Source organism: Cnephaeus nilssonii (assembly GCF_951640355.1).
Source record: "Cnephaeus nilssonii genome assembly, chromosome: 21".
NCBI classification, from domain to species: Eukaryota; Metazoa; Chordata; class Mammalia; order Chiroptera; family Vespertilionidae; genus Cnephaeus; species Cnephaeus nilssonii.
In genome coordinates, this window is record NC_137092.1 from 3041967 (window position 1) to 3112276 (window position 70310).

Sequence of the window (70310 nt, forward strand, 5' to 3'; positions counted from 1 at the left end):
GAAATAGTGACTTTAGCAAGACGATGGGCTCTTTGGGGGAAATCCTATGAAGACTTGACGTTTAAGTAGATCTAAATATTAGCAATCCCATTTCAACGGAGAAGCCAGTGATAATACTCGAGTGACAACATAAAACTGTTCTGACTCTTTGATCTTCTAAAGAGTCACTGGCTCAAAAATTAATCTCTAGCCAGGAACCGTTGTTTACCCACAGCATTTGCAGTAATGAGTTTCTATCATCTCTGTCTAATGTTGAGTTATTCTTTTTTTTAATCTTGTTTGCTCCACACTCAGCTGGAATGATGTTTGCTGAGGACACCTGACTGATTAGCTCAAACTAGATTGATCTCATTTGTCTCCCAACTAATTAGATCACAGTAGATAGGTCTATGTTTTTCTCTAAATAAGTCTTAAACATCTCGAGGCAGGCATCACAAATAACCAAAGAAACCTTTATAGGATGTTTTATTCTTAGCCTGTGGACACCTTAAGATCTCAGTGACGAGAAATCATAATAAATTGCATCATTTCCCCCACCCTATCTTCCTGCCTTTTTGATGTGCGCTTCACATGGGCCAGGCATGGGGACCCAAAATATTCTTCTTCGTCCACCATAGACTTCACTGCCATACTTACTAACTAGACCAAAGGCATCTCGCAGAACACCCAAGCAAGCGATGTCTACTTGAATCGAGAAAAGCCTTTTGATTGTCTAGAACGACAAAGGATTTTTAACCAGTGGCCTGAGGAGCAGCTAGGAGAGAGAGGAAGAATATAACACTGAGCGAGGAGTTTACTTCCGTGTTTTCACAGTCCTTGACCCGAGCCGGGACCAAGAGCAACCTTGGTTCGTGGTGAGACATCTCCCCTAACACATCCTGTGTCTGACTCCCTGTATTTTCTCCTTGGACTCGGACTTCCAAATGGCCCCTGTTTTCCCCATGCTCTCTTCTTCATCCCTTTGAGGACTGAAGGATTAAAAGTCAGATTTAGCTGTGTATAATCAGTTGTGTGGATTGCAGATTGGAGCAGGCGTTGCGACATTTTGTGTATTGTGCCCGCCAATCAGCTTCTGTGCTAATAGTGGATAGACACCTTGCAGTAAGTTCATACTATTCAGCAGTTAAAAATGAACTACTATGGATACTTGGCATCCCTTGCATAAATCTTAAAACCATTAAGTTGGGCAAAAGGAGCCAGCCAGCCACCAAAGAGAACGTAATGAATGGTTCCATTTATGTGAAATTCAAGAACAGTAGAAACTCATCTGTAGAGACAGAAATCCAAAGAGTGTTTGCCTGTGGGAGGAGGGTAAGCTAGAAGGGAACATGAGGGGATTTTCTAGATTGTTAGCAATGTTCTACATCTTTTTTTTTTAAAGGTGTTGTTTACTTGGGTGTATTCATTGGTCTAAACTTATCCAACCATATTCTTAAGACCTGTGAAATTTTTTTAAAAAAATCAATATGGTAGACTTGTCAAACTGGACAACCAATGAGTCCAGGCTGTCCGTCACTACTTGAGCCAATTCAGCAAAGACAGGGTTGAATCGTAGATGAGCGTTTATTCCAAACGCTGGCAAAGTGGGAGAGCAGCAGGTCACTCACACCTGCTCTGCAGCCCCGAGAAGCCGGCTGCTTACATAGGGTCGGCAAGGATTACATGGGGAAGCAGGGTTTACATGGGGAAGCAGGAGGCTGGGGTGGGACTCCATTGGGCAGCAAGGTTGTTAATCTTTCCCTGATAAAATTCAGTTCTTGCTTGAGAATAGACCGCATTCCAAAGTTGATTCCCAGGTCCCGGGGGTGTACAACTCCCCGCCAGGTTAGAATGGCCTTCGTTAACCAGAACAAGGCAATCATGGTTCACGGAGCATAATTAGTATTTCCCATAACCATAGCTAGTCCCCAATATTCTACTTTTGCCCTGAACACTTGCACCTTTGAGCATGCGGGCTACTGGGGACTTTCTCTGAGAGATTGTGGAACAAGGTTCCAAAGAGTTCAGCAGCGCTCCACGGAGGGCGCGAACAGTGGCAAATAACTGCGCCCTCTCTTTGCTTCTGTAGGATGAGAGTTTGGCTTAGTGTTGGTGTTTGTGCCTCTGAAGAATTTCTGTGTCTTGGGAGAGTCTCGGGTTGTCCTGAAACAATACTGAGATTTCAGCCTTAGCGCTCTACGGTGCTTTGTAACCGACGATGAAGAACGGACTTTTACACGCTGACAGGGGTTCCGACACACACTCGCCCTGCTGCATGTGCACTGGAGTGTTCCAGACCTTGTCTTCTCTCCTGGGCAAGTGTATGAAAGGCATTTGATCAGGTGATCACGCCCGTCCCGGGGGCAAGCCCGCCTTGTTAGCGGTAACGGGCAGGGACGCTGAAGAACTGGAAGACAGGCACGCCCTCCAGGGCTTCCCGGGCTTCTGGGGCCTGATGCCTGGCTGCCTGAGCTCAGCCCGTCTGTGGATTCCCTCCTGGGGGCAGCCCTGGCAGTCCCTGTGCAGAGGTGCCTGGTCTGGGGCCGGCCAGAACAGGAGAGAGGGCGGCTGCTGCCAGGCCTGGCTCAGGCGGGACGCAGTCTTATCTGCTTCGCTGGATCCAATCCCGTTTCCGCTGCCTGTTCTGCTTCTTGTTGGTACCAGGACAGAAAGAACAAGCCTTGGGGACGCCCTGGCTGGCTCCTGCTTCCTGCTCCCGCCCTCCTGGGTGCACCCAGCACCCACCCATCCCTGCGACAGGAATGCCGGTCCTGGCGGGGCGCTGTGGATCCCGGGCCAAGGACGGGCAAGGTCCTGTCTGCCCAGACTCAGGATTTATGCATCCCTCCCAGTCAGGGGCTCTTCTCTTTGGGGTCCAGGGAGCCTGATGTTGATGTAAGAACGTCCGAAGCGGGAAATAACTTCAGTAAGAGTTTATCTGAGCCCAAATGGTGACAGTTGCGAGGAAGCAAGATGTCAAGGGCGCCGGGGAATACGTTTTGCAGCTTCTTTTATGCATTTGATGTTAAGGAGGGAAGAGGAAGGACCATTACGGGAGCGGGGAGGAGGCAGGGCGGGGGTTGGATTGCTAGTACCTGCAGGGGTGGGAGCCTTCTTTGTGCCAGGGCCATTGGGTATTTAGAACATCGTTCTCTGGCCGTACAAAACCATCCACTTAAAAATCAGCCTGCTGTATTTGGGCAAACATTTCATTAACTCACCCCTAACTCACCCCTTGGGCCAGATGTTCCCCACCCCTGGATTACAGGACAGTTAACAGTTATGCGCTTCCTTTCAAAGGTGTGTTCATCTAGATGCACATGAACAACGCATAGGGCTTGTTTAAGGCAAAGAGAAACTTTTAGGTAAAAAAATGTCTAGTTCCTACCGACCAGCTGGCTCAGTGGTTGAGCGTCAACCTATGAACCAGGAGATCATGGTTCAATTCCAGGTCAGGGCACAGGCTCGGGTTACAGGCTCAATCCCCAGTGTGGGACATGCAGGTGGCAGCTGATTCATGATTCCATCATTGATGTTTCTCTCTCCCTCTCCCTTCCTCTCTGAAATCAATAAAAATATATATTTTTAAAAACGCATAGTCCTGGGTGTGACTACCCACCATGATCCCCCACTTAGGGATTTATGATCCGATCACCTGCCAGGTCGCTTTCCCTAGAACCCCTTTTGCGCCCTCACTGATATGAAGAAACAAGTTCTTCTCATGAACTTGCCCATTGCCGTACGCATCCTCTAACGTGCGGAGTTCTTAAGCAGCGTGAGCTAATTTCATTGAACAAATGCGATCGGCGCTGGTTGCTTCTCCTCTTGGGCTCTGATAGAACCAATATCTCCAGCTCTAAGGAACACAACGGGAGTTAACGTTGAGATTTGGAGTGGAGGGCAGTCCTGGGTGTCAGTATCAGTATTTGCGTTCAGTTCTTCGGGCTGAATCAAGGCATTTTAGTTTTTGTCTCCCCCCGGCTGTGCTTGGCCTCCTAGAGCCCTGCTGTGAGCTCTGGCCAGGGAGCCACTGGGTTAAAATGGGCGAAGGAAGCCTGCATTTGAATAAGGCTTGGGCGGGGCCGTATTTGACCTGCTGAAAGAGAAGGGAGACAAACGTGCACAGCTCAGGAGGAAAGGTGATGCAAGTCCTTGGTTATCAGGGTCTTTATCAGCAAACTCATCTCAAGGTCAACAATCACCAGCATCTTTATCAGCAAACTCATCTCAAGGTCAACAATCACCAGCATCTTTATCAGCAAACTCATCTCAAGGTCAACAATCAGAAGTATCTGGAAGACCAGAGAGAGGTCTGAATAGGCCTTTTGTATGCTGTACATACACACCAGGGACCTGGGTGGTTGGTACCTGGAGCAGCCCAAGGACTCGGCACCCCAGGCTCGCACCCCGATCCCACGGAGCCCCAGGTGGCCCTCTCACATTGGAGAATGCCAGGAACTCGGATGCCCCCTCACCATGACCTGATCTACCCCCCAAAGGTGTTAAAGAGAGAAACCTGGACCCAAAATGGCGTCCCTTGTGCTAAAAACCCATGGTCCCAAACCTAGATTTAAGACCTAACTCCGTGGTCGGCAAAATGCGGCTCGCGAGCCACATGCGGCTTTTTGGCCCCTTGCGTGTGGCTCTTCCACAAAATACCACGGCCTGGGCGAGTCTATTTTGAAGAAGTGGCGTTAGAAGAAGTTTAAGTTTAAAAAATTTGGCTCTCAAAAGAAATTTCAATCATTGTACTGTTGATATTTGTCTCTGTTGACTAATGAGTTTGCCGACCACTGGCCTAACTCATTGCAGTCTCAGCCTCTCCCACGAGCGGAATGTCCAACCAGTCGGTTTGGAATGTTCAGATCCACCTTCGTGCAGTGATCTGTGTGCGGGGACCCCCTGCCTTCCTCTTCGCCTGAAGTCATCCACTCCAGGTCTCACCCCACCCTGGTTCAGCCTAACCTCTTCCCATGGTGCACAACCCGCGCAGAAATCAGCCTTGCAGTGGCGAGGGGGGGATGCTGCCCGGGTCACGGATCACTTAACGAGGCCGAGGAGGCCCTCCCTTTGCCGGGGGGAATTTTGTGTCCTCACCAAGGTGCACCGGTGTGGGGACCACAGGTTTCGTTCTTTTGTGCAAAGGAGAGTCTATTTCTTTCTTTCACTTGTGCCTGTCTAGACACTTCAGGAAAAAACAAATTTCGGTCACCAGTAGAATTACGTTCTAAAACTGGAGAAGACGTGCGCTAAACTGTTGATAAAGAATTAGCGATCACACGCCTGGAGCCTCTCCCCTCACCACGCTTGTGCGGATATTTCGTGGCCCCAGAAATAGCGGTTCGCCCTCACATGCTGTTCCGCCCGGCGAGCCCTGTGCGGCCACCTGCAGAAGTACTTCTCGGTTTCTCTTCCTCGTCTGCGTGCTGGTCAGGGAAGCATTGAGCAAAACACAGATTTCCTATTCCCCGCTCACGTGTGGGAAGTGAGTTAGGATAGCAGAGAATGACCGAGGCTATTCCAGCTATAAAATCATTGGCCTCAATTTCCTGAATAGTTCACGTCATTATTATGATGCTGGTTTTTATTGATTTTTAGAGAGATAAAAGGAAGAGAAAGAGTGTGGAGGGGGGGGGGGTGAGAGAGAAAGAAACATTGATTTTTTTTGTTTTTCCACTTATTTAGGGATTGATTGGCTGATTCTTATATGTGCCGTGACTGGGGGCGTCAAACCCCACAACCTTGGCGTATCAGGATGATGCTCTAACCACCTGTCCTACCTGGCCAGGATTATTTTCTCAATATTATATGTCCACATTTTTCCCAGCTGAATTATTATTTTTTAATAGTTTATTGGTTTATAGAGAGAGAGGAAGGGAGAGAGAGAGAGAGAGAGAGAGAGAGAGAGAGAGAGAGAGAGAGAAACATTGATCAGCTGCCTCCTGAATGCCCCCTACTGGGGATTGAGCTGCAGCCCGGCATGTGCCCTGACCAGGAATGGAAACGGCGACCTTACGGTGCACAGGACGGCACTCAACCAACTGAGCCACTCCCGCCCCAGAACGTTTTCTTGTTGAAAGCACGTTGACGTCTTCTCTGCTTTTATTAAATCCATCTGAAGGACAGCGAGCAATTTGTATTCCATAAAAAGAAGTCTTAGACAGCAGGGATTACTCCAGTTTTTGTCTTGTCAACGACCACATGCCTTAGACGCCCCACCATGAACTTGTCTGTGATTTGGAGGACATTGTTACATGAACCCCAATTCCAGAGGCTGCACCCCCTGCCTACAGCCGAGAAATGGCCCCTTTCCGAATGCCTTTTTTTGGTGAATTTAAGGAGGGGCACAGACTGAGGCTGCAGCCTCATTGGCACTGGCAGGGACTCCATCCTGGGCCGAAAGCACTTCTCCCAAGCCGGTGGCCGGGGACTAGGGAAGCCGGGCTTGCTTCTCCGTCACAGAGGGCGGCCAGGAAAAGTCCTGGGGACTCCTAATTGCCGACCCGTCCGTCCCAGGGGATCTGAGAGACTAACGCGTCCAGCCGTGGCATTTCAGGAGTATGAGACTTGCTCCGCACCCCTCATCCCTCTTTTCCCGGGTCCTGCTTGGGAATCTGAGTCGGGTTATCAGGAGCAATGACTGACAGACATGGGATATATGTGTGGCCGGTCATATTCCCATTTCTGTGCCTCCAGCTTCATTTCTTTTGAGACCCGGCCAGCTTTGCTTTAGCCCCGAGCTGTTGGCCCTTGCTAATTTTTACAGCAGAGATCCATGCCGTGCGGGCTGGGAAATTACAGGGATTCTGTTTCTGCAGCCTGTGGATGTCTGCTGGGCCGAGGGGAAGCCGCAGATCAAAGCGGAGGGCGGGCCAGATGTGCAGGCAGATGAGGGCGTCCGGGCCGAGGGCTGGGCCCGCACTGTCATTTAGCTCCTCCGCGGAGCCCGTGCGGTGGGTGACGCCACTGGAAACCTGGGGAGGGGCTGCGCCTTTCGGCCTGGTCTGTTGTTTATTGGGATTGCACGGAGCTCGGGAGTCCTTTTGACGTTTAAAAACGCCTGTTTCGGTTCAAGTACCGATGGAGTTGGATTTTCTTTTTTCCTTTCCTTTTTCGGGGGTTGCATTTTGGTTTCCCATGGTGCTCTTTCTTCTCCCCTGCGTTTCCTTTCCATCCAGATAACTGTCCCATTGGCCTCGTAACTTCAATACTGCGACGGCGGCGACAGCGTCACCTTCCCAGCGGCCTCGTGGTGGCTGTGGAGTCGTTTGGCAGGGGGAGTTGGGTTCTGGGAGAGAACCCCAGATCTCTCTTGTAATATAAAATGGGGGAGGGGGGAGGGCTTTGCACAGTGGCAGTATTGTGGCCAATGAGTTTATCCCAGGCACAGTTATTGCTAATTGGAAGAAAAGAATAAAATAAAGAAAAATGGGAGACAGGGATGTCATTGGGATTTCTATGTGGAAGTGTTTCCTTCCGCAGGAGGAAGCCATGGCGAGGTCCCAGTGGCCCCTCTGGCCTGTGTTTGAATGAATGCCTCCCCACCACATACCTCCCAGAAGTGACTCAACCTCCCCGAAGCCAGTCCTTCATCTGCCGAACAGTGTTAACAACACCGACCTCCACGGCTGCTGGGAGAGGGAGGCAGGATCATGTCTGACCTCGTCTGGCACAGGCAGGTCATCGCTCCAAAGCGTTTGTGCGCGCATTCCTGGGACACAGGCTTACGCAGCCCCTCCTACGCCCGGGGCCACGCCGACACAGCAGAGGGCACAGTAGACAACATCCCTGCCCAAGGACAGTTGTCTTTCTTCTCTCTCCCTCCTCAGCCACTTGGTCCTCCCCGAAAGCCAGACCACAGACCATGGATATTCCTGTCTCTCAGCGAACTCGTTCCTTTGGGCGTTCTGCTGGTGAGCAATTGCCTTTTGTGCTCAGGCTGCCTGTCTGCAGGAGACCAAAGGAAGAGCGTGATGGGACTACAAGGTTGGACCCGCATTACAACTTGGATGTGCGGAGAGAGGGAGTTTATTTAGTCTACACTATTGGCTTCCTTCCTGAGCCCTTACCTTCCGGTTGGAGGGAGACATAACGTGAGCTAAACACCTGGCTGGAAATGTTCAATAACCTAACCCAGTTGGATACCCTTCTGCTTCCCCTGGCTGGCAGACAACCCTCTTCCTCCCTCGCTTGTCTGGGGCCCCGGGGAAGGGCCGAGGCCGATGCAACCTCACGGTGCCATGGGTCAGGCTTCCGGACTGCCCAGACGGTTGTGCCTCCCCACTGGTGCTGTGTACTCTCCGTGTTTGCGGGGGACCTGTGGTTGGTGTCACTCTGGCCAAAGTCAAGTCCTAGTGCCCTGCCCTCGTTTCAGTTCCCTGCTGCTGTCCTCTTATCAAGTGAGCACTGATTCCTCACTGTGGTGTCACCCTTGCTCCAGGCTCCTGAGCCCCGCTCCTTGCAGAGATGAGGAAGGCCTGTTATGTTGGCTCTCTCATTTCGTCCTCAGAGTCTCCACTGTAGACAGGAAGAAACTGAGGTTCAGAGAAGTTTAAAAACAAAAACACAAAACACACGTGTGTTTGCCTCACTGGCGTGGCTCAGTGGTTGAGCATTGACCTATGAACCAGGAGGTCATGGTTGGATTCCCAGTCAGGGCACATGCAGGAGGCAGGCGTGCAGGAGGCAGCTGATCAGTGATTCTCATCATTGATATTTCTGTCTCTCTCTGAAATCAATAAAAACGTATTTTAATATATTTCATTGATTTTTTACAGAGAGGAAGAGAGAGGGATAGAGAGTTAGAAACATCGATGAGAGAGATGAGAGAGAAACATCGATCAGCTGCCTTCTGCACACCCCCTACTGGGGATGTGCCCGCAACCAAGGTACATGCCCTTGACTGGAATCGAACCTGGGACCTTTAAGTCCAAAGGCTGACGCTCTATCCACTGAGCCAAACCGGTTTCAGCAAAACGTATTTTAAAAAACAACAAGAAGAACACATGTGTTTGAGGCTACAGAACCAGTCGTCAGACTTGAACCCAGGGCTCATTGGTCCCAAGCCCATTCCACCAAGGCACACTGTTCAGAATAAAAATTTAGACTTTTAGAGCGAGATTTTGTATAAATGGAATCATCCCACCATCACACTGAGGAAAGGAAGTCGAGAATGAGCTTACGATGACTGGTCTAAAAGCCATTGCTTTGAAGGGAAGAATAGGGAACTCCTCCTTTTGAGGGATGATTTAATCTGACGCAGGCCTTTCAGAAGTGCTGACTAAAGGTCTGATGACCGATGTTGCTGTTTTGATCTCGGTGCAAGTCAGGAAGTGGAAAGACACCCAGATTTCGGGCCCTCAGAGTTGCTAACACTGGAGGTCTCCATGTTATTTTGGTTCCAGGGCTAATTTAACCACTTCTTCTTTTGTTCTCCCAGTTTGTTCTTGGATGACAAATCGTTTTCCCCTTTTCTCTCGAGGCTGCTGTTAATTTTTAAAATCCTATTTAATTTCCCGTGTCCTAAAAGCGTCTTTTACCATCCGTCCTTATTTCCTCCCCTATCTTGCTCACATTTCCCCTCTCTCTCTGGCTTTGTTTCCTGCATCCTCGCTCGCCGAGCTCTGCCCCATTAAGTTACTGGAAATAAAATATACTAGAACCCTAGGCTCCAACTAAAATATACTAGAACCCTAGGCTCCAACTAAAATATACTAGAACCCTAGGATCCATTAAGTTACTGGAAATAAAATATACTAGAACCCTAGGCCATCACGAGAGGGCCCTTTGAGGTTGGCTTCCCACCTCGGTTCTCGGACGGCCCACTAGGTCGCCAATCACACGTGTGCCGTTGTAGGGTTTGCAAGGGGAGTTTGCAGCCCTGCCGTTCTGTTTTCCACTCTGTGAGGTTTTGCTAAAAGATAATAGTGACTCAATGGAAAAAATTGATTGAGCATTCACTCTAGGAAAAAAAAAGTGCGTTGTGTGTACGTGTGTGTGTGTGTGTGTGTGTGTGTGTGTGTGTGTGTAACCTTTGATGGTGAGAGAAGGATCAATTCTATGTAACGAGTGGATAGTTATTTGCTACGAGCTAGTTCTCAGCACCCTCTTGAGTCAGGGTGGACTTTAGTACCGAATCAAAAGGATGACTCCATGTGGATCAGTGACTGCCATCTGAAGGATTTGGGAAGAGAGAGGACTAAAAGAAGGAGCGTTTTCAGAAAGACTGAGCCCCAAGTGAGTCTCCTTCCTCATCCACCCGCCTCCATTCCTCCTTTCCCTTCCATTTCCGTGACTGGCATGTCCCTCAGGGAGAATGAGGAAGCTCCGACCCCCTCTCATGTCTCAGAACAAAGACCCCAGTTTCCTGTCACAAGGAAGGGTGCAGAGCCGTCAAGGCCTGGAGGAGTCCAAGGCTAGGTCCTCAGGCCTCTGTCCTCCTGAGAGATGAGACTTTTATTCTCCCCACCCCCAGCTGACCTTTCCGGAAACGTCCCTACCAGTGGTGTCTGTGTCCCTTGGGAGAAATGAAGCCTACTGTAATCCCACAGCGACCGATGGGCATGTGGTGTTAGTGATTCAGTTATGAATCACTGAATTTTAAGAAACGATTTGTGTAAAGAATATCATTGAATCACATAACTTCTGTGTCCATACGTTTGTTTTGTTCATGTCCACGTCACTAAGCTGGTGGGTTCCATGAAGAACAGCATGTCCAGGTGACCCAGGTGACCCCGAGCCTGCAGAGCCGCTGGGTGTCCGTGCCCAGGTGACAGATGGGGGTGCATTTGTCTGGCTGAGGCTGTTTACTCTTAAAAAAATTTTTTTTTAGATTTTTCAATTATATTTGACATACAATATATTATTTTAAGGGGCACAGCATGGTGGTTAGACATTTATAGAACTTACAAAGTGATCCCCTGATAAGTCTAGTACCCACCTGGCCCCATACGTAGTTATTACAAGATTATTGACGATACTCCCTGCGCTACACGTGACATCTCTGTGACTATTTTGTGGCTGCCAATTTGTACTTCTTCATCCCTTCACTTTCTTCACCCAGTCCCCTCAACCCGCACCCCAATTTGGCAACCATCAGTTTGTTCTCTGTGTCTGTGCGTTTGTTTATTTAATTTTTTAGATTCCACATATGAGTGGAATCGTGTGGTATCTGTCTTCCCTGTCTGATTTATTTCACTGAACTAATACCCTCTGGGGCCATCCATGTTGTGGCAGATGGTAAGATTGTCTTCTTTTTTATGGCTGAGTCATATTCCCTTGCATACATGTACCCCTTCTTTCTCCATTTATCTATTGACTAGAGGCCCAGTGCACGAATTCGGCCCCAATCAGGGCGGATCAGGACTGGGCCTGTCGGGAGGAAGAGATGGCAGGAGGTTGGCTGGCCAGCCCACCTGGATCAGGGCCTGATCAAGGCCCGGCTGGCTGGGGGAAGGGGCCACGAGCAATTGGCTAGAGGGCCCTACCCCCTATTGGGGTTGGGGAGCCAATTGGGGGCGGGGCTGGCCATGGGGAGGGGCTATAGACTGTGGGCCAGCTGGCCCCACCCCCGCCCCCAAATGGGGTGGGTGGGGGGTTTCTATTGGGGGCCAGAGGCCTAGGGGAGGGGCCATGGGTGGTTGGCCGGCTGGCCCTGCCCCTGATTGGGGTGGGGGGCCGATCTGGGGTGGGGCCAGGCAGGGGGAGGTGCTGCAGGAGATTGGCTGGCCAGCCCCACCCTTATTGGGGTGGGGGCAATCAGGGGTGCAGCCAGCTGGGGAAGTGGGGGGGGAGGGGCTGCGGTCAGTCAGGATGGTGGGGGCCCATTAGGGGTGTGGCTGGCTGGGGGGAGGGGCTACAGGAGGTTGGCTGGCCAGCCCCGCCCCCTATTGAGGTGGGGTGGTGATCAGGGTGGGGCTGGCCAGGGGGAGGGGCTGTGGGAGGTTGGCTGGCCATCCCCGCCCCCTGTTGGGGTGGGGGGTGTGATCAGGGGGTGTAACTCAGTGGCCGGGGGAGGGGCTTCAGGCCTATCGTGGGAGGGAGAGGGGCAGGCTGATGGGGTGCAGCTGGGGGGAAGGGAGGGGGCATTTGGCCAGCAGGCCTGGCTTTTGATCAGGGGCAGGCTGGCAGGGGGGAGGGGCCGCCAGCCACACCCCCTGATTGGGAGGGGAGGTTCGCTGGCCACAGTGGGTGTCATAGCGACCGGTTGTTAGGTCATTACGGCCATTACGATATTTGCCTTTTTATATATATAGATGGGCACTGAGGTTGCTTCCACATCTTGGCTATTGTAGATCATGCTGCAGTGAACATAGGGGTGCAGGTATATTTTCACATGAGTGTTTTGGATTTCTTCAGATGAATACCCGGAAGTGGGACTGCTGAGTCATATACTAGTGGTTCTATTTTTAATTTTTTGAGGAACCTCCATACTGTGAAAGTAATGCTGATAAGATTCTACCAAGAATTGAGCAGAGAAGTGGGCTGTCATGAAGCATCTGCCTGTGGTACTTCCCCAGGTTGTCCGCTTCTTCACGTTCTTTGCAAGTGATGCCCTGTCACCCTTCAGAGTTGACAGGGGAGCAAGAAAGAGTGGATATGGTGATCTTCGTAAAGAGGATGTCTCCACCCTCCTGGGCGCAGGCAGGCTCTGCGCCTTAGGATCCTTGTTGTGAACAAGGCCTGGCTTTGGCCTTCCCCAGTCCAGCCCTGTCCTTAAGCAGTGGACAAGCACCCGCTGACGGGTAGGGTAAGCGGGTCCGGATGCCTGCAGGAGTGACCTGGGAAGTGAAAGGAAAACAACTGAGCCTCCAAGTGTGCTTGCTTGTAGTTTTATCTTCTTTTTTTTTCCTTTTTAATTCAAATGTGGGTCTTAGTCAAAGGGTCTAAGCAAGGAGGAGTAGCTTCCAAAAGAGAAGTTCACCCCAGCTGGTGTGGCTCAGTGGTTGAGCATTGACCCATGGACCAGGAGGTCACGGTTCGATTCCCAGTCAGGGCACATGCCCGGGTTGTGGGCTCGATCCCCAGTGTGGGGCATGCAGGAGGCAGCTGATCAATGATTCTCTCTCATCATTGATGTTTCTTGTTTGTTTGTTTTTTTTTTTAACATATTTTTATTGATTTCAGAGAGAAAGGGAGAGGGAGAAAGACAGAAACATCAAACATCGCACCTTATACCTGGCACATAATACTTAATAAATGTCAACTATCGCCCTAGCGCCCTAGCCGGTTTGGCTCAGTGGATAGAGTGTCAGCCTGCAGACTGAAGGGTCTCCCTTACTCTCTGAAATAAAAAAATATATATATTTAAAAATAAATAAATAAATGTCAGCTATCCTATATAATAAAAGGTTAATATGCAAATCTACCAAACAGCTGAACGCGGAACGACCGGTGGCTGTGACGCACATTGACCACCAGGGGGCAAACGCTCAATGCAGGAGTTGCCCCCTGGTGGTCAGTGTGCTCCCATAGCGGGGAGGCCGCTCAGCCAGAAGCCGAGCTCGCCAGCGGGCTCACGGCTGGCGAGTGCAGCTGCAGTGGTGGGAGCCTCTCCCGCCTCTGAGGGGACACCCCCCACCCCCCCAGTGCATGAATGTTGTGCCCCAGGCCTCCAGTTAAAAAATAAAAATAAATTTTAAAAATAGATATCTTTCCATACATATCTACCTATTGACCTACATTTTAAAAAGCGGTCTAGATTTATTGATAAACCATATATTAGGGATATATTTTTCATGTCAATAAATATGTTTTGTAGTTTTCTTTATTTTACCACTGATATTATGTGCTTGACAACATAAGAGAGAATGCTGACCATCTCGACTATATATCTGGGCACCAACAGCCCTTACCTCTGTGTGCAGGGAAACCCCTTCTAAGCCTCAGAGAGAAAGAGGAGTGGTCGCGATGGAGTGTGCACACACTTCCACGAGCACACGCAAAGGTGTGGGCTAAAGACAGGAAGATCCGTTCTGGGCCCAGGGAAGAAAGGCGAGCCCCTCCCTTCCTGGCTCCAGGACCCTCCCTCTACTCCCCCGCCCCTCTCCTCCCCCTCCCCCGCACCTCCCCAGATGTGCTCCTGCTGGGAGGAGGTCCCTCCAGGATTTCCTGATTATGATGAGGAAGCACAGCTGAGCGCCAGGGAGTTCTGATAGAGATCTCATCACCTCTGACCTTCAGCCCCACCTCTGTTTACTCGTCTTCGAGCCAGCGGCTCATGTAACTCAGTGGAGAAGAAAGAGGAGGGCAGAGTAGTAGGGCGGCAGGTGCCTGCGGCTGTCAGCTGGGCGAGCCACACCTTGCTCTCTCTTCCTGTGTCACAGGGCAAAGCAGAACCGGGGGCCATGCCAGTTTTGGGTGGGAACAGAGCTGCAATGTACGCGCAGCTATTTACGTGCTATTTCATTGAGAAAATGCAGGGCCGCCGCTGGGGCTGGGGCAGGGGCTGGGCCTGGGGCTGGCGCCGTCTCCCGCCACCAATCCACGCCGCCCACAGCTTTCCCCATCTGTCCTCGTGGGCCTGCTCTGGGCGAAGGCTGTCTTGTCCCCTCCGATTCTGCCCCCGGATTTTGGCCCTTCTCCTTCTTCTCTGAGCCTTTCTTTTCTTTCTTTTTTTAAAAAGCATTTTCTTGTTGTTGTTAATCCTCACCCAAGGATATTTTCCCATAGATTTTTAGAGAGAGTGGAAGAAAGGGAGAGAGACAGAGAGAGAGAGAAAGAAACATCCATGTGAGAGAGATACATGGATTGGTTGCCTCCGTCACGTACCCCAGCCTGGGGCCTGAGTTCAAGATTGCAAAGGAGATACGTGCCCTTGACCGGAATCGAACCTGGGACCCTGCGGTCCTCGGGCTGACGCTCTATCCACTGAGCCCAGTGGGCCAGGGCTCTGAGCCTTTCCTCAGCACCATTCCCTCAGCACAGAAACATGGTCTAGTAGCCATCGAGTTAAAAAGCACGCATATATATATGTTTTTAAGTGAAATCCTCCAGCCACTGGCTCCGCCTACTTCTGTGTTCCTCTGACAGCAAAGCTCAAAGAAGGTTTGTTCCTGTGCTGTGTCCCCTGCCTGAGCTCCAGCTCCTCCATCCACACCCTCCAATCTGGCCTCTGTCTCCACGCGTCGCTGCAATGGCTTTGGTCAGAGTTACCCGTGACGTCCGCGTTGACAAGCCCGCGGGCGCGCTGTTTCTCGCCCTCGCAGCCTCTCAGCACCATTCATTCCCCCCGGAGCGCCGCTCAGCCCTCCTCCCCGATCCCCCTGACGTTTGGCTCCCTGGGTTTCCTTCTTCCAAAGGTACTGCTCCCCCCACCCCAGCGTCTCTGCCCCAGCTCTGCCGCTCTCCCTGGCTTTGAGCAGTGCGACTTAGGGTAGGGTCCTGGGTCCCTTCCTCCTCACCGGGGCCAGGAACCAAAGCAGTGGGTCCCCCGGGGCCCCCAGGCCCACCGGGGGCTCATTTCTCAAGTCCCCAAGTGCACACCTGGATGGACACGCCGGCAGGGAGGGGAGCCTCAGGGAGTGATAGGATGTGGGCGAGAGACAGCAGCGCAAGGCCAGGTGGAAATCTCTGACACCACCCGCCCCCCTCAGTCAGGGTAGAAGACTCGCACCCTGGCGGGGGGGGGGGGGGGAGGCGGAGGGGGACATTCATGCTGCTGTTCTGCCTGAAGGACGCAGGGTGTATCTTCACGTGGCTCATCACACGCCTGCAGTAGGTCCCCGTGTTTCTGGAGAATGTCTGCAAGAACCACAGGCGAAAACAAGCATTTTCGATTGTGGCTACGGCGCTGGATGTGGCTTTTTTGGTAGATCCATGAGATGAAATCAGTTAATAAGGCCTCAGACACCGGGGCCGTGGCCGTGGGTTTGGGACATTCCAGTCAGGAGGCGGATCCGGAGCAGTTCCCGCTCCCGGGACACCAGCAATACTCCGTTGCGGCTTCGACCCAGGATCGTGCGGCTCTCCCCACTTCTCGTGATGGAGTCTGATGGTATCCGGGTCGCCTTGAAACCCCACGGAACATGACACTGGTTCGTCCCAGCAGCCACGTGCTGACTGGACAGTCCTCTGTCTAGAAGGCTCCGGAAGACACACGCGGGACAAACACTATGAAGATTTGGGGACCTGAGCCTTTGGGGACGTTTCCCTGGACGCCGTGGTCAGGAGCGGGCGGGGCTGTCCCCGCCGAGGGAACACGCACGCCCTGCGTCACCTCCAACGGGGAGGAAGCCCAGTGCCTGGCAGGCACCCGGGTTCCGGGCAGCACTCGGTCCACCCGGCCTGCTGCTGGCTCCGCGGGCCGGAGCAGGAGAGAGCTCTGGAGTCCGCGAGGCTGTGGTGCCAGCAACCAATTTACAAAGAAGCCAAAGCGGGAGGGCCCCATGGACCACGAGGTCCCCGGTTCGATTCCCGGTCCGGGCACACGCCTGTGTTGCAGGCCCGATCCCCAGTAGGGGGCGTGCAGGAGGCAGCTGATTGATGTTTCTCTCTCTCTCCCTTCCACTCTCCCTAAAAATTCAATTAAAAAAAAAAAAAAAAGGATATGATTCTAACTCCTTTGATGGCCTGGAAGCACCTTCATGATCAGGCCCTGCCAAACTCTGCAGACGCCCAGCCACGCTGACCGGTCCCCTCTCTGAGAGGCCTGTTCTGGGTCTTGTGGTTCCCCCACCGCTCCCTCCGGTGACCTCCTGGCTGGCTCTGTCACACCCGTCAGACCTCAGGTTCAAGTCCCTTCCTCGAGGGCCCTTCCCTGGCCACCTCTCCAGCAGGTCTCCCCTGTCCTTCTCCCCAGGACACGCCACCCGTCCCCCTTACAGCCCCCGACGCCCCTGTGCCGACTTCCCTGGACGGGGTGCGGACTGTCCGCTTCCTCCGTGCGGTATTCGCTCCATGGGGCAGGACGGTGAGAGTCCCGACCTTCCTGCGGCCCTGCTCGTGGCACGGTGCTGGGTTAACTGTGGGTTCGCCGACGCATTGACCGAACACGTAGGTAAGCGGATGACAGGCAATACCGAAAGGCGAGCCGGACCTGGGCTCTGGAGTCAGACACGGTTTGACCTAATCTCCTGAGCTCGGGAGGCATGTGAGACCCCTGGAAGCACATGTCACATGTGCAGGGAAGATGACAATAGCAGCCGCCTCACAGAGCTGTCATGAGGCTCAGATGAGACGGCCTGTCCCCGGGCACATGGTGCACACCCAGCGTGCCACCCAGCCACTACCTCACCCTCCCTGCCACGGTTCTTGCTGCGTCACGGGGACCCCCAGCCTGTGGGGCGACAGCCCCTGAGTCAGATCCTGGCCCTGCTGCCATCAGCTCAGCTTGGCAGGTGGGGCTGGACGAGGACCTTCGAGCTGGCCCCGGGGGAGGGGGGAGTTGTGTGTCGGGGGGCAGGTGCCCGGTTGTCGTGCCCACGATGGCCCTCCACTCCAGGAACAGTTCCCAGCGACCTTGTTGATCCCCTCCCCGGCTCCTCTCAGCCTTTCTCCAAGCCCCTCCCTGCCTGTGCATTGCTGGCCACACCAGCTGAACTGAGCCAGCCCTCGCCCAGCTCCCGCTCTGCATGGACGCGTGTCCTGGGGGGGGGGGGGGAGGCGTCCTGTCCACGGGGCGTGCTCCATGAACCAGGTATCTGCTGCTTTCAGAGGGGTGACCAGGCTGCAGAGCAGGCTGTGGCCTGCCGTGGCCCAGCACCATCACCTCCTGTTGTCTGTCTTCTGGGCCACAGGAAACTCCACCCTTCCCAGCGTGGTTGGCAGCCAACACTGATGTATTTACAGAGCACAGGTGGGGGTGGGGCAGGTAGGGGTTCAACTCTCTCCACCAGGGGAAAGCGTTGGGACTGGGCAGTAAGACAGGCAGGATAGGAAGCCTGATAGCTTTGTGTTTATTCAGAGCGATGGCTTCTCTTGGGATCGGCCGGAAAAGGCGCGCTGGAAAAGTACCGGATTATCCAGCCCCAGCTCGGGAAGACTTCCTGCCTCCGCCCCGCGCTGGCTGCGCCGCTCGGGGCTCATTGTCTGTCTCGCTGCTGTCCTCTCCCAGGAGTGGCCTCTCCTCTCCCTGCGCCCTTGACAACGCCCAGAGCCCCTGCCCCGTCACTGTCCCCCCACAACCTCGGCACCCGGCCCGGGCCCGACACGCTGGAGGCGTCCGCGTGTTAGCTGGGTGGATGACGGGCATTCGGAAGTGTCTCGGTTCCTAGAGAGAGCGCAGCGGGAAGGAGGTGGATTTGGGTGCATACAAAGCATGTCCTACCGTGGGGCTGAGTCTTGGGAATTGATGATCCCCAAACGTGATGAAGCGAATAAGGGGACATCATATAAGAAGGAAGGCCGGCCACGTCTTGGGGGACAGTTCCTTCCTGAGCAACAGGAGGAGGGGCTGGGGGTGGTGACCGGAGGCCGTGTCCTGGGAGTCCGACAGAGGGTGCGTGAGTGGGGGTGCTGGTCAGCCCTGTCGCTGCCAGCCCAGAGGTCCAGCTCCCTACCTGGGTGGGCTGAGGCGGCTCTGAGGGTGGGGACGGCCCTGGGGGTGGCTTTGGCCCGGGAGGAGCCATATATTGATCCTTTTGATGCTGAGGTTGCTCTGCATGGGCAGAGGGAAAGGGATTCCCCGTGAGCCAGGAGGGCGCTCCCCAAGTCCCTCCCTCTCCTCTTGCTCTGAAGGTCACATGAAGGGCTCTTGCTCTCCTCCTGTGCAGGCCTTAAAGGGGACGCGGTTGTCATCTGCTCCCAGAGGGCCTCAGCGAAGCTGGGCTCGAGCTGAAAGAGCTGTCCCGGCCCGTTCCTGTCTCTTACGACCGTCTGTGTGACCTGGTGCTGGCTTCACGATTTACATGTATGAATATTCATCTGTGCAATCAGCTTTGAGGATGGGGCAGAGGGTGTGTGTCGATAGGCTCAGTAGCCCGTTCACAATCACTTTTGACTTCACATTCTGAAGGGAATCCCAGGCCCCGTTTAATTAATCCCTTTGCTGAGCCGATTACTGCGGGGTGTGTTCCCACCTGGGCGCTAAGACAAGGCACTTGCCTCGCAGCACGGCGTGTCTCCCTGCCCCTCCTCCACGGCCTTCAGGGAAGAGAGGCGCGAGGGGAGGTGCTCTTACTGTTCCCAAGAGGAGGCTGTCTGAGAGCCACACGGCGCAGGGGAGGGAGACAGGCCAGGGCCACCCAGCGAACCAGGGGTCACCCAGCGAACCAGGGGCCACCCAGCGAACCAGGGGTCACCCAGCGAACCAGGGGTCACTCAGGGAACCAGGGGTCACGCAGCGAACCAGGGGCCACGCAGCGAACCCGCATTCACAGGACGAAGCTCCTCAGGACAGGGCCAGGCGCTGGCTGCCAACGCTGCTCAGTCCCCTCGTAGCCATGTGACCCGGGCGACTCCCGTCCCCGTCCGCCCAGCGCGGCCGGTTTAGCTCCGAAGGTCTCAGTGCAGGGCTCGCTGGGGGCCCATCGCCCCGGCTGAGGCCCTTGCACCCATCTGTAAGCCGGGAAATGGATTCCTGTTTGTAGCGTGAGTTTGCTGTGACGGTCGAACAGATGAGGTGTAAGACTTTGTCAGCTGTCATCTAAACGTAAAGCTCTGTCTGTTTGTTTGTTTGTTTGTTTCTAACACGGAGACCTGTGTGAGACACGCCCCACTCAGTGGCTCCCACTGTCTCCAGAGAAAGGTCACACTCCACGTGGGACCCGGCTCCTTGTGACCTGGCACCGGTGCCTCGCCAGCCTCCTCTCTCTCTCTCTCTCCCTCTCTCCCCCCCTTGCTTCCAGGTGCCAGTTTTACTGAATTATAAGTAGTTCCCCAAACAGGCCATGTGCTCACTGCCCAGTTTGCTCCACCTGCCCTGCTATCCCCAGTCCTTAGCACCTGGACACACACACACACACACACACACACACACACACACACACATGCACATGCACATCCTGCCTGGCCAGTCCCTCCCAGAGTTCCAAGGAACTCCCAAGAGGATGTGGGAGTCCGGGCGGGGTTGGGAAGATTTTGTTTCCACTGCAGGATCGGACCGGGTGGAGGGGAGCAGGGAGGCCCACGCCGGAGCGTGCCGGGCGGTTAGGACACACCCCAGAGGCTGGGTGGTAGGACCCGCCAGGACACACACCCAGAGGCGGGTGGATTACCTGAGAGCGCGCAAGGGAACAAGGGAGCGGGATGCGCCTCGGGTTTCCAGCAAATCCGTGCAGGTGCTCGCTGCTCGCTGCCCAAACCTCGCGTAGAGCCACTGTTTCTTGTCAAGAGGTCATGCCCCATGGAGAACAGACAGTGCCTGCAGGGACACTCCCTGGGGGTAGGGGGCGCTGGCAGGGCCACCCTGCCCACTGGGAGGAAGGGCTTCTCCCTTTTGACTGTGGAGAGCTCCTCATTATGCAAGGCTTCAAAGAAGGGCGGCTGGGCCAGCTGGCGGAGGAGGCCATTCAAGTTCCCCTGCCTCCTCCCCCACTGGCCTGGGCAGGCTGTGGGCAGCGAGGGTGGCACAGGCTGAAGAAAACCTTAGCAGGCCGGGGGTGGGGGGGGGGTGAGGGGGGCGGGTAAGAGGGAGGGATTGCTTCTGCTTTTTCCAGGACAGACCAGGCCGACGGGGCACAGACTCTGCTAGGCAAACCCCTCCCCTCCGTGGAAAAGACACCCCTCCTCACTCACGTGTAATAGCGCGCGTGCCCTTCCCCACCCGGGAGGCCGGGCTTATTCGCATCTGCCGATTGCCTCCTTCCAGACGACACTGCTACCGAAGACCTGGCTTCCTGGCGGGTGCTCGGTCTGACACCGGTTCTAGAGACGCGAATGGGGGCTGCCCGTGTGATGTTGTCCGCGTGCTCTGTAAAGTGAGCTCGCTCGTGCCCGGCCGCTGGAGGGCCCTTATCCTTGGCTGCCAGCTGTGAACGGAGACTCGGGGGAGGGGGGAGGGCGGCTAGCCCGAGGCCCCACCGCTTGTGGGGGAGCAGCCGGGCCGGCAGGCAGGCTCCCCTCGGTGGGAGGGGGATGCGTGGGCCCCTGTGGAGGGAGCCGCCAGCCAGAAGGGAGCTACTGGAGCCGGAGCCCGGGCAGCCGGGCAGCCAGGCCGCACGGGTGGGTGGCGCCCGTCGGTGAGAACGTGGAGGAAGTGGGTGGGCTTGCCAGAGTTCCGTGCCGGCCAAGGAATGGGGACGCTCGCGCAGTCTGTATGTCGAAGTGTGGCAATGGTTTGTTAAAAATTTATTTTTATCAATTTCAGAGAGGAAGGGAGAGGAGAGAAATAGAAACATCAATGATGAGAGAGAATCACTGACTGGCTGCCTCCTGCACGCCCCCTAGTGGGGCTCGAGCCTGCCACTCAGGCCTGTGCCCTGACCAGGAATTGAACCGAGACCTCCTCGTTCGCAGGTCGGCGTTCAACCACTGAGCCGTGGCAGCTGGGGAAGCTTCTATTATACCCGATGCAGAAGCAACGTCAGGTTTTGTTCTCCATAGTTTTTGGTTATTGCCCCCCCCCCCCTCCAGTGCACTCAGCTGATTGCCTGTGCGCCGTCCTCTTAGTGCTTCTTGAGTCCCAACGCGAGATCCGCTTCCGCACCTGGCGAGGGCGGGAGGGCTCGCGGGGTCGACTCCACGGTGCGCGGGTGTGGAGTGCAGGGTTCTCCGGGACGTGACCGAGACCGTGCCGGCCCCGCCGTGGCGAGTACCTGCGGCCCCACAACCCGGGCTTCCCAGGGGCGCTGGCCCCGCGCCCTCGGGCTCCCCCAGCCCGGGCCTTACTGTGTGCTTATGAGCAGGCGAGGTGAGAGTGAGGCTGACTACGTGCGCAGGCTGTGCGGTTCCCGACCTTCCTCTCAGTGTCCCATTGCAAACCGCGGAGACACGGGAAGGATAGCTCACGGCCTGGGCTGGAAAACAAGCCGGCCAAGGAGTCTGTGTGCTGGGAGGGGCGGGGAGGGCATGCCCTTCAGCCCGGGGCAATGGCAGGAGGTGACATTTCACCGGAGCCTTCCGGAATGGAAGGAGCTTGCGCGCGCACACATGCACACACGCACACACACACGCACACACACCAGGGCCTGGATGAGAATGCTCCCCCCCCGCCCCCCGCAGGAATGACGTGGGAAAGCCAGATGGAGGTGGGAAAGCCCAAGACAGCTGCGTGGACCTGTTAGATGGCCACTGTGGAGTCCCCGTGTGTTCCAGAAAGACTTTCCAGCAGGGACTCCAATCCCAAAGGCCTCCAGGGGCCGTGCCGACGGTGGACGAGCCCAGAATAAGGCAGTGAAGAGTGGCGGGAGCTCCGGGAATGGGAGAGGGCCTGCTCCACCCAGAGGCAGTTTGGACGGGAACCAAACCACAAAACCGCCGTGTCCTCGCGTCCTCGGCGAGCAGGTGGCTGCGGGCCAGGCTGCCAGGCGCCGCGGGCTCGAGCCGGCTTTCGGACACACTCACGCGTGCTTGGCCGTCGCCGTGGAGGTCGTAGCTCATGGAGGGAGGAAGAGCTCTTGGGAATTTGTAGTAGTGGTTCTCTCTGGCCTCGGGCTGGGTGATGTTCAGTCCTGTTGCTCTTCCTAAGAGCTCTAGGCCCGCTGCGTTATTGTCGCCAGGACGCTGCTGCCACCTAGTGGTCACCTGGCCACACCGGGACACACTGCAGGGTCGCTTTCTGTCTATGGGGCTTCCATCTCCCAGATGTTTGCGCCGTGACTCATGCTGCCAAATGCCCAGTAAGCGCCGTCACCCTGTACATGGTGGGTTGTTAATAGTGTAAAGTTTCGCAGCCGGTGAGGGCTGTTATCACAGGAGCTGAGCTGCGTGTAAGCGCCGCGAGGGTGGGAACCGGGCCTTCCCCGGCAGGGAGCCGGCCGCCTAGCTCTGGGGTGCCAGGGCCTTGCTGGGCAGGGCCGCGATCCTTTCGTACCTGCTCTGTGCGTCTACAGCGTTAGCACCTCACCCCGCGGAGAGGCAGCGGGAGGGGCCGCGAGGACACGTTCCGATGCGGTGCCTTCCCTATGCTCCGTGGCCTGGGAGATTCCACAGGCGGTAGAGACCAGGCTTTGTTTCCCAGCGAGAACAGGTATGACCCCCAGGTGTCAGGGTCATAGAGGAATACGCCCACCCAGTTATGGTTTCTCAGGACCTTCCCCCACACGTATTTCTTCAATGCCCCGTCGGAGGCACTGTCCTGGGCCCTGGGCCTCTCCGAGTGTCTCCGTGAGACCCTCTGTCCCTCTTCCTCCTAGATCCCACATGTCTCCCCCTGAAAATTTTCCTCTTCCTGGTTTCCCCACCCAGTAACCCCCCGCTGAAATGGATCACTGTCCCCCTTCAGCTCTAGCTCTCTCTAATTGCTCCCACCGATGACATCTAACTGGAAGCAGGTGCCCGCATAATTCCTCAGGACTCGGCACTAAGCGCTGGTAAAGCGAGCAGCCACACCGGCCTGCTCTCCGCACCGGCCTGCTCTCCGCACCGGCCTCCTCTCCGCACCGGCCTCCTCTCTGTACCGGCCTCCTCTCCGCACCGGCCTCCTCTCCGCACCGGCCTGCTCTCTGCACCGGCCTCCTCTCCGCACCGGCCTGCTCTCCGCACCGGCCTCCTCTCTGTACCAGCCTCCTCTCCGCACCGGCCTCCTCTCTGTACCGGCCTCCTCTCCGCACCGGCCTCCTCTCCGCACCGGCCTCCTCTCTGTACCGGCCTCCTCTCCGCACCGCCTGGGAGGGAAGAAGCTGGTCACGGGGAGCCGGGGCAGAACACGCCTGCAGAGGCTGTTCAACCTCGCCGCCTGCTGCAGACCCGCCGCGTGTCTGTCCCACAGGGTGCGGCTTCCTTTGGGGCAGGGACAGTCTCACTCGTCTCCGTGTCTGTATTCCCACTGTGCCTGGTACACAACAGGCGCCTAATAATGGCCCCAGTGTGCAACTTGTCACACGTGGAAGGGGTGTCTCAGGCCAGGCCTCCCGCGGGTGAAAGCTGTGGTTGGGAAGTCAGGTTCAGCCCTTTGTAGCCGCTTCCCAAAGAGAAAACATCCCGGATCTCACCGAGGCCCGGGGGCCGATGACGCTCCCCGAGGAAGCGAGGACCGAGCTCAGGAAACGGACGGAGGACGAGATAAACAGCCCGGGGGCCGGATGGGCGGGCCCCCGGCGGAGGCCTCCGGAGGGACACACACGGCTCCTCTGAGGAACATCCTTTTCCTTCTCCGTCTCCATCCACTTCAAGCACGTTTCGCCTCCGTGTCCTGTCTCGCACCACCCCGGGGACCCTGACTGCTTCTCCAGGGACCCACCCCCGGGTCTCCCCAGACTGGCGGGAGCACCCCGGGAAGCGGCAGGAGGGACTCACACTGCTCCGGGTGGCACCCCGGGCTCGGTTCCTACCTGGTCACGCTCTAAAAGGACAGTGATGGCGGTGACGCACAAGCCTGCAACCGGAAGGTACATTCAAGAAGAGAAGTCAATACCGGCCGCGTGGCTCAGTGGTTGAGCGTTGATCTAGGAACCAGGAGGTCAGGGTTCGACTCGCGGTCAGGGCACATGCCCGGGTTGTGGGCTCCATCCCCAGTGGGGGGGTGTGTAGGAGGCAGCCGGTCAGATTCTCTCTCATCATTGATGTTTTTTTCTCTCTCTCTCCCTTCCCTTCTCCCGCTCCCTCTCCCTTCCTCTCTGAAATAAAAATATATTTAAAAAAAGAGAAGCCGAGCCCTTGCACACACCACCCCCCCCCCTCGCAGGGGCGGGATTTGCTCCTGCCCGCAGAGAGCTGCCATTCCTGGTTAGACCGCCGCAAGCGCCCATTCCTGAGCTTTGAGAGAGTGAGAATGTGAGGCAGGGCTCATTGAGAATCATGTCTGGGTGTTTTGGACACAGGTGGAAAAAATGAAAAGAATGAACAGACTAGATGGGTGGGGTTGGGAGGGAGTCTGAGCGAGCTGTGAGGGGCCTTCTATCCTGAGTGTCTTCATATGCCTCGAAACAGGGGTCATGCATTCATTCAACAAACAGGTATCGAGCTTCCACTATTTGCCATGAACAAAACGACAACAATCCCTGCCTCAGGAGCTCACTTGTGGGTGGGGAGGCCCTCCCCCTTCCTCTCCCCTTGTGAGCAAGAGACAGCTAGTCAGGCCCGAGGACGGACGAGAACAGCAAAAGCCTTGTGCGTGTTAACTGCGGGCCAGGCACCGCTCTCAGCTCAGCATGGCCTCATTTCATCCCCGCAGCACCACCTCCAGGAGGTGTTGTTATTATGAGATTAGGAACAGAGAGGGTAAGGAACTTGTCCAAAGCCACACAGCTGGTAAGACGCCATTCTGAGCACAGGGAGGCCGGTGCCCAAGAGCGGCTCTTCACTCCGCCAGGTGCTGAATGTCACGCCGTCTCCTCGCGGGCACCGGGGGCTGACAGCACGACCGTCATGGGGTCCTCTGGAGGTCAGACGGCGTCCCCACAGGTGGGCAGGCGACGAGTGCGGGCCTGGAGCTCCGGGTCACTCCAAGCAGCTGCCACCGGGGCGCCCCCGCGGGTCGGTGCTCCCAGCGCAGGAGGCGGCAGATCACCAGCCTCTCTCCAGGAGTCCTGAGGACGGAAGGCGGCTCGAGGCCGGCGCCCAGCACACAGCTCTCGCGAACAAGGCAAAAGCTCCTTCTAGAACCATCCACCGCCTCTTCTGTTCCGTCTGTTATAGGGACAGTGACTCAGCGCAGTGGGCTTCCTGGAGGTGAGTGTGCAGCTGGGGGATGATGGCATGACGTCCTCCCTGGCTCTCATTCCCAGGAAATCCCCCGCTTGGTCATCGCTGCTCAGATAAGGACGTGACTTTTCTCCGGCGTGCCGCGCTGAGGTTAGGGCCCGGGCCCTCACAGCGTGGGTCGGATGCGTTTCTCACACTGGGAAACGCCCCCCTGCGTGCTGGTCTCCTGGGAATGGTCCCGGATGTGGCTTCACCCCTACCTACGTGCGGCCCAGATCAACTCACACACAGTGTGCCGTCACCCCCGTGGAATTCCCGAGACGGCCTCGCTACCCGCTCAGCGTGTCGGGAATCCCAGCGCAGGCTCCCTCTGTTCCAGGCTCTTCCTTCACAAGAGCCCGGGGCGAGAACACGCCCGGCCAGCTGCCTGGGAGAGGGGGCGCCGAGAGCTTCTGGCTGCAGGCAGGACGTCCTAGGTCAGCCCCATGGACCCCATGGAGCAAGGGATGGCCGGGGTGCAGGCGGGGTTCCGGGCCACACTGAGGCTGACCTTCGGGAGATGCAGTTAAGGTGGAGGGCGGTCGGGCACGTGGCAGGCAGGCTGGCATCTGGACTCGGTGCCTTACAACGACCTGCAGCAGCGCCTGGCGGGCTGAGGCGATCCATCCAGTCCAGCGTGGCAGGTTCCTGGGGTTGCTTTTCCAGTTGGCAGCCAGAGGGGAGGTGCTGGTCCTTCCCCGCCCCCTCCCCCCAAGGATCGGGTGGGAGGGCCTGTGAACCCCCGAAGTGATCACGCAATGGCCTGGGAGGGCTGAGGTCCCCCGGGGGGCTGTGGGCACCCCACTGTGCGCCTACCCACCCCGGGGAGAGGGGCTGTCCCAGGGCAGTCCAAGGACGTCCAAGCTGGGCGCTCCGGGTGGAGGTCCTCAGACAGGGTGAGGGGAGGGAGAGGTGCTCCTCAGCAGGTGAGGAGGGGCGTCCCGGCCACAGGCTCCCAGGCGCCGGGGCTCCGTGGGCAGAGGAGAAGCCGCCATTGTTTGGAGTCTGTAGCGTCAGGTGAGGGGTAAGGGGAAGCAGGGCAGTGATGTGGGCCTGCCACGGCGCCGTCCCAAGGGGCCCGGGATTGGCTGAAGGGCAGCCACTAAGGCTGGGCTGCGGGCACCTGCGCCCACGCACGGGCAGTAGGGGGCATCACCACGCCCGCCCGCCCACGGGGCTCCTGGGCCCTAACCTCAGAAGACAGGGGTGCTGGTCGGAGCAGGCAGCAGGCGCGGGGGGGGGGGGGGCGGGGCGAGAGTGCGGTGGGTTTTCCCACTCAGCAGTGTTCTGGCTGTGTGTCGGCACCCCCCTCCCCCCATGCCACGGGTCAAGGTCACGGCAGGGGGCTGGGTCCGCGCTGTCATGGGAAGTGCACGGGCCAGGCGTGGGGAGGGGGACTCAGGTCTCATTCAGCGGCACCGGCAGGTGGGAACTTTTCTCCGCTGACTCAGCGCCCTTCCTGCCTCAGGAAAAGCCCACTGGTTTCCTAGGCGCCTGTGTGTGTGTGTGTGTGTGTGTGTGTGTGTGTGTGTGTGTGTGTGTGTTGGGGGCGGTGCAGCAGCTCTGGGGCCGCACCCTCCCAGCATCCCCTGGGAACTCGCTAGACATGCACATTATCTATCGGGCTCTGCTCAGACCCTCCTGAATCGGAACCTCGGGGTGGGACCCAGCAATCTCGTTCCAACCAGTTGGTGGTGACTGCTCGGGTCTGATCAGCACAGATGGGGAAATGGACAGAAACGGCTGCACCGACCTGGGGAGAAGGCCCTTTCCTTAGCCCCCCTCGCTGCAGCTGCGCAGCCGGACCGGCAGAGGGCGCCGGGGAGCCCGCCGGGGTCCGCAGCGCAGGGCCGGCTGGAGTGAGTCACACACAGGACCAGGCACTTCCAAGGGCTCCGCTCCGAGGAGGCCGCTGGGCCGCAGCTGCAGAGGGCGGCGGCCACCGGGGTCCCAGATTCCAGGCGCCTCTTGGGCTGAAGGTTTTCTTTGCAGCATTTCTTCTTTTGATGTGCGGGAGCCTCGACTTTCCTTTGTTCTGCCTTTTTTGTTTGTTTGTTTTCACACCTCAGGGTCAGTCAGGGTCAGGTCTGCCTGCTGCACTGCCTTCTTGTTCCTCCTCGTTCTGCAGCCCGGTGCAGGGGCGTGCGGGGGGGGGGGGGGGGGGGGGGAAAGAGGGGAGGGGAGAAGGGAGGCGACAGTGCCCTCCGCCCCTCCCACTTCCTCGCTGGAGTCCCCCTTGCATAGCCTTCCATCACAGAGCCCCAATCACATCAGCAAACCTGAGTCCGGGGTATTGGGCCCAGGGGGACTTGGGGCTTTGCCCGCCTTGTGTCTACCCCCCAGGAGGGTCACTGAGGACCAGGGGACCGTGACAGTGAGCGCCAGGGGGTGGGTTGGAAACCTCCCTGCAATCCCATTCTGCAGATTGCATCGAGGCAGCAATGACAAGATTGCGTCTTCTGGAAGAGCAAGTCTCAACACGAGGAGGCTTTCGAAGTGTGCTTCTTAGAGCGATGTTACGTTTATAACAAAACAGAGAGGAAGGCACAGAGGTTTCTCCGGGGGCACCCTCTGCCCCCCACATGCACAGCCTCCCACACTGTCAGCATCTCGCCCCAGAGGGGCACTTTTTTTTTTTTTAATTGAGGATGAACCTACGTCATAATCACGCAGAACCCATAGCTTCCCAGAGCGTTCACTGTTGGTGCTGTACATGCTATGCGTTTGGACAAGTGGATAATAAATGACACGAATCCACCACGATAGCATCTCCCAGAGTCGTGTCCAGTCATTTCCCTAAAAACCCTAGAGCCCTGCCTGCTCACGTCCCCCCTCCCAGCCCCTGGCGGCCTCACCCTCTTTACTGTCCCAACAGTCTTGCCTTTTGCAGAATGTCCCAGAGCTGGAGTCCGCGGTGGCCTTTCCAGACTGGCTTCCTTCGCTTAGTAATAGGCACTTAAGGTTCGGTCACGGGGACCCCAGTGTTTTTCTGAGTCCGTCTGCCTGCGCCCACTGACCCAAAGCAATGCACGCGCCGGAGTCTGCCTAGACTGAGAAAGGAAACAGTGTGATGCTGAATTGGCCGATACGGAGGCCGGAGCTGACGCTGAAAACCCTGCTCTGTGACGGTGTCGAGGTTACAGGTCGTAAGGGGCCAAGTCACAGGACACTGTGTTGGGGGGAGGGGACGGCTCTGAGGTCTGCTCCCCGCCCTCTGCCTGGTCTCATGGGCAAGTAGCCAGGGGTCGTTCCCCTTAGGGCTCAGGACTGAGACAGACGTATTTAGGTCAAGGTGTCGCCGTGAGCCGGCCAGCGGTCAGACTGTGACCCTCAGGTCTGGGCTGCAGTCTCTGCGGCCTCGGGGTGGCTGGTTATCCAGGACAGAGGCCAGGCCTCTGGGGCATGGGGACAGAGAGATGGTGGATGGATAGGGATGGTTCTAGAGCTAGGATTTAAAGCAAAATTTAACCAGAGCCATAGGGACCCTGGTTTCAGCTCCCCCGTGTCCTTCTTCACGAGTTTTCAAGTGTTCCAGGCGTCACCCGCTTTGGGGATCAGGGAAGGGGCGTGGGCAGGGGCCTGTGCTGGGAGACAAATGCCTGTACAGGTACGAGGCATGTTTTGTAACTGTAAGCACATCCCTGGGCACCCTGGCTCAGTGGACGCCGAGCTACGCGTGTATCTATTCCAAACAGCACGTTCAGATGGAAACTCCCCCCCCCCCCCCCCCCCGCTCCCCGGGAGGGAGGAGGGAAGGAGAGACAGAGGAAGGGCGGGGTCACTTCCCTGGTGTTTTCCACACACTCAGTGCGAGGCACCAGAGGGTGTTTGCTCCTGGCCAGGCTGTCGGCAGGGGGCGGATCGAAGGGAGGTGTGTGAGGGCACGGGCTGCCTTGACCGGAGTAAGAGAGAGAAGGGGAAGACGCACAGCGACGCCACACGGGGCCTGGTTTGTGCCATGCTGGACCTGAGCTTTTTACAAAATTTGGTTTTTGGTTTTTGCCAGTCCCTGACACAGATCCTCTCTTTGACCAAACTCAGTAGGAGCTCAAGAAATATTTGCAACCCAGGGCCTGTGCTCTTTATCTTTCCCCAGGCAACACCTCTGGGTAGGGCCCCTCATGAATCGTCCAGCGGTTAAACCTGCTCTCGGGAGTCAGGACCCAGATGGCTTGTGCTGTGCAGCCCTCAGCAGAGGTTCCCGTGCCTTCTCCCGACTGCCCACGCCCCTGGGCAGCCTGGACGGTCTGCTCCCTGCTCCTCTCCCTGCTCATCTCCCTCCCCTCTCCCTCCTCCTCTCCCTCCTCCTCTCCTTCCTCCTCTCCCTCCTCCTCTCCCTGCTCATCTCCCTGCTCCTCTCCCTCCTCCTCTCCCTCCTCCTCTCCCTGCTCATCTCCCTGCTCCTCTCCCTCCTCCTCTCCCTCCTCCTCTCCCTGCTCATCTCCCTGCTCCTCTCCCTCCTCCTCTCCTTCCTCCTCTCCCTCCTCCTCTCCCTGCTCCTCTCCCTCCTCCTCTCCCTCCTCCTCTCCCTGCTCATCTCCCTGCTCCTCTCCCTCCTCCTCTCCTTCCTCCTCTCCCTCCTCCTCTCCCTGCTCCTCTCCCTCCTCCTCTCCCTGCTCATCTCCCTCCTCTCTCCCTGCTCCTCTCCCTGCTCATCTCCCTCCCCTCTCCCTCCTCCTCTCCCTCCTCCTCTCCCTGCTCCTCTCCCTCCTCCTCTCCCTGCTCATCTCCCTCCTCTCTCCCTGCTCCTCTCCCTCCTCCTCTCCCTGCAGACCCATGACCAGCCCAGGCGTGGCCTCTCCGGGCCCCTGCAGGAGGGGGTGTGCTCTTCCTCCTCCATCCTGCCCGGGATGGGCTTGTGATGCTGCCGCGGTAGCAGCCCCTGTGGCCGGGCGGCCAGGCCTCAGCGAGAGGGGCAGAGGACAGCCCCAAGGCGCCCGGTCCCTGACTGCCCCGCTGCCCCGCTGCCCGGCTGCCCACCTGGGCCTCTGCCGGGCTCTGCGTGGTTTTCCATCTCACGCGGCGACCCCGATCCAGCTCACCTGCCGGGCGATCGGTCCTGGTCCCCGCAGGAGTGAGCGCGGGGCCTCCCCGGGCTGCTCCGGGAGTCTGGACGGTGCCAGCCTGTGGCAGTTCCCTGGCCTTGCTCGTGGGGACCCTCCGACCTCCTGCTCCCGCTCAGGCGGCCTCGTGACCTTTCCCCAGCGCTCCGGCGTCTTCTGGCCGTTGCTGGGCCCTGACCCCAGCCTGGTGACCGGTGACAGACCCACCGCCCAGCTGTTTCGCCACCAAGCCCTGTGGTCCGCCCTGCCCTGCTCCTCTGATCCCCTCAGCACTCACAGCAGCATGGGGGGAGGGGGAGAGGGGCTTCTAGAAGGCCTGCGTTGTCACATGAGCTCAATACCCACCAGGTGGCGTGCCCCATTCGGTGGATGCCCTCTGGGCTGGGGCTGCTGGCATCGGGCCTCGCGGAGGCTGGGCCACGGACGCGTGCTGGTTCACGAGGGAAGCCGTCTCCGCGAGGCCACACATCGAGGGGCAGCACGGCCACCTGGCCTCGCTCACGGTCGGTCCTCGCCATCCCTGGCCTCACCCTGGGGCCTTGCCTTTCCTGGTGCCGACCGTAAGGCCAGCTTGATGGAGTCCCCCAGACGATTCCAGCGTTGTCTGACGCCCCGGAGCCCTCGGGCTGGGGCTCGAGCCTTGCTCCCAGGTGCCGGGGCCCAGGGTTGCAGTGGCCGCTCGGCCCTCCCGGCGGAGGTGGCGGGGGGGGCGGGGGGAGGACCTGAGGTTGAGTGGCGTCTTTCTTTCTCAGTGTCCCCACACCCAGGTCGTACTTCACTGGCCTTCTGTCCCAGGCAGACAAGCGACAGCACACTCCAGGGGGCCGGATGGCTTGTCTGCCAGAAATTCAGGGGCTCCACCGTGAGCCTCCTATCCGCTCCCACCAGGGGGCACACAGCGCTGTTGTTTCTATGACAACAGATGGCATTTTTTTAAAAAAAAGTCATCTCTGAAAAGCTGCCTGTGTGGACGGCAGCATGGGGGATAAACGAGCGAGGCGGTGACCAGCCTGGTGGGGTGCCCACGCCAGGGCCACCCCATCTGATGTCTTTCCCGGGCCGGCCCTCCGTCCCCGAGTCTGCTCAGTGTTTGCCACGCGGGTCACGTCCACGCAGCTGGAATTGCTGCCCGGACGGACGGAGAGGGACCGGCCACTTGCGGGCATCTCGTTGGAACTGCCGTGTTCCCGAAGGCTCTCTGCTGCCTCGTTTTCCGACTTCCTTTTAAAACTGCTGGTCCGAATCCTGCACTTAATGAGGCCATTCAGGAGAAACAGGCAACCAACCAACAAGAGGCCTGCCCTTTAAATTTGTTTTTGTTGATTTCAGAGAGGAAGGGAGAGGGAGAGAGATAGAAGCATCCATGATGAGAGAGAATCATGGATCAGCTGCCTCCCGCACGCCCCACACTGGGGATGGAGCCCGCCACCCGGGCCTGTGCCCTTGACTGGAATCGAACCTGGAGCAACAGACGGGAAAGAGGGGCTTCGGAGGTCTGGGCGTCCACAGCAGGGCTCTGTGCCTCCTCCATGCCGCGATTTAAAAAAAAAAAAGTCAAGATGTAAGACCTACGCGTTGTACGTTCTGCAGTGTGCATGCCCCGAGCTGGCCAGTCCTTGTTGTGTGAGTTACTTGTAGATACTAAGGACACCTTCCACTTGCCCTCACCCTCTCCTCATCGATGCTTCTCTCTGCGTCTCTCCCCCTCCCTTCCACGCCCTCCAAAAGGCAATGATTCACAAACACAAACAAACACCTCCTGTGACGGGGGAGTGATGGAGAGCGAGCCGCGGGGGTCTGTCTGACGAGTCAGGTTGGGAAGGCGGCGTTGGGAGGCCTCTGAGTGCTTCATCAGGACCCGGCAGCCAGTGTGAGGTCTCAATTTGCAGATGCTCTTCCCGCGCGGCCCCCTGTGAAGGCGGGATGAAGCCGTGGCACGGAGAGGACGCGGGTTTGACAGCACGGTAAGTGGCGCGCCGCCACCCTGGCCTCTGCCGCTGGCCGCCGCGGTGCCACTCATCATGCCACACACCCACTCGCACGTGTCCAATGAATGCAAAACACGCCCGTGCCCTGGGCGGAGCAGGCCGTGGGAATTACCGCACAGGACTCGGAGGAAGACGCGTGGGAAGGTCCTTGCTCTCCTCTGGGACCTGCAGACGGGGGACAGCGACCCGGCTCCCCGTGGCACCGCCCGGCAGGAAGCAACCCGGAGTTGACTCTCAGCGTCCCCGGAGACGGCTAGAGTAACCTGTCCCTCAAACCAAGCCCAGGTGACTCCTTCCTGAGTGGGGAGGGCACCCCTGGGAGTGTCTGGGTCTCAGAAGAGGTGGGGCAGGAACTGGTAGGGTTTAGAGGGCCGCCGGAGAGCGGGATGTGATCGGAATCGGGCAGATTCGGGTTCTCATACTCTCGGCTTGGTGGGCCAATGTCTTCCGGTCTTTATACTGCTATCTTCCTTGGCAAGGATTTCCTGGGGCGAGTAGTGGAGGCGTTTTGCTAGAAGAGCCCAAGTTCCTAGTCCCGGTTACTCAGCTGAGCGAGTGCGGGCCACTGGGTCTCTGATCCAGTTAGTGCGGCCCCCACACCGGAGGGTCTCAGGTTCGTTCCCCGTCAATGGCACACACCTGGGCTGTTCCAGCCCCAGCCCCAGTCAGGCCTGTGTGGGAGGCAACCAGTCCATGTGTCTCTCTCACATCGATGTTTCCCTCTCTCTCTCTCTCCCCTCTCTCTCTCTCTCTCTCTCTCCTCTGTTTCTTTCCCCCTCACTCCCTCCCTTCTATTCTCTCTGAAAAGCAATGGAAACAATATCCTCAGGTGAGGATTAACAAAACAAACAAACGAAAACGCGCGGTATTTGTGCTCAGACCTCAGTTCCCAGAGTAGAAGCAGCAGCCTTGGGTCTAATAGGCACGGGAACCAATTAGACCCGCAGCCGCGTTGACAGCAGCTGCGGTTTGGGGCCGGGGCCGAGGAGGGAGAAAATTGTGTTGTTTCAAACACAGAAGACCTCCATCCTTTGTGTGGGCTGCGTCTCTGGCTCGCTGAGATAGGAAACCTGCCTTGAATGCTAACTACCCTCGTGTCCAAAACACTGCCAGGTGCCCAGCCGCACAGCACGATTTGCAATTTGATGGCCGTGCCATTGATCCGCGCCACCGCAGGGGGAGCCATTCTGTTTCCAAGACAACAGAGTCGGACTTTCCAATGATGGAGCCCCGTGGCTTCGACCACCCTCGGGCGAAGCTAGCTGCGGGCACGCGGGGGGGGGGGGGGGGGGCGGGGGGGAGGTGCACACGACCCTAAGTCCCCCCAGGGAAGGCGCCCCCTTCCTGCTGCGCCTATTCCTGGGGAAGGCGTCTTCATTCCCACGTCTCCTCTCTCCCACGTCAGTGTCTGAACAACAGGCTGCCACCGCGGACTCGGGGAGGAGAGCGCCCCACCTCGCAGCTTCTCTTCCTCTTCATCTCGACGCCCACAGTTTCCTTTTAAAAAAATGACCGACAGCAAAAACAGTTTCTCAAGGAGAGACCCAATTCCATCCCCTTCCTCCTCTTGATCAGCCGAGCGACACGGTTCCGGAGAGTTCATCAGTTGCTTTCTTTCTCTCTTTAAAAATATTTTTATTGATGTCAGGAAGGGGGAGGGAGAGGAAGATAGAAACATCAATGGTGAGAGAGAATCATGGATCAGCTGCCGCCTGCACGCCCCCTACTGGGGATTGAGCCTGCAACCCCGGGCCTGTGCCTTTGACCAGAATCAAACCCGGGACCCTTCAGTCCACAGGCTGATGCTCTATCCACTGAGCCAAACCGGTGAGGGCTCTTTCTTCTTTTTTAAAAAATATATTTTTATTGATTTTTTAGAGAGAGGAAGGGAGAGGGAAAGAGAGAATCACCAAGTCTCCCCCAGGCACAAGTCTTCTAGCTTCTGAGATGAACAACTCGAAGGAAAACCCAGGAGTTCCACGAAGCCCATTGCTCGGGCCTGGCCTGAGATGTCCACTGTCTGGGTGGGGAGGAGGGCCTGTTTGGGGGGGGGGGCAGGTCAGGAAGAAGTAAGGGGTGGAGAGCGGAGGGCTGGGGTGGGCTTGGAGGTGAGGGGTCGGGGGGGGGGGAGTGAGCAGGGAGGGCGGGGGGCATCCTTCTCCACCGGCCCCTCCTGTGCCCTTGGGAAGGTCTTCTGTCTCCTGAGAATTCAGATCCCCTCTCCTCCGATCCCAGAGGACGCTGCTTGCTTTAGGGAGGTGGTGAGACGGGGCCCAGCAGGCCAGCCGGTGTTACTAGTGCCCAGATTTGTACTCCTAAGGCCGTCCCACTGGGCTGCTGTTGGTCCGCTGGTTAGATTTGGGGGCGGGGGATGTCTCCGAGGCAAGTAATGAATAAAAAAGTCATAATGCGCACGGACCGCCTGCTGCCCTGCAGACTATAGTTACAGTCCCCCCGTCATTTCTTCTCCATTAATCCCCTCCCTCCCGAGGCTGCCTTTGGGAACTGCTGACTGGGCAGCTGGACATATTTTCTTGGCAAGTCCTCTGAAAGTGTAATTGTATTAAAGTGCCTTTTTGTTATCTTTGCCTTTAAATAACTCTCTTTTTTTGTTCTCTGTTGGAGAAAGGAGAATAAAATAAATGGTGTATCGTTATTCTCCACACATCGTTATTTTTGAGCCTTTGGAGACCAGTGAAATGCTCCGTGGTGGGGGGTTTCAGCCACAGGTCAGCAGCGTGCCAGGAAGCCTTGGGGAGGCCCCGGTGCGTGGGCAGTGGGGGGGGGCGCTGATGGCCCCTGCATGGCCCCCTCGGTCCCGGACCTGTCGGCAAGCACTCTCCAGAAACGAGATTTTTGATAGAAATTATTATTAAACTGATTAGGGTAACACTGGTTAATAACATTATCTAAATGTCAGGTGTACAACTTCAGAATACAGTACGCTGTTGTGTGTTATCTATCCGAAAAATTTGGAAATGCTTTTTCGTAAAGATACACGTACCCCCGTGTTCATGGACACAAGCGCTTTTGATCTCCCCTCCCCACCCCGTCCCCACCCCGTCCCCACAGGTGCAGGCTCCGGGACAGAACCAGCCTGCCTCTTACGGTGACCCTCGCCGCCCACAGCTGCTCAGGGAACACAAACGGGCACGTTTCCTGGCGCCACTGCAGGGTTTTTCTCTTGCTGTCCCCGGGGGTGAAGGAAGAGAAAACTGGAGGTCCGTGCCCAGTGGGCCTCGAGGGCTTGCCCAGGTGTGTGTGTCTGTATCTGTATCTGTGGTGACAGAGCGAGGACCATCGGATTCCCACCAGAGTACGGAGGGTCTGGTGGCGTGCGGCTTCCACGTAGAGATAAAGGAAGACCCAGCCGCACCTCCGGAGCATCGGACCCCTTTGCAACAAGACTCCACGCACCCGAGGGAGGCTGGGGCTGAGGCTGCTGCCCGCCGCCTGCGAGGCTGCCCAGCAGTCAAGGTCACTCGGCAGCAAGGTCGCAGGGCCGGGCCTCAGTGACGACCATCCCACCTGTGGCCGTTCTGTCTGGTCGTTGCCTCCGCCCACCTGCGGGGCCTCGTGTCCTCTCCGCGCCGGGGAAGGTGACCCGGGGCTCACTCCGGCAGCTCACCCCGCGCCAGGCTCTGTGCGTGAGGTCACGGTCACTGACCCCTGCTTCCGTGCCTCCTCATGTCCTCCTTCAGGTCGCTGACCAAGTGTTGGTGCCAGGAAGATGAAAAGAAGGCCGGTGCGCCCTGGCTGGTGTCGCTAAGTTGTTAGAGCAGGTGTCCTCAAACTATGGCCCGCGGGCCACATGCAGGTGTTTTTGCCGTTTTGTTTTTTTACTTCAAAATAAGATATGTGCAGTGTGCATAGGAATTTGCTCATAGTTTATTTTAAACTATAGTCCGGCCCTCCAATGGTCTGAGGGACAGTGAACTGACCCCCTGTTTAAAAAGTTTAAGGACCCCTGGGTTAGAGTGTCGGCTTGCACACTGAAGGGTCGAGGGGGTCACGGGCAGCGACCTGGATTGCAGGTTCCATCCCTGGCCCCGGACAGGGTGCATGTGGGAGGCGACCGATCTCCCACATCGATGTTTCTCTCTCTCCCTCTCCCTTCCACTCTCTAAAAACCCAGTGGGAAAATATCCCCAGAGGAGGATTAACAACAGCGACAAAAGGCTGGTGTGAGCCAGAAGAAGAAGCTGCGTTCCAGGAAGACGGGCCACGGGCGGCCTCGGAGAAGTTAGCGCCGGGAACAAGGACAGTCTCGGGATCAAGAAAACAATTCTTTGGGTTAGCTGTGAATATGCCTCATCTGTAACAGAATCGGGGCTCCTGACTCAACTGCCATTCGTTTGCAAACTGTCCCAAGATATTTCTCCCCTTTGCTTTAGTTTTTATATTATATGATGATGTCACGGAAAAGAAAGATGTTAATGTATCCATTTAGAACAGAAGCCGTGTTCAAAATGAGAAATTTGCAAAACACGGGGCCGTCTCATGCCTTGGTTTCCTAAAGCCTTTTCTCCCCAGAATGACTTTACATGGATCGAGTCTCATAGATGGGGGTTTCATTTATGGCTCGTGAAGAAATAGGGGGTGGCGGCACAGGAGAGAGGGCAGAGAGAGGAACTGTTTTAGGAAATCGTAGTGATGAAAGAGCCATAACAATGAAAAGAAAAAAAAAAGCCACTTAGGAAATGGTTAGGCCGACAGGCAAACATCACCTTCATAGTGAGCGTGGGACGGACGCGGTACCCAGTGGCCGCCTCCTCGCTCGCTCAGAGGAGGGGTGAGTGCGGGCTGGGAAGGCAGCCCGCTGTGCGGGGGAAGGGCAATATTTCAACCCGAACCCCTGGGCGCAGCTGCCCTGTTGCAGGATGGGGGTGCCACCGGCTCCATTACCCGCTGCGCACTTGGCAGGCGAGCATGACTGCAGCGTAGAGAGATGGTCTCTGCGTTTGTATGCGGATGGCGCGCAGTCCGGGTGCGCTCGGCGAGCTTGTAAGAATGCATTCAGCCCCGCTTGCCTTTTGGCCTGGAAGCAAATGAAGCGTCCACAAGGCCTGTGGCAGCAGGAGCCGCCCCCCCGCCCCGTGGGCAGCCCCCCTTCCGCCCCCCCCCCCACCCGCTCCGAGGGCAGCCGCACTGGCTGGGCTCTGGGGGGACCATTTCCTGCTCCTTCTGTGAAATGGCTGCAGTGCAGGGGCTCGGGGAGCCAGGCTGTGACTCAGCGGGGACACGGAGTTAGAAACCTGGGGGGTCCAGCTTTGGGGTTTTTCTGGAGCCTGGGAATGGGGCGTGGCCTCCAATGGGAATGGAGAGAAATGAACCCAGACTGCTCTCCCATATGGGTTAGGAACCTCCCTCCTTTCCTCCTTCCCTCCTTCCCTCCTTCCCTCCTTCCCTCCTTCCCTCCTTCCCTCCTTCCCTCCTTCCCTCCTTCCCTCCTTCCCTCCTTCCCTCCTTCCCTCCTCCCTCCTTCCCTCCTTCCCTCCTCCCTCCTTCCCTCCTTCCCTCCTTCCCTCCTCCCTCCTTCCCTCCTTCCCTCCTCCCTCCTGCCCTCCTGCCCTCCTTCCCTCCTTCCCTCCTCCCTCCTTCCCTCCTTCCCTCCTCCCTCCTTCCCTCCTTCCCTCCTCCCTCCTGCCCTCCTGCCCTCCTTCCCTCCTTCCCTCCTCCCTCCTTCCCTCCTTCCCTCCTCCCTCCTGCCTCCTGCCCTCCTGCCCTCCTGCCCTCCTGCCCTCCTTCCCTCCTTCCCTCCTCCCTCCTTCCCTCCTTCCCTCCTCCCTCCTTCCCTCCTTCCCTCCTTCCCTCCTCCCTCCTGCCCTCCTGCCCTCCTGCCCTCCTGCCCTCCTGCCCTCCTCCCTCCTTCCCTCCTTCCCTCCTTCCCTCCTCCCTCCTGCCCTCCTTCCCTCCTTCCCTCCTTCCCTCCTCCCTCCTGCCCTCCTCCCTCCTCCCTCCTTCCCTCCTTCCCTCCTTCCCTCCTTCCCTCCTCCCTCCTCCCTCCTGCCCTCCTTCCCTCCTTCCCTCCTTCCCTCCTTCCCTCCTCCCTCCTGCCCTCCTGCCCTCCTCCCTCCTCCCTCCTTCCCTCCTTCCCTCCTCCCTCCTTCCCTCCTTCCCTCCTTCCCTCCTCCCTCCTGCCTCCTCCCTCCTCCCTCCTTCCCTCCTTCCCTCCTTCCCTCCTCCCTCCTGCCCTCCTCCCTCCTCCCTCCTTCCCTCCTTCCCTCCTTCCCTCCTTCCCTCCTCCCTCCTCCCTCCTGCCCTCCTTCCCTCCTCCCTCCTTCCCTCCTTCCCTCCTTCCCTCCTCCCTCCTGCCCTCCTGCCCTCCTCCCTCCTCCCTCCTTCCCTCCTTCCCTCCTTCCCTCCTCCCTCCTGCCCTCCTCCCTCCTCCCTCCTTCCCTCCTTCCCTCCTTCCCTCCTTCCCTCCTTCCCTCCTCCTTCCTGCCCTCCTCCCCTCCTCCCCTCCTGCCCTCCTGCCCTCCTGCCCTCCTTCCCTCCTTCCCTCCTCCTTCCTGCCCTCCTCCCCTCCTTCCCTCCTTTCCTCCTGCCCTCCTCCCTCCTTTCCTCCTTCCCTCCTTCCCTCCTTCCCTCCTTCCCTCCTTCCCTCCTTCTCTCCTTCCCTCCTTCCCTCCTAAAGGGCAACAGCCTACGGCCCTCTCCTCCACCCGCAGGAAGGATGTATGCGCTTTGGGGGAAAATAATTCCGCACCAAGTAGAACGAGAAAGTCTCTCCAGTGTCCGCACCGCCCAGGCGTCACCCATCGTTCCCATCCCGTTATGAATCGTTAAGAAATCATTCCAAGTCTTTTCTATAAAGATGAACACAATTTTATTTTTTCTGAAACAAGCAAACAAAAACAGAGTGCTTTTCATTTCACAATGTGATCTTTTACCTTCATGCTGCCTATTGGGTCTCCTTCTGGGTCATTAGCTACAGACCTACAGCGTGTCCTTCAACCAGCCGTTCTCTTCTTTTTATTTAAGAGATCCTTCAGCAACGGGCATTGCCCCAGTTATTATTATACTAGAGGCCCGGTGCATGAAAATTCATGCACTGGAGAGGGGGGTCCCTCAGCCCGGCCTGCCCCCTCTCACTGTCCGGGAGCCCTCAGGAGTGGGAGGCAACCCAGGCGATCAGGGGAAGGCGATGCCCCCATCACACCCCTGCTGCTGCCACTGCTGGCAGCACAAGCCTTGGCCGGCCCTGGTTACTTGAGCCTCGGGTGGCCCTGGGCGGCTGGGCAGCCACCATCTGAGGCTTGCCTGCGCCTCAGGTCGGCCCTGGGCGGCTGGGGGGGCTGAAGGGACTGGGGGACTCCGGAAGCAGATGTGCGGAGCAGGCCCCCCCACCCCCCTGCTGTGGGCGCCACCATCTTGTGCCATTTCGACAGTCAATTTGCAAATTACCTCTTTATTATATAGGATTTTTAAAATTTTTTATTTGCCCAGATAGTGGGGCTCAGTGGTTGAGCATCGACCCATGAACCAGGTCACGGTTTGATTCCCGGTCAGGGCACAGGCCTGGGTTGCAGGCTCGATCCCCAGTGGGGGTCATGCAGGAGGCAGCTGATCCATGATTCTCTCTCCTCATTGATGTTTCTCTCTCTCCCTCTCCCTTCCTCTCTGAAATCTATAAAAACATTTAATAAAAACAACAAAACCCCAAAACAATCACATACACCACACTGTACACATACACCCAATCTCTCTCTCTCTCTTTCTCTCTCTCTCTCTCTCTCTCTCTCTCTCTCTCTCCACACACACACACACACACACACACACACACACACACTGCACTCCCGTCACACTCCCACTCCATATGTATGCTAGAGAGGCATCGTCAGTCAGTGAGAATGAAACGAGTGTCTGATGGCGCAGAGGACGTGATGGCCCCCGGCCATGTCAAAGCCCCCGATGACGGCCTTCCCGGGGTGCCAGCCCCCTCAGGTCCCACCTCCGGCCCCTGCCTGGCTCCGGGGCTGCTCCCCAGGCTGAGAGCGATTTCCTCCAGGGCGTGGGGGGCAGGTGGGGGGGCAGGTGGGCTCTGCCACGGCGCAAAGGCTGCTGGTCCAACGGGGCACAAACTCACATTCACAAGAAACGGGTTCAGCCTCTTCTCTCACTCTAGCCCATACATCAGACCCCCTGCATTTGGTCACGTGGGTTTTGAAGAACGACGGCGGAAAGGCATAAAGTGGATCCAGTTCCATCTGGTTCCTGCTGAAGACGTTCTGAGCTCCCATTAGCCCGACGCCCTCCTAATGCACCGCTTTCCGTATCGATTCCCCCCTTTGTCACCAGCGCGGCTCAAAATGGGGCGGCTGAAATGTGCTGACCTCTCTGCTTTGCTCGGAGCTCCTCAGCACTAAGATGTACCCCGACGTGTCCGTCACATCTACATGTAATAAAGCACAGTTAGATCGGGGATGGAGAGGACAGTGCCCCTGAGGAATCTGTAGATGACGCTGCTCCTCCCTGTCATTCTCACTGCACGAGCCTGGGCCTGGCTACTCACAGGGGTTTGCATCACGTGGTTCTGAGCCAGCCAGGCCCGGGTTTGCATCCCGTGTCTGCGAACGCAGGACGGGTTCCCTTTCTGAGCCTTGATTTGTGTGTGTGTGTATGTGTGTGTGTGTGTGTGAGAAATGGGATTAATGAAAGCACCATTAGCCATGAGGATTAAAAGAGTACTTTGGCCCGGCTGGTGTGGCTCAGTGGTTGAGCATTGACCTATGAACCAGGAGGTCACGGTTCAACTCCCCGTCAGGGCACATGCCCGGGTTGTGGGCTCGATCCCCAGTGTGGGGCATCCCGGAGGCAGCTGATCCATAATCCTCTCTCATCATTGATGTTTCTCTCGCTCCCTTCCTCTCTGAAATCAATAAAAATATATTTTAAAAATGCTACTTTGTAAAATGTAAGACTTCACTGAATGACAGTAACACTGTTCTTTCTGTTCATTCAAAAATAGTTATTGAGTATCTCCTATGTACCAACATCGTCTCAGAAACTAGGGGGAAGTGGGGATTAAATATGGCGATAAAGTCCTTGGTCGCTGCTCTCAGGAAGCGCTCTCTGGATGAGGAAGGCTCAGGCAAGGTTTTCAGCGGATGGTGACAAGGGCGTGGTGAGGTGTGCAGGGGGACAGGCACACGGAGACGACCTCCCGGAGCGGGTGGCCGGGCTCCCCTGAGGGTGCAGGCGCCCAGGGAGAGGTGTTGGGGTCCACATTTTCGTTTTCATCACGATAGCGAGTCAGTCAGCCTTCAGGGAGCCCCTCGTGTCCACGAGGCTCAGAGGGAACCCGCCGTGAGTCTCGCTCTCAAGGGGCGGTGGAAGCGTGCCTGTGTGCACAGGTGATGTTTGCTGCTAACACGCACCGTCTGTGACCCTGCGGTAATTCCTGTGCGAATTACTTGGCCGGACGAGCTCATTCACTCCTCACAGTCAGACGTGTGAGGAACACGCCGCCGTTATCCGCTCGATGGGTTTATCCAGGTGTGCGCCGGGAGGAAGAGGGAGGAGCCGGGGATGGAGTGCGGCGCCCCCGCCACTGCAGTGCAGGCGGGCAGGTGGGGCGGCGGCCAGTCCTGCAAGGCCCCCTCTGCCCCCAGCTTTAGCTTCCCTCTTTCCGAAGCGTGATTCTCTCAGAGTGTCTCCTCCTCTTGCTTTTAAGGGGTTTTACGCTTGTCGGCATGTCAACACCACTGGGTGGGGTTTCCTGTGGGAATCAGAAGTCTCTGATGGTTTGCTGGGTGGTGTTCCTTCAGGTGACATCAGGGGAGCCAGTGTCCTGGTCTTCACCAGCTCCCGGAGGCTGCCTGCAGTCATTGGCTTGTGGCCCCATCTGCTGTCACTTTGACCTCAGCCTCCGAGGTCAGATCTTCTCTGACTCTGACACTCCTGGCTTTCTCTTATAAGAACAACTAGAGGCCCGGTGCATGAAAATTCATGTACTGGAGGGGGGGGTGCCTCAGCCCGGCCTGACCCCCCTCACAGTCTGGGAGCCCTCAGGGGTGGGAGTCGATCAGGGGACGGCAACACCCTCATCACACCTCTGCTGCTGTCACTGCCAGCAGCACAAGCCTTGGCCAGCCCTGGTTACTTGTGCCTCAGGCCGGTCCTGGGTGGCTGAGCAGCCGCCATCCGAGGCTTGCCTGCACCTCGGCCGGCCCTGCTTGCCTGAGCCTCAGTCAGTGGGGGTTGCAGGAGGACCCGAGGCCCCTGGTGGGGCTGAGGGGACTCCGGTGGCCAGCTTGTGATGGCATGATGGTCAATTTGCATATTACCTCATTATTATATAGGATTGTGATTCCCTCGGGCCCACCTGGGATAATCTCTCCATCTGGAGATCCTAGATTTGATCACAGCTGCAAAGTCGTTTTCGCCATGTAAGGTAACAACCTATTCAAAGGTTTGAGGCATTCAGACATGGGCATTTTTGGCAGGGGGTCATGACTCTATCTACCACCGATGGTAGATGTTTACTTTCACCCCTGCCCACACATTCATGACAATTTTACTGATCGCCAAGTAAGAGGGGATGGGATGCTAAGATAATTGAAACAACCAAGCAGTGGTTGAAAGTTCTTCTAGGTTTTTAACTGACATTCTGAATGGAGTGGGAAATGCATTTGGTGCTCCAAAGAAGACAGTAAGATACTTGGGAGATGATTGCCTCTTGATTGCACTGAAAAACAAATGAATTATTTACTATATAAGTACAGCGCACATTTGCATCAATAGAGTACTTTCCAAGTGAGCATAATAATTTCCGCTGCATTTTCTGAACAAAAGAGACTGATTTCACATTTTCCAAATACAAGCCCACTCCAGGCCGACGCTGGCGGTAAGGCACTCTTTGATGGTTACCGTGTACACATGCAACACATCTTGGGGATCAAGCACCAAAACGCACACTTGTGGGTAAACATGTTCCCAGGAGAGGCTGGTGACTGACTGTGCCCCTTGTCCTGGGGTCATCCTTCTCCAGCCTCCGAGGGGGACCTGCTTTTTGGCTGGAGTAGGGTCAGTGGGGTGAGTGCAGTAAAAAGGTCTGTCCTTAGCCCACACACACCTTCAACCAGCTGTCCCCTGACTCACTGGGGACCCGCTTGCAATTTCACATCCTGGAGCAGTCCCTGGGGCCTGAGCGGTTTCGGCGTTTGTGGGTGAACTTGTCACCTCCCACAGGGTCCTGCGCTTCAGCTGAGTGTCTTTGCAGCACTTTCCCCCCATCTCCACGTGCTCCCTCACCCTCACCTCCACCACCAAGTGCTCCGTGTGCCTGCCGCTCTCTCGAGCGCGGTTACCCATTCTGGGTTGACCACAGCCCTTTCCTTCTTGACGCTTGGCCGCTGTGTCTTTGAGTACTTGCTCCTCTGCACCCCAAAGCACTTCTTTTTAGTGCAGCTCTCACTGGGCATTTCCTGCCTCGCCAGTTACACTGGGTGGTCTCGGAGGGCAGAGGCCGTCGCTGTGTGCCCTGAAGACTTAGCGTGAAGCGTAACGTCCCACGAGAGCAAGCTCTCAGACCAGGGCGGCCGGCGAGGGCATGGTGGTGCTCACGAGTTTCCTGTCCGGCCCAGTGCGGTGGTGTTACTCTTTCCCCGCTTGTCTCTGATCAGATGGAAGCCACGGGTGAAATGGCTGAGACTAGGATTTGGCCCTGTTGCTTTGGTTTGTTTTCCCTCCTCCTTTCAACTGCCTGTTGACTGTCAGTGTGCATGAACCACTCTCTCTTCAGCTGGACACCAAGCCCTCCGCCTCTTACTGTGTCATCTGATTGTCCACCCTTCCTCCAGGAAGCCTTCCTGGATGTCCTCTAATCATTTTCATCTGGCCAGCACCATCCGGGGCCAAATTCATCTCCACCTCAGTCAATCCTATAGCAGCTCCTTCTCCTATTCCTCCTCCTCCTCCTCTTCCTTCTCCTCCTCCTCCTCCTCCTCCTCCTCCTCCTCCTCCTCCTCCTCCTCTTCCTTCTCCTCCTCCTCCTCCTCCTCCTTGCTTTTTGCTTCTCACTTCTCCTTCTTTCTTCTTCTTCTAGAAGACAGTGTTCATGTCTGTGGCTGCAGCTAAAAAGCGAATGTTGGACAAACAATTCTTGAAATTGTCCTCGGTCATCTCGCTACTTCCTCTGGGTCCCAAATGCTCCTCACGTGTAGCCTTGTTTGGAGACGGCTCTGATCTGCACGCTATAGCTGGTTATCTCTCCACCCACCATTAGAGCTTCAGAATTTAGAAGAAAGCAGATGGACACATCTCTATGGCGAGCCAGCCCAGGCTGGGGGCCATCTAATAGCAGAGGATGAGCCGGAAGTAGGTTTCCAGTTGTTCCTATGGGAAAGAATACAATAATTTATAAATAATAGCAAAGGATAGACTCTGTGTTTCACGCACTCACAACTGTAAAACTACTTTTGCCCCACCCAGTAGGTACTAAGAAACATTGGAAACGGGAATAAAACGGTCTCTTCCGGCGGCAGCCATGGGTGCCTGGTGAGGAAGGGCTCTTTCTGTGAGCACGAGCTGCTGTGCGCAGGTGGCATGTAGCTGTCCGCTGGAGCCACCGCCAGCCACGGCTCCCTCAGCACTAACATGCGTGCCTCGTTCCCGAAAGCAGAGGCTCCCGCGGTTAGGAATGCTCATTGCTTAGTGCTGTGAAATGCCCCAATAAAGCCACGTAGCATGCATTACATGTGGAAAAAGTGTTGATAAGAATCTGGATGATTTAGTTGCATGAACCGGGCAGGGTAACCTCGCTGTGCCTCGGTGTTCCGTGCTGTGAAATGGGGATAAGCGTGGTGGACGAGCCTCTAGGCCCTTTTTCTTTTCAGTCATTCCTGGTGGTTCCGCCTCTACCACAGCTTCCTGGGCCCACGCCAGGCACGGTTTAACGCTCCTGCCATTCCCAGCAGCCTCTACAGGTTCCCCCTGGCCATCGGCAGCCGCTCCAGCAGACAAAGGGCAATTGATGCACAATGAGGCCGCCAGCTGGCCGTGCCCACGTGTCCCTGGTGTTTTCCTGGCAGTCAGGGTGGAAACTGGCGAATCAAGGTGAGGCAACCTGTCCGAGGGAGGGAGAGCAACGTTGTCGATGTCGTGGCAATTGAAGTCATTCTTAAAAAGGCAAAAGATGTGAAGTGAGGCCAAGATGTCGATGAGCCGTCACACTCCTGGGTGAGCTGTGTATCGTGGGTGGTACGGAGGGGGTTCACCGGGCTTAGGATACCTGCGGGGCCTGACCCAGGCCGGCCGAGGGCCAGCGACGCTCCAGCGGCTCCTCGTGGGGAGGGGCATCCATCGGCAGCTCCTGGATGCCAGCAAGGGCCCACACCCCTCTCGATTGAAGCCCACAGGTGCCAAGATGTGGGTTTCAGTTCTCCCCTTCAGACCTCAGTGAGCGCCCCGTAGGGGTACCATCTGCGGCCCACGGGGAGGCGTCAGGTCGAGCACACGTGGGAAAGGAGAAGCTCGGTGCGCAGTGCCTCTCGGGACCCGCTGTGCTCGCTGAGAGCTTCCCCTCTGTGCCCACCCTCCTCCCTCCCACCTGCGCTGCAGGGCAGCTGGCCTTTGCTTCTCCCCCACCACCGGTTCCTGGTTCCTGTGAGAAGTACAGATGGGCGCGGGGAAGGTAATGGCTCGGAGTCTTGCCCGACTCAGGGATACATGAGCACCAGGCTATGACTGATGTTAAAAAATACGTACGCTTTTATTGATTTCAGAGGGGAAGGGAGAGGGAGAGAGGGATAGAAACATCAATGACGAGAGAGAATCCCTGACCAGCTGCCTCCTGCACGCCCTCCACGGTCCGATGCCTGGGTGGTGGGTGCCAAGAGGAACTTCACATTGAGCTTCCCCTTTCCCACGTGTGCTCGACCTGACAGCGCGCCCTGTTCTCTTTTTCTGAATGGGATGCATGGTTTTTAAAAGATGATAAAAAATTAGCCCCTGCATTAAGAAGGTGCTTATTTAATCTTTTTTTTGTGTGTCCTGACCTTTTCTTTTTTTTTTCTGAAAAATGATGGCTCATTGGTTAGAGCGGCAGCCCATGGACTGAAGAGTTGTGGGTTTGATTCTGGTCCAGGGCACAGGCCTCAGTTGCAGGCTTGATCCCTGCCCTGATTGGGGCGCATGCGGGAGGCAACCAATTGATGTGTCTCTCCCATGTCGATGTTGCTCTCTGTCTCTGTCTCTCCCCCTCCCTTCCACTCTGTCTACAAATTAATGGGGAAGATGCCCTGACCGGTTTGGCTCAGTGGATAGAACGTTGGCCTGCGGACTCAGGGGTCCCAGGTTCGATTCCGGTCAAGGGCATGTACCTTGGTTGCGGGCGCATACCCAGTAGGGAGTGTGCAGGAGGTGGCTGATCGATGTTTCTCTCTCATCGATGTTTCTAACTCTCTATCCCTCTCCCTTCCTCTCTGTAAAAAATCAATAAAATATATTTAAAAAAAATTAATGGGGAAGAAAAAATCTTTGGGTGAGGATTAACAAACAACCAAAAATGCTGTGTTTGCATTTAGTGATAATCCTAATAATTAATTATATCCAGGATCACCTGGGTGTTTAGCTTCTATCAAAGGGCCATCATATGATTTCACGAATAAAATTTGTGATCGGGTTATGACTGTTGGGGCCAGTAGAGTGTCTAAAAAATATTAGCATTTAATTTTTAGTGTTCTTTTGAAACTTGAGTTCAAAGACTTCTATGTAGAATTGCCAGGTGAAGTGCAGGAGGCCTGATTATATTTGCATTTCAGATAAGCAATAAATAATTTTCCTATATAGGTATGTCCCAACTATTGCCTGGGACATACTTAACTAATCATTTTGTTGTTGTTTATCTGAAGTTCGAATTTAATTGGGCCTCCCATATTTTTATTTGCTAAGTCTGGCAATTCTAACTTTGGGGGTATATTTCCTGAGGCCCAAGGCTTGTCAGACTTGAAGGCGTTGTTTGCGTGCATGTGTGTGTGTGTGTGTGTGTGTGTGTGTGTGTGTGTGTGTTTGAGGCAGGTGGAGGGTGCTTCCTGCTTCCTGCATTTTGTCATAGTTACCTCCATAGTCTTCACCCCCTCGTTCATCCACCTCGGAGAGATTTATTGACGCCGACCAAACTCTCGGGAGCCCTCTTTGTAATTCAGAAAGTTAATATTGATTTACAACAGCTGGTCTGTGGGGCGCATTGTAATTGAGGTTTCTCTGTGGCCCGATTCACGCAGGAAACCAGAGGATGTGAGAAAACAGAGCTTGCGGAATTCAGACTCAGAGCCAAGGGAATTGATGTTCTTCAGGAATAACTGGTCGATGCAGTCTAGCTGGATAAAGTCCCCCTTCTCCCCCAGAATGTTTAAATTTCATCACTGGGATTGAGGAGGCAACCACAGGTTCTCTCTTCGGTGGGCCCGGCTGAAGGCGCCGGTCCACTCCCTCCCGCTCCTTTCTGTCGTCCCTGCTCTGGCCCGAAGCTCAACTCCCGCTTCCGTTTTCAACCTCCCTGCCGAACATGCACCTCTCATGTCACAGCGTCCGCCGTTCCAATGGACCGCAGCGTCCTCCCTTCGTGTGGCTGGCTTGCAGTCTCAGGGACGGCGTCCTCTTCACCCCCTGCCCGCTCCTCCTGTCCTCTAACTGTTAATGCCCCGAGTTAATAAACCACAGGAGGGCAGCTCACGCTTGGACCGTACGCGGTCACTCTCTAGTCTCCGGGGACGTAGTGCGCATCCTCCTCCGGCCGGCACCATAGCTCCGTGCTCCGTCCACACAAGCCCCGTGACCGTCTCAGAACCCGGGACCAGCGCATGGGCCGAATTGATTCTGCAGCCGCAGAAAGAAGTCCGTGTCTGTAGCATCCACATGAGAAACACAGGACCTGTACGTCTGGTTCTTTTGAGCGCTCCCATCTACCAAGAATCCAATTGGCGGGGAGATTTAGAAGAATGGAAACGGTTAGAGTAAAAGCAACAAAAATTACTGATCTCGCCAAAACCGGTTTGGCTCAGTGGATAGAGTGTCGGCCTGCGGACTGAAAGGTCCTGGGTTCGATTCCAGTCAGGGGCATGTACCTTGGTTGCGGGCACATCCCCAGTAGGGGGTGTGCAGGAGGCAGCTGATCGATGTTTCTCTCTCATCGATGTTTCTGGCTCTCTGTCCCTCTCCCTTCCTCTCTGTAAAAAATCAATAAAATATTAAAAAAAAATTACTGATCTTATAGAGAAGGGGTGAGAATCCCAAAAGGTTTCTCATCATAAACACAGAGTAGGTCCCAACACAGCATAGGAAGCATGAGGTAGTTCTCCCTAAGCACTTGCATTTAGTACGCAGACATTGTCTTTTATTGCAGGAGGTGGATTCCCCCCCGAGTTCAGATTTAACACGGAGGGGGTTCCTTCCAGAATTCATCAACCAACTGGAAACCGTGTGCGGGGTGAAGGGTCAGTAAAGGTGATGCCACCGGAAGTCTTGTTTGACCCAACTTGTCTCTCATATTGTTACACACACACACGCTCACACACACACATACACACTCACACACACACACACTCAGACACACACACTCACGCACACACGCACACACGCACACTCACACACACACTCACACACACACACACACACACTCATTATAAAACCATCTGAAAACTGATAGTTTTTAAAAAATATATATTTTATTGAGTTTTTACAGAGAGGAAGAGAGAGAGATAGAGAGTTAGAAACATCGATGAGAGAGAAATATCCATCAGCTGCCTCCTGCACACCCCCAACTGGGGATGTGCCCGCAACCAAGGTACATGCCTTTGACCGGAATCGAACCTGGGACCCTTGAGTCCGCAGTCCGACGCTCTATCCACTGAGCCAAACCAGTTTCGGCAGAAAACTGATAGTTTTAAAAGTCTTGCTAGATAGGACAATTTATTGATGAAATTGAACAACTTGAAGAGACTTGCCCAACCGTACTTTTTAGACCTTCAGCATTTTTAAAAAAAATATGTTATTGAGTTTTTACAGAGAGGAAGGGAGAAGGATAGAGAGCTGGAAACATTGATGAGAGAGAAACATCGATCAGCTGCCTCCTGCACACTCCCCACTGGGGATGTGCCCGCAACCAAGGTACATGCCCTTGACCGGAATCAAACCTGGGACCCTTCAGTCCGCAGGCCGACGCTCTATCCACTGAGCCAAACCAGTTTCAGCTAGACCTTCAGCATTTTAACTGTTAGTTCACGCTGTGAAGAAACATGTCTGTTTGCAAAGGCCGGTGGTTGGAGTGGCACCCTTGGCTTTGGTCCCCTCTCTGCCCGGGGACCAGCATGTCCCAGCCCTCGGTCACGGTGGGGCTTGATGGTGCCTGTAGAGTTAGAGGAGGGGACCCATGACCGAGGAGGCTGCCGTCTCCGAGAACGCCCGAGGGCTGGGAGGAAGAACCGAGATGATTCTAGCCGTAAACGTTATACTGCGTGTTGAAAGTATGCGCTGGATGTTGTGGATCTGTTTGCATGTTTAACTCCACGTGGAAGGGACGGCCTTGAACGGAGGGAAGAGCTGTGAGGACACTGAGCGGCGTTGGAAGCGATGCCTGGGAGTCGGCGGCCCCCTGAGCAAAGCAGCCACGGCGCCTGCAGGGGCAGCAAGTCACGGCATTGCTCTTGTCAATAAGACCAGCCCCCCCATCTCAAGATAGAAGCTACGGGAATCAATGTGTCTCGCCTCGCTGGCCCCGAGGGCAGCCCGGAGGATCTATCCGCCAATACCAACTACAGCCGACACCCCTCATGTCGCCCACCCCTCTCCTCCGTCCCCCGCACCTCCCAGCCGCAGGAACAGAAGCCTGGGCGCGTGACCCCTCCGTGGGCCTGCTGATCGGCCCGTGGACTGTGGCAACAGCCAATTCACATTTACTTATTTATTATTTTCAAAAATGTGTTAGTTTGTTTTTGTTAATCTTCACCCAAGGGTATTTTCCCATTGATTTTTTTTTTCCTTTTAGAGAGAGTGGAAGGGAGAAAGGGAGTGAGGGGGAGAGAGAAAGAGAGAGAGAGGGAAACATCGATGTGAGACACTTGGATTGGTTGCCTCCTGCACATGCCCTGACCCGGGCTGGGGACTGAACCTGCAACCCAGGTACATGCCCTTGACAGGGCATCGAACCCGAGACCCTTCTCTCCGGCTTTACCTTTGAGTTTTTGTTTTGAAAATATTTTGATAGGATTCTGTTCCAACAAGATTTTGGGGAAAGGGTTTATAGTGTGGCTTTTGTCTAAAACAGTGGTTCTTAAAACGTCTGAGCTGCCCGGCGGCTGGCCCCAGCCCCGAGGCTGTGATTCCGGGGTCGGTGGGGAGAGCTGAGAACCTACATCTCTGACAGATCCCCCGCGGTTTCGGCTGCTCCTTGGAGCCCACACTTCGAAAACCACTTCTCTAAAACCAACAGCTTTGCATTTTTTTAAAAGCGGACATCCTGCTCCCCTAAGCCTGCAACTTTATTCTCACGTACGGAGACCCAAGTGAAAAACACAGTTTCAATCAGAAAAGGGCTTCGGGAGAGACACTCCGGGCTCGCCCCAGCCAGCACGTGCCCGTCCCTCGGCTCTCCTCGTCCCCTCATACCCTGAGGATGGTGACGGCCGCTCTCCCCGAACAAGACCGTCCCAGGCTGCCCAGGTGCCCAGCCAGGACGTTGGCTCGTTTCTATGGACGGACTTGTTCCCCAGAGAGGACGCCCCGGGCGCTGCCCACCCGCAGGGAGAACCTTAGTTTGCCGGGAGGCAGCGCCCGCCCAGCGAGTTTCAAAGCAGCGCCGCGGTGGCCGGAGGGTCAGCACTGCACCCTCAGGTGGTCCCGCAGCTCTGTGGCAGGTCACTGTGTGGCTTTGAAAGCCAACGCCCGTGCCTGCCTCTCCCGTTCTGAGTGGAGTCCTGTGTGCAAACGTGGGGAGCACCATCCCACAGGGAGCATCATCCCACAGGGAGCACCATCCCTCGGGAAGCACCGTCCCCCGGGAAGCATCATCCCATGGGAGTGGACTCTGTTCTGTCCCTGGTCGGCAGGGACGTGGCCTGGCTACGGCTGCCGGCTCCCAGGTGACAGGCAGGCTGGGACGGTGGTGTGACCATGAGGAGGGGGGACATTCACTCCCAGGCAGTGGGCGCTCCATCGCGCACAGACGCGGGTTCCAGCTCCAGGCACCGCAGCTGGGGGGACGGGGGCTGAGAACCAAATAGGACAGTGTCTTGGCGGGTGCGGAGGACACCAGGTTAGACCTGCCTCAGGCTGTGGCGACGCGAAAACAGCCCACGTCAGACGAACCCCTTCCCCAAGTGCAGGGCGCGGACAGCGCCGACGTGGGCTTCCCAAGCCGCAGGGCCCGGGCTCCGGGGCAGAGGCTGCGTGACCACATAGCGGGTGGCAGCTGGCACCTGAGAGCGCCTGCTGGTTGAGTGGCCCCTCTGTCCTCGTGTCCTCGTGTCCGAGCTGTCTGACTGTCCGAGGTGTCCGAGCTGTCTGAGAAGAGGCAGGGCGGGCGTCAGGGACGCTTTTACACGCATTTGCCCTCTTAGGTCAGGTCTGAAGCGTGTCACCCGTCCCTGCGGTCCTGTTCCGTGGCTGAAACACAGCTCCGGGCCGAGGTGGCATGGAACTCTGTGTCACAGCCTTGACGTGACCTCAGTCCACATGGCCTCTGATTGTCAGCCGAGGCTCAGCATTTGGCCCAAAGCATCTTGCCCGGAGTTCCCATGTGTGTCCAAAGAAAACGTCCGTGAAGGAAAACACGACGTTATTCTCACCATGTGCCTCTTCCCAGGCATGAGCGCCTGCCCCGGCCACTCTCACCTCGCACAGGGCACCTGCTGCGGCTCAGGTGGCAGCACGAGGGGCCGGCAGCCTGGCCATGAGCGTTCCCAGGGGGAACTCGCAGCTGCCTCCAAGGCGGCTTCATCCCAACGAAGGGCCATCTGCGCGTGACCTTGGCGGGGTCCTGGTCTCGCCACGGCTGGTCATTGACCCGGTACCTGGACGGCTGCTGCAGCTCTGCCCGTGGCGGTACACTTCTCACCTCCCTTTTGGAAGAGCTGCTAAGGATGTTCAAGTTCTTAGGAACCCTGCACCTCCCCGAGCCGAGGCAGGCACTGCCTTTACAACATCGCCCCCTAGTGGTCGCCTCGGCCATCTGGAACCACCTAATGGCAGGGAGGGAAATCCAGACTCCCAGCACCCAGCAGACAGTTACAATCCGGGGTCACCCCTCCATGCGGTTGTTATAACTACAGTGAGCTTCTATTTGCGGACCTAAATATACAAACAGATCCATCACATAAGATGTGGTCACTGCTATGATAGAGGCAGGAATATGTTGTTCAGAAACAACTAACCGCGTGGCAGAATCTGGGAAAAGTACTCAGAGGGGACATTTGAGTTTGTCTTGGAGGAGGAGCAGATGTGTGTGTGTGTGCGTGTGCGCGTGCGCATGCGTGTGTGTGCGTGTGCGTGCGTGCGTGTGTGTGTGTGTGTGTGTGTGTGTTTTGGGGAAGAGTATTCCCACAGAAAGGACACCAGGTACAGAGCTATGGCATCTAGAAGAGGCGGGTGGAGAGCTGCTGAGAAGCACAGAAGGCGGGTGGGAGTGTCAGAGGCTGCGTGGTGAAGGAGGAGGCTTCGGCCGAGCTGTGTGGGGCTCCGCATGCCGCTCAGAAAGTGTAGATTCCGCCCCGCAGGGAGAGAGGAGACCACCGGTGGGAAGCCTGGGCGTGACTTGGCCAGGTCTCCATCGCGGGAAGGTAACCTCAGGGGGGCGTTTGGGAACCCCTTTGATGGAGGCCAGACTGATGCCGGGTCCAGGTCGGATGTCCGGCACCTGCCTCGCTGGCCGCCACGTGGGCTGGACCGGCGATGGACCGAGTTCAGTGCTTTGCCGTGTTGAAGGGCATGCTGTGTCCTGGATCCTCAAATAGCTCTGAGAAGCAGGGGTTCTCATCCCCACTTTCATGGGAACGTGAGAAACAGCTCCGAGAGATTGTGTAAGCTTCTTGCTTTCTCAGGAGCAGGATGTGGCGTGGCTGGGCCTGCAGCCCACGTCAGCCTGGCGGCGACTCCCGTGTCCTTCCCACAACCCTGTCCTGGCTCCCGGCCGGACGGCCCCGGGGGACGCTCTCTCTGAAGCCCCCGTCCTCAGAGGATGCGGCAGGTCCTCTACGGTTTGCTTCTCGAGTTTCCCGTGGTTCCATGGCTAGGGATTGTTTACCCCAACCCCACAGAAGCAGATTCCAGTCTCGCTCATTTCTACTAAGAAATGACGCGCGCTGGGTTTATATTTGCAGCTGCAATTTTAGAACCATGTTTACGAAACAGCCCTTCCTCAGGGCTCTGTAGAACGCAGCCTGGTAACCACAAGCCCAACTCAGCCCAATAAATACATTAACCGCTGGGACGTGTGTGCCTCCCTCGTCATCTCTTCTCACCTTGAACTCTTGACCTTCTGGCATTGACTGAAGGTCACTCCTGAGCTCGGGGGAGGTTTTGAGAGCACAGCTCCGAAACCAGGATGAAGCTCGCGGCTTGTGGGTTGTAGGAATCTGGCCTTGGGGCGTCGGAAGCTCCAGTCCCAACGTCAGTGGGCAGAGTCCCTGCCCTAGGCAATAGGCTTAGGAGCGTCACTGTGGGTTGGGGCTGCCTTTCTGATAGCCACACGGATGCAGATTCTGTGGGGTGAGAGAAAGGAGGCAAATCGAAAGAGGGGCGCAGGGGCCTTGCTGGTGGGACCCTGAGAAGGGCCCACCCCTCCTTCTAGGCTCTCGGGACCGAATAGTTTTAAATAGGTTTTAAAATAAAAATTGTATATATTTATGGTGTATAACAACAATTTTCTATACGTCTACATAATGAAATAATTAGTACCTCCACGCGAATCAACATGTCATCTTCTCACATGGTCACCGTTTTTTTTTTTTTTTGTAATGAGAACACCTGCCATGTACTCTGAGCACATGCTCAGTATTGAGTGCAGTGCTATGAGCTACAGTCGTCATGCCTGTGAATCAGACCTCTAGACTGTTCATCCTACACAACCACAGCTTTGTACAGCATCGCTCCCTTCCTCCACCCCGCGCACCGCTCTCCTACTCTCTGCTTCTGAGTTCGACTGAGTGAGATCATACAGGATTATTTTTTATGTCTGGCTTATTTCACATAACATGATATAATGGTTCATTCATGTAGTTACAAATGGCAGGATTTCCTTTTTATTCATGACTGAATAATATCTCTCTCTGTGTGTGTGTGTGTGTGTGTGTGTGTGTGTGTGTGTGTGTGTCTCACATCTTCTGTATCCGTTCACCCATGGATGGACAGTGGGGTTGTGTTCGTGTCTTGGCTATATGAATAATGCTGCAGTGAACACGGGGGTGCCAGTATCTCTTTGAGTTCCTATTTTCATCTCCTCAGGCTGTCTATCCAGGAGGGGTATTGCCGGATTGTGTGGTAGTTCTGCTTTTGATTTCTTCAGGATGCTCTGTACTCCTTTTTATAGCAGCGGCACCAATTTACAACCCACCAACAGTGCACAAGCCTCCCTTTACTCCACATGCTCGCCAGCTTGTTACCTCTGATCATTCTGAGATAGTCATTCTGACAGGTGTGAGGTGGTATCTTATCATGATGTTGGTTTGCATTTCCTTGATGATTAGTGATGTTGAGCATCTTTTTATACACTGAGTGGCCAGATGATGATGATCTCTGAACGCATAATAATCTGGCCACTCAGTGTATATCCTATATAATAAAAGGCTAATATGCAAATTGTCCCCTCGACCAGGAGTTCGACCAGCAGGCAGGCTGGCCAACCGCCCATGTTCCCTCCCTCTGGCCAGGCTGACCGGACCCGACCCATGCACGAATTCATGCACCGGGCACTGAGAGTTAGGATTCTCTCAGTGTTTATCTACCGGCCAATTTGTGTGTCTTCGTTTGAGAAATGTCTATTCAGGTCCTTTGCCCATTTTAAAAATCAGGTTATTTGTTTTCTTGCTATTGAGTTGACTTCATTAAAAGTAGTAAAACCACAACTAGAAGCCAAGAGGGGCTTACAAAATGATAAAAGTTTAATTTACTGGAAAGATAAACAATTCCACATTGTACTTGCCTAATAACAGGGCCCTGAAACATACAAAATAAAAATTGACATAACTATAAGGAAAAATGAACAAATTTATAGTCAGAATGGGACAGTTTAATATAGCTCTCTCAATAATTGATATAACATGAAGATGAAAAGCCTTGCAAAATCATAAAAGATTTGAATAATAAAATTGACCTATTATAAATAATAATACATTATACAATACACAATATATTGGTATGATAGAATGTATAACATAGCATAATATATAATTTTTAATTTAAATTACTTAATCTTATAACATTCTTTTATACTATATAATTATGCTACATGTTACATATAATATACAAGAGGCCCGATGCACGAAAATTCGTGCAAGAGTAGGCCTTCCACCCCCGGCTGCTGGCACCAGCTTCCCTCCGGCCCCAGCTTGTTCAGGAAGGACATCTGGAATGACATCCAGTCTAATTAGCATATTACCCTTTTATTATTATAGATAACTTGTTATATTTATATACTATTTATTTTGCGTAATGTATATAATAGACCAAGTTTTTTATATTTGTTATTCAAATTTATGCTCAAATGTGAATATATAATAGTGAAGTTTACTAATTTTATTTAATAAGTTTGAAATAAATATATACATGAAACAGGCCAAGTTACTAATATATGTACACACACATGGAAATCTCTGTGCTTCTTAACTGTGTAAGACAATATTCTTTACCATGTTGCTATGTTACACTAAAATTTGTGTTACCATCATAAAACAAATATCTTAATTATTATTAATTTAAAACAGAATTTAAAATAGCGTGCACAATATCAGCTCATTCCCCTGTGACATAATGATATTCCACAAGCTCTACTCTAATTTCTTTCTTCTTCTTCTTAATATTTTATTTTTTCATTTACAGTTGACATTCAGTATTATTTTGCATTAGTTTCCGGGGTACAGCATAGTGGTGAGAGAGTCACATACTTTATGGAGTGCCCCCCTGATACCTTCAGTCCCCACCTGGCACCATGCCTAGTTATTACAATAGCATTGACTATGTTCCCTGTGCTCTACTGTACATCCTTTACTCTAATCTCCTGAGTTGGATGAGAAAGTCAAATCGTTATTGGCAGTAACTTCATTTCTCTTTGAAGTACCTGGAAATATGCCTGTAGAACTGGGGTCATCAAACAGTTTGCGAAGTTCTGTTGCTGCCGATGGAGCGAACACAGCCCCAGCGGTTGCTTCGCCTTTTCAATGCGTGTGAGGAAGCCCGGACTTCAAATGAGTGACATTCGCAGAACATCTCGTAGCAGAAAGGGCGTCGGGTTCCCAGGGCCCCTGTCAATGCCCTTGTTGCAGCCGCACAGGTCGGACTGTCCTTTCCCCCCTCGGCCTCCTCACTGCGCCTGAAGCACAGGCCCGCGTCCGCCCCTGCCATCCCCGCAGCCTCCGGTGCGGATGGTAGATGTTGCCAATTTCTGCAAGTGACACAGCCATCCGGAGCTTTCTCGGAGACAGATAGGCGGCACTTAGGCTTGCATTAAGCATGCAGTTCCAGTCTTCTGGACCCATTACTGCCAGCAGGGTTTATTGTAAATTGAAAAGTGCCGAAACATAATCCAATCAATCGTTATCCATTTAGGATTCGCCTGGAAATAACGGCAGAAGGACTGTGGCTGGTGCGTCGACTGTTCTGTGCGCTGCCTTGGGCCTGTCACCTGCTCAGCACGCATCCCATGGACCTGACCCGGAGTTTTCATTGCCCACCACCGCGGAGGGGCGGGCAGCCTGCGGCCTGGTGCCCATCACAGCCCAGGGGGCGGCCGGGCAGCCGGTGGCCAGAGCGCTGTCCGCTGCACCTTGTGGTTCTGGCAGGGCCCTCGCTTCATCAGGAAGCCCCGTGCTGTCCTTGAAGGGCAACGTGACTGCCGTGGTGTCGGAGAAAGAGTTGGACGAAGAAGAAGAGGGTGAATGCTGGTCGTCTCCCTTCTGGCACGTGCCTCCCGCCACACACAGCTGGATGCCCACGATGGACGCCCACTAAACACCACGGCCACAGGAGTTTATGAGACACGTTGTCAAAAAGGAACTTCCATTCCATTCATTGTCCAGATCTCCCTTTCTTTCCCCCCAAGACTGGTCAAGGAAAACAGCGGGAGTGTGACGAGTCATGACCAGGCGTCCAATGGAGGATGCTGTCACAGACGCTGCAGGTCAGAAAAGACGACCTGGGGGACTGGAACCCCTTTATGACACAAATCTGAAAACGTGGGTGAAATGGAGACACTCCTAGGAAACCATCATGGACTGAAATGGATAGAAAAAGAAATGGAAAATGGGATTGCTTGTTGAACTATTAACCAAGTTGAAACACGAATTTAAAACGTTTCCTAGAGAAAATCTCATGTGGAGATGGCTCAGTGATTGAGTTGCAGGAAACTGGGACACAGGCGACTCCGGTCTCCCGCTGACACCTGCAAGGATGGAGACACTGTGTCCCCATTCATCTTGTGAGGCCATTACGACCTAATCCTGAATCTGAAGGACACGATGGAAACCTAAAAGCTAGGCAAACCTCTCTTGGGAATAGAGATGAAAATACCTTAACCAAAATATGAGTAAACCTAAGACAGCAGTAAAGAAAGGAGGTAGCATATTAATGACCAAGTTGAATTTATTCTGGGAGCAGGCGGTTTACCAGAAAACTAATGAACTGTATTATATTTGCAGAGTCACAATGGGGAACCATTCTATAGTAATTTTAATAGATGAATAGAGATATTTGACGAAACTCAATATCTTTATTAAGCCTTAAAAGAACTCAGCAAAGCAGGAATGGAACAGAATGAATCTTGATTTGATAGAAAGTATTTGACAAGCACCTACAGCGTCTGTGTTTCACATTTAATCGTGTTTAATGCTGAAGCCGAGCAGGATTTTCCTGGGAGTTTGGGAGCAAGGTAGCTTGGCTCACTGTCACTACCTCTATGCAACATTTTTCCCTCTGGAGGTTTCATCTGGTACAATAAATGAAAAAGCCCAAATCAAACCCATAAAAACAAACAAACAAAAACCCACCAAAACAACAACAAGACCAAATAAACTTTATATGCATTGAAAAGAAAATAATCGCATTATTTTTGGATTATATGATAGCATTGTAGTTAGAGGATTTAAGATAATATTCAGATAAACAATTTTAATTAATCTGATAATTTAGCAAGTAGTTTTAGAAAATCGCATGCAAAATTATATATACTAGAAACGGAAGTTTACATAAGACACTATGTGGGATTAAAATATGAAGTACATAGAAATAAATCTATAGAGAAAACTATAAAACTTTATTAAAATAAACTAAAAAGGCTGAAATAAATGGAGAGACTTTGGCCATGGATTGGAAGATTTAAATTTGCCATAATGTCACTTTTGCCTAAATGGATCTATAGATTTAATTCAAATCGAATAAAAATTCCAGTAGGGTTTTTATTTGTTTTGTGTGGAATGTGAAAAGTTGATTTTAAAATTTTAATGGAACTACAAAGATTAAAGAGTAGCCAAGTTAATGGAAATCAACCTTAACTTATACTGTGCGGTATTGGCGTAAGGATAGGAGGGAATGAGCAGAATAGTGTGTCTAAAAACAGAACCAGGCACCTATAGACAGACACTCGATTTATGATAAGTGACACTCCAGAGCAGTGGGGGAAAGGCTGCTATTGTCAATAAATAGTGCTGAGACAGTTGGGCATCTTTATTGTAGAAAATGAAATTGGATTCCCTGTCACACCTGACACAAAAATCAATTCCAGGTGGATTAGAGATTACATATAAAACAACAACACAATAAAACTTGTACCAGATAATGAGAAGATCTTCAGGACTTTTGGTAGAAAATGACTTCTTCAACATGACCCCAAAGGCACTATTTTAAAAGAAGATTTATAATCGTATTAAATGAGATGTATTGATCTCATTAAAGTTAAGAAATTCTGTTCATTGGCATGCACCATTAAGTTAGTGAAAAGGCAACCACAGGGTGGGAAAATGTATTTGCAACAATTTTAACCAAAATATTCGGAATATGTAGAGAATTGTTCTGAAGAAGAAGGAGGCGGTGGGTGAGGAGGGGGAGGACAATGAGAAAGACTGCCAATTCCATAGAAAAATGAGCAAGAGACTTCCAAGATGGGGGAATCTAAACACCCAACGCTCGGCCCACACGGTGCTCAACCTCCCTGGGAACCAGGAAAAGCCTATCGAAACCTCAGCGAGACACCATTGCACACCTGCTCGACTGGAGAACATTGAAAAGCCAGATGATCCCAACGCAAGAACATGTTGCAATAACAGCGTTCAAAACCTGGTGGCAGTGAGCACTGGTCCCAGCACCGTGGGCATATAACATGCGGATGTGCACAACCCCACGTTCCCATCTCAGAGACGTGTGTTCGCATAGAGCTGCATACCTATGAGCACTATGCTACCCTGGACACGCGTGTGCAATGCTGCCTATATAAGCCCCGTGCGGGATCCCACCCGCACATCCATGGGCAGTGTGACAAACTGTTCATTCGTGTCCTGGAGCAACATTCCGCAGTGGAAATGTAAAAACGACAGCCGTGTGCAGCATGTATAAATTCTAAAAACATACCGTCAACAAAGAAACAAGACAAAAACAGAGGACAGCACACCACATTGATGAGGGGTTCCTGCTGCTGTGGCAAAACTCTTAGACTCTCGGTTCCAATAATTACCGGCTGTTGTTCCTTGTGATTAAGCCCCTATCCCAGTGGTTGGTAAACTCATTAGTCAACAGAGCAGCAAACCGCGGCTCGGGAGCCGCATGTGGCTCGCAAGCCATGGTTTGCCGACCACTGCTCGAGAGCAAAGCGAGGATGGATGATCACAACCGTCAGGGTAGCAGTTACCCCAGGGAGCGAGGCGCGAGGGGCGATATAATAAGAAAAATACCGTGACAAGGAAGGTCTGATGGCAATTATTATCCATAAGCAAAGGTGAGGTCTTATGCCAGCTGAACGCTGTCTCAACAGCTGCTGGTATTTGGAAGCAGGTGATTTGTTCAATATTTGCCCAAGAGAGGGGTGAGCGGGGATTTTGTAGATTATGGCAGACATCCAATCAGTCTTGCCGCTGGACGACACCATCATTGGATAATGTCACCGGGTCGGTTAGGATTGATGGAGGCAGAGCGAAAAGTTAGGCGAGTCTTCAGAACATTCTATCCGTTAAAAAAGAGGCCGTAAAGAGAAGATACGGGTGTACTGAGCGAGGGAAAGTACACGAGAGAATGCAGAACGGAGCTCCCATGACACGTTCTGATCTTTCCCCTGACTGAACAGCCGTTAACACAAGAATTCATGGTGGGTCCTGGCCCTTGGCTCCGTTGGAGCATCGCCCCCATGCGCCAGAAGGTCGTGGGATCGATTCCTGGTCAGGGCACATACCTAGGGTGAGGGTTCCATCCCCAGTTGGGCAGCCTTTGAGAGGCAACTGATCAAAATTTCAATCCATGTTTCTCTCTCTTTCTGTCTCTCTCTCCTCTCTCTTCCTCACTCTCTAAAATCAGTAAAAACATATACTTGGGTGAGGATTTAAAAAAATCATGGTGGTAGGTCAGATTGAGAGACCTGAAAACATCTGTGTTCCAAGCACGTGTCCTAATATGAAATGTCCCATCATAAAACAGAGAAAACCGCAGCATGATTTGTGAAGGCCTAGAGACCACGAATCTCCGTAGAAGCCCCGTGTCGTCCAGCTCCTCTGGTTAAACCTGGAGGAGCCAAATGTGTGACGTCTCAGTTTGAACGAACCCTTGACATTGCTCTCAGACAAGATTACAAGCTGGAAGTCTGTAAAAGTCGGGTTGTAATTAAGCTGTTTTAATTGAATACTTCGTCTTTTTTAATAGTCCTGCCTCCAGTTTATTAGCAAACATGATAATAAAGTACTCCATTGTGTAGGAAAGTTCGAGCGAAAGGGAAATTGTTTGGGGAAATGAGTCAGCAATGAATAGAATCTGAAATAAAATGCCGTCTCCTCGCAGCCAGGCAATTACGCTCCTTCGCAGAGTAAGTGCTGAGTGTGAATTCTGTGCGTGTGGAAGGCGTCTCCAGCGATTCCGAGGCGATAGGGGGGCAGTTTGCTATCAAACGCTGCACTGGGAGGCTCATAAACACCGAGCTGGCCGTTTAAAAGGCGAAGTGATTTGTTTCCTCTTCTGGCCGTAAGATGATGAACGAACGGGGCGATGCTTGGGGTCACCGTGGTTTCCGGCCTTGGCTTGGTTGCGCTGTATTCTGCTGGGTGGCCTTTGTGGTCTGGAGCTTACGCAGCTGAGAAAGCATTCGCTGCTACGGGAGAGGTCTCCCTTCCCACACGAGGGGTCAGAGGACCTCGTCTCACAACCCCAAATCAGGGTCCGTGTTGTGAAAAGTAAGGATGTACTGAGTATTATGACTAGGAGTCTCTATATATTAGTTCCCTCTTGCTGTGTAACTTATTATTCCCAAACTTGGTGGCTCACGACAACCAACATTTATCGTCTCACAGCGGGTCAGGAGGGCTCAGTCGGGTGCCTCCGGCTCGGGGTCTCTCACAGGCTGAGGTGCAGGTGGCCGGGGGTGTAGTTGTCTCCAGGCTTCCCCAGGGTGGGTCTGCCGGGCTCCCTCAAGTGGTTGTGGCCGGACTCCGTTCCTAGTGGCTGTTGGACTGAAGGGCCCGCGTTCCTTGCCACGTGAGACTGTCCACAGGACGACTCACAACGTGGCCACTGGCCTTCTTCAGAGGGAGTGAGCGAGGCGGGCGGGAGGTCAGCCAGAGAGAAGCCCCCGTCTCTGTAACCTAATCCCACAAGTGACACCCTCTCCTTGTGCTGCGACCTCGTTGTTAGAAACCAGTTATCAGTCCAGCCCACCGGTCTCAGTCCAGCCCTCCCCCGGGGGCGGGTCCATGCCAGGCCATGAACACTAGGAGGAGGTCCCTGGGCCATCAGAGAGGGCCCCCTGCAGGTGGAAAACCCGGTAGGGGTGACCTTGAAGGCCCCTCTCCAGTCAGTCCCTGCAACCACGATTCCCCATATCCTCTCTTCATCGGGATCCCTGGCCTAACCCTCCCAGTTTCTTCACTTTTCAGGGAAGTTGTTTTTTGAAACTATGACGGAGTGTTTGTTCCCCAAAGCCCTTCTCAATGGCCTTGATGAGGCTGGTGGCCTGACCCCACAGATGCTGTGCTAGCTGGAGCCTGTGTCCTCCTGACCTCGCAATGTCAAGGCCTTAGGAAAGCTCGGGAGCCCCCTGAGACAGTTCACACGTTCACCATCCATTGTAAATGTGGGGGATGTGGAATGTGGTGAGAACAGCCCAAGGAATTGGGACGATGTCACCTCTGGCTTTTTAAATGTTTTAAAATTTTTTTATTGATTTCAGAGAGGAAGGGAGAGGGAGAGAGAGAGAGGAACATCAATGATGAGAGAGAATCATTGATCAACTGACTCCTGTACACCCAACACTGGGGATGGAGCTCGCAACTTCGGCATGTGCCCTGTCTGGGAATCGAACCCCGGACCCTTCACCCCGGAGTTCGACGCTCTATCCACTTAGCTAAACCAGCTGGGGCACCTCTGGCTTTGTTTGATTTCAGATGAAGCTCATCGTCCTTCAGATCACATCACCCTCCTTCCGGAAACGCGGTTGGTGGGGGGACAGCCCATGACGAGGAGAACTGTCTTGAACTTGCGTCCCGCCGGCTGCTCTGTCTTTCTGATAAATCCCAGCCCGCGGTCTCCCGGGAGCATTGCCCTCATGAGGTTTGGGTGACGGATGGCCGGGGTTTGCTGCTTTCTTTTGAGAAAGGGGCCGTGCGGAGACCACATTTTGTAAATAAAAGCAGGTCACTGCATCCGTGTCGAGAATTAATGCTCGGTTTCAGAACTGCAGATTGGTGATGGGTTTTCAATTTGTCTACTGGGTTATGAATAGAGCAAGGTCAGCGGTTTAATTAGTTCAGTGTTTATCAAACACGGAGCCCAGCCAAGCAGATGCCAGGCCGGGGAGTCCGAGGATGAGTTATACCCGGCCCTGCCCTTGCAGAGTTCTCCGTCTATTGGGAGGAACAGGCAGGAAAACCAATAATAACAACACGATGTGATGAAATGGAGCTGCACACACACAGCGCACAGGGAGGGCGCTGGCGGGTGTGCCTGCCTCCACCTGGGGACTGGGAGGCCTGGGGACTGGGGATGCCTGGGGACTGGGGATGCCTGGGGACTGGGGATGCCTGAGGACTGGGGAGCCTGGGGACTGGGGATGTCTGGGGGCTGGGATGCCTGGGGGCTGGGATGCCTGGGGACTGGTGGGGCCTGGTGGGCCTGGTGGGGCCTGGTGGGGACTGGTGGGGCCTGGTGGGGACTGGTGGGGACTGGGATGCCTGGGGTCTGGTGGGGCCTGGTGGGGACTGGGATGCCTGGGGACTGGGGATTCCTGGGGACTGGGGATTCCTGGGGACTGGGGAGCCTGGGGACTGGGGATGTCTGGGGGCTGGGATGCCTGGGGGCTGGGATGCCTGGGGGCTGGGATGCCTGGGGGCTGGGATGCCTGGGGACTGGTGGGGCCTGGTGGGCCTGGTGGGGACTGGTGGGGACTGGTGGGCCTGGTGGGGACTGGGAGGCCTGGGGACTGGGAGGCCTGGGGCCTGGGAGGCCTGGGGACTCGTGCTCCGTGGCGTCAGAGAACTTCTACCCCAGAATGTGCGATGTTTCAGAAGGAGCGGCAGGCAGCTTGTCGGCTCTGCAATGTCGTTGTGTTTCCAGCTGCTCTCTCCTCAGAGGGAGAGGATTATGTCCTCGCTGAATTTTCAGGTTTTTTAATAATTTCTAAAGTAACCTCTCTAGAAGGAGGAAAATAGTTTAACTGTACCATGATAGTTCTGTCTTTGAAACCAACTTCTAAATGACCAATCAAATCCACTTCCTCACTAAGCCAGAGCAGGAGCCCTTTGCCCAGCAGGCGCCTCGTTTACGTGCCCGAGTGGCCCTGACAAGAGCAGAGGCCTGTGACCGGCTCCGGCGCTCCGCACAGTTTAGGGCGCTCACGTCCGCCTGTGACCCCTGTGTGGACAAAGGTCCGCAATGGGAGCTGGGCTCGGATTTGAAGGGTGCCGCCCGGACTCTGGACGGGGGAGTGCCTTCCTGGTCCCAGGGTGCCCTGTCTCCAGACGCCCATCGCTCTTGTCACCTGTGTTCCTTCAGATGGCTTCCCCCAGCACCCACAGGGCACATTTCTAGAAACTTCTGCTGTCACAGTCTCCGCAGCTGTTCTGCCGTCCACTGAGCCACAGCTGCACCGTCTCTGCGAGGTCTGGCTCAGCCCTGGGGGAGACTCCTCCGGGGGCGCGGGGGGCGGGGGGCACCAGCTCAGCCCTGAGGGCAGGGGCACTCCTCTCATCGGCCCTTTCTGTCTCCCTGGCCAGGCCCCTGCTGACGTCCGTAAACAGCTCCATTAAGCATCCCCTGCTCAAACTCCTACCTCATTGCTGTCTCCCGCCTGGGTCCGGGCTGATCCAAATGGCACCTAATCTTGTTGGACATCCATAATTAAAGAACGTCTTCCCCATCCGTCTTCATTCGAAGAGAGAAGAGCCACGTGTTGTAGTGTAATAAGGTCGTGTTATTAGCCCTATTTTTCTCGCTGCTGGGAGCAGCAGGAGGGACATCACCCCCTTCCGAAGGCTGCCCACCTGGGGCGCTTCCTGAAGAAGTCCTGAGAAGGAGGCGGCGGCAAAGTGACATCGCTCCGACGCCTTTCCTGTGGGTGATCCAGGGCGATGGGAGTTTCACGGATTAATTCCTCTGGTCATTCACCCATGTCTTTGTCATCAAGTGACACTTTTCTTAGGTTACTGCTGAAATCCATCTGGGATCATGATCCTCAGGATCTCACCATCAAAGTAAATGTTTACACCCGCCCACTTTAGGAATTTTATCCGCGAAGCATCAGGTACCGTATTTTCATATGTTTGATGACATCCCTGTAGACCGTAAGGTCTGGGAAGGCCATAGACTTTTGAGGTTCACTCACTTTGTCCGCAGACTTGTGCTTAAGTACACACATTTGCTTGAAAAGTGTTGCATAGCTGAGGTTTGGCTAGATTGACCAATACTGCAATATGAATATGCACTGGAAATATCAGTAAGTTAGTGTGTGTGTGTGTGTGTGTGTGTGTGAGAGAGAGAGAGAGAGAGAGAGAGAGAGAGAGAGCGAGCGAGCTGGGCAGGAAGGAAATGTGTTTCTTTGTCTTGTTTCTGTAATGACTAAAAACAGCCCGGCTTACAGGTTAGTGAATTTAGCAACATTATGTGCTTATTAATAAACACGATGATACCAATGCTGTAATCAGGGTGAAAGCATTTATGTATTACACATTTATAGTTCACAGGCGTTTATTCTTTACCAAGACACCGTTCTGTGCCAGGCCTGATGGAATGGAGAAGTAGTTACTTTTCCTCCTGCCTTTTAAAGAGCTGCATGCCGAGCTCCGGACCCTAGAGAGCCTAAGGAATGCTGACGTGGGATTCCAAGGTTAGCAAGGAAGGCAGAGGTCAAGGAGGCTTTCTTGCTTTGTTACAGCTGCTGCAGGGAATGTGGGTGATGTTACCCAGCATGCTTGCTAGGTGGCGCTAGAGCTCACGAGTCTTATCTCCACACACACCTCTGAGTGTATTTGGAGAGCAGCCCTTTATTTCTTAGTCATTATTGTCGGATTTAAAAACGTACTACCTTAAAAAATATTACTTCTTAAGTACCTACAGAATGTTACTTTGTCTAACGTCACTCCCCTCTCACTTCTCCATGACAAGATTTGACAGCACGGTGTAAAATGTTTTCTTTGAATATTCATGTTTAGAGAGTAGAAGACTGAACAAGTCCAGAAGGATTTCCCAGAAAAAAAGATTCCTGGCGAAATTGAGCTTTCGCTCTGCCTCTGGACTTGACAATGGAATAGGGGAATTGGGTAGTGCATGCTTACTTTAAGCTTGAAAACCATCTTTGCCTCAATTACTTCAGTGTTTCCGTTGAAGGCCTCCTGTGACCTGCATGTGCATGTAAACTCCATCTCTGTTGGTGAGGAGAGGGGTTCGAAATGACTTGTGGGAAGGGTTTCTATAGAAGTTTGCAATGCCCTGGGAATGTTCTCCCCTTCAGATATTTTTGGGCAAGGGGGTAAGATTTGCGTTACTTTTAATTATTTTCTTGCACTCCAGACTCTTTAAAAATGTGATCAGATAGAGGGCAGCTGGGAATACAATAGTAACAATTGTATTTATAGACAGATTAGGAGATAATAGATAAAGAAAAAAAGAGAGAATCTACAAATATTAAAACATACTTATGTTTAGAAAAATATATTGAACAAATAGATATCAAACCATTATCAGTGGTTACCTCTGTAAAGTCAGACAGGTTGAGGGAGAAACAAAAATATGGCAGGAGGCTTTTTTATATACACATATAGGCATCGTTGTGATGTTTTGTTAACTGGAACAATGGACGAAAATAATAAATGTAAGATAGTACCTTTTCCAAAATGTGGCATTCTTGTATTTATGACTGTTAAGTAAAACCATCTTTAGTAGGCAACTTGTTTTTGCTACATAACAGATTGTTATTTAAAAATATATAATTTTTTATTGATTTCAGAGAGGAAGGGAGAGAGAGATAGAAGCATCAATAATGAGAGGGAATCATTGATCGGCTGCCTCCTGCACGCCCCACACCAGGGATCGAGCCCACAATCTGGACATGTGCCCTGACCTGGAATCGAACCGTGACCTCCTGGTTCCTAGGTCGACACTCAACCACTGAGCCACACCGGCTGGGTCGATTGTCTGTCATCTTGAAAACATATCAAATCAATCGCTGGGGATAAAAACACGAAAAAAATATAGACAAACAGAAGCAACTGCTCCAGACTGCCTGTCATCATGGCCTGTCATCGCTCGCTAGCCTTGACGTGCACGGGCCTTGCTTATTTCCCTGTGCTCTAACGCACGCAGACTCTGAGCCGGCACTTACCGTGGGGAGTTAAAATGAGAGGTGCCTCAGCTCCCAGAGTGCCTCACATCCGTCAGCGTGAGGGGGGAGCCACACATAGCTTTAGTGGTGTGTGTGTGTGTGTGTGTGTGTGTGTGTGTGTGCGCGCGAGCGCCCACGCACGCACACTTTTACTAAACATATGCTCCTAGCCGCATTCCGCTTGGCAAGATCGCAAGTGCATAATAGCTGCAAGCTGTAAAGAAACTAATAGAAAGGGAAGTTAACCAGTCTTTAAGAAAAGCTCAATAAGACCTCCTACGCCACCCTCAGCATTCACGTGCACGTCCTCGGAGTGTGTGCATGTCCGCTTTCCTCGCGTCCCTGCGTGTCTGCTCACGCCTCCCGCACAGAGACCGTACGTGATGCCAACAGTGGAAGTCTGTGTTTACATTTGTGTTTGCAACCGAATATGCTAATCGTGTTTAATCAGTAGCGATGCTGCTTTATATCAATGTTTTGTGCCGTTTACAGCCTCAGAGATAATGTTGTGATAATCAAATTTTTCCCCACAACCAAACTTGGAGACGATCCCAGTTTTATTGAACAGCCACTTGATTCCAAAAAAATGCTGAAATCCTTTAATCTTCCTCCGGATTATTTCCGTGTTTTCAGGAAGCGTGAGCTCCCCGCTTTGTTTCATCAGGGGGTGAGGAGGGAGCCTGGAACAGCTTACCTTTGCGCGGGTCCCGGGGTTTTGGTTTTCCAGACTCACCTGCCGGCCAGGACCACCTGCAGGGGACGCCCCCAGGTCTGGGATTCTGCAGGAGAGGCGGCTGCCGGCTGCTTCCAGTGCGATTCGGGACGCTTATGGGGAAATCGAGAAGCACCCGGCCAGGAAAATAAAGACACAGCAGCAGTTGAACGCAAACAAATTTGCTAACCCTCTAATCATCTAGCTAAAGGAGGTACAGCCGGTGCTGGATTTGTCTCCCCCTCCGCCTTCGGCAAATGAAGTGCTCCATAGACGAAGAATTGCAGTTTGAAGTTGGGAAAATTTTTTTCTTTAGTATCTGAGAACCCTGCTGTTTGTTTGTTTGTTTGTTTACAGACACATGACATACTTGTTAGGGCATACTGACATCTGGGCAGTAATCCACATTTATTTTGCATTTTAACCGTAATTAAACTGCATCCAGAGTCTCTCTAATGCTGCTGCCGCCACGGGTCACCTTGTTTGGGACGCCGTGCTTCCTGGACCGGGATGTCTCTTTCTTTCTCAGGTCAGGAAAGTTCTCAGCCATTATTTCTTCAAATACAGTATGTGTTTCTTCCTCTCTTTCTTCTTCCTTAGGGATCCCTATAACATCCCTTGATGTTATCCCAGAGGCCTCTTCCATTATCCTTGTGTTTTAAAAATTCTCTTTTCGTTCTGATGTTCTGATTGGTTGATTTCACTAGCCTGTCTTCCAGCTCGCTGATCTGTTCTCCTATGTTAGTTGATCTGTTGTTGGTTCCTTCTAATGTGTTTTTCACTTCAGTTCTTGTATTCTTCATGTTGGCTTGGTTCTTTCTTATACTTTCTAACTCTTTGTTGAAGTTCACCCTAAGTTCCTCTCTCTATTCCACTTTAAAGGTTGGTGAGCATCCTGATGACCATTTCTTTTAACCCTTTGCACTCGCTTGCTTTTTTCTCGATTCCTTTATTCTAATGCTAACTGTGTTGAGTCACACTCGATATCCGAGTGCAAAAGGTTAATTCTTTATCAGGCAAATGACTTATCTCCATTTCTGTAGGGTTTGTTTTTGTTTTTTTCTGGAGATTTTTCTTTTTCCTTCTTTTGAGAGATATTCTTCTGTCTTTTCACTTTGCCTGACTTCCTGTGTTTGTTTATATGGATGACACAAAATGGCTGTCTCTCCCGGTTTGAGAAAATGGCATGATATAGAAGTGGCCTCTGTGTAGACTGTGGGAGCCAGGTGGCTTTGACAGGCATGTAGGAGCCAAGCGGGTGCCTAAGGCATCCAGGTTCTGGCCCACTGAGCGGGAGTGGCTGTAGGTGGGAGGGCCATGGGCCTGTAACACTGCCCTGTGGATCCTGCTTGCTGTCCTTGTTCAGGGCTGAATTGGGCTTGGGCAATTCAGGAACACGCTGCAGTGACCTTGCAGGTAAGCCAGAGCACCCGGAGTGATCCCCCGCCCACCCTGTGGGGTGAAGGGGATGTAAACAGTGATTCACTGGCTCTGCCAGCTCAGAGAGTTCCGGCAGCTCCCTCGGCTCCCCAGCCATCTCCACTCAGTCTCTTTCTCTTGTTTGTTGCTCAGAAGCTGTTCATTTAGCCCTCAGTTGTCTCGCAGGAGTAGCAGTTCTGTATGCACGTGTGTATTTAAGT

The 70310-nt window shown here is 54.4% G+C and overlaps 1 protein-coding gene across 3 annotated transcripts; it reads right to left on the reverse strand.

The window, feature by feature from the left end:
* Window positions 1–12642: 12642 nt before the first annotated feature.
* LOC307092820 (uncharacterized protein) lies at window positions 12643–23865 on the reverse strand. 3 transcript variants are annotated; one of them, XM_079760313.1, is made up of 2 exons: window positions 20653–23865; window positions 12643–12758 (listed from the first exon to the last, which is right to left on the reverse strand). In XM_079760313.1, the coding sequence occupies exon 1, from the start codon at window positions 22453–22455 to the stop codon at window positions 21271–21273; it is 1185 nt and encodes a 394-aa protein (XP_079616439.1). In that variant the 5' UTR covers window positions 22456–23865; the 3' UTR covers window positions 12643–12758; window positions 20653–21270. The 3 variants fall into 3 exon arrangements, with proteins under 3 accessions (XP_079616439.1, XP_079616437.1, XP_079616438.1); XM_079760311.1 differs by lacking the exon at window positions 12643–12758 and adding an exon at window positions 17894–19473 and having other exon boundaries at window positions 20133–23865; XM_079760312.1 differs by lacking the exon at window positions 12643–12758 and adding an exon at window positions 17894–19614 and having other exon boundaries at window positions 20133–23865.
* Window positions 23866–70310: the final 46445 nt, after the last annotated feature.

Bases quoted from the DNA above. Each gene is read 5' to 3' on its own strand.
- LOC307092820 (XM_079760313.1), bottom strand. From the start codon at position 22,455: ATGAGCTACGACCTCCACGGCGACGGCCAAGCACGCGTGAGTGTGTCC.